Source organism: Brachyistius frenatus, unplaced genomic scaffold (genome assembly GCF_029030835.1).
Source record: "Brachyistius frenatus isolate BFR_SWC_R1_liver_20210118 unplaced genomic scaffold, ASM2903083v1 Contig_6, whole genome shotgun sequence".
NCBI lineage: Eukaryota > Metazoa > Chordata > Actinopteri > Embiotocidae > Brachyistius > Brachyistius frenatus.
The window spans coordinates 7546733-7617636 of record NW_027210605.1 but is presented as its reverse complement, the minus strand read 5'-3'; the positions used below and the strand labels follow the sequence as shown (position 1 = coordinate 7617636).

Sequence of the window (70904 nt, the reverse complement as noted above, 5' to 3'; positions counted from 1 at the left end):
CCTATAAACTGTATCCGAATAGCAGAAGGCATGCAACATCATTCTTTTAACAAACTGCCCATCCATCCAGTCTCTCCCACTAGTCACAACAGAGAAACTAAAACAAGCTCAAGAGGCCTAGAAATGTCCATTCCTATATTCAAGTGTGTGTGCTCATGTGAGAGCAAGATCACTTTGGTGCTCTGCGAGTTGAGGGTTATTATTTGTGAGCACCATGGCCTGATGTGGATGATGACAAAGACAAACTGGCCTTTCCTTCTTTAGCTGCCTCATCTCAGTCTTAAGAGCTGAATATGCATGCGCTCTCTCATGCGCTCTCTCACACCCACCCACCCACACAAATTCGCTCAGCCTCAATGTGACCTTTTTGACATCACAATCCCAAAATCCCGTTCTGAAACCCCAATCCCCTCTGACCACCACGGCCCTACGAAAGCTGGCTGACATCAAAGAGGAGTGCTTCGCTTTCATGACTTCGGTCCGCCTCTCGGTCTGTCAGTGTCTCCGGCTGTCCACCACACGCTTGTCACAAAAAAAAACACTATCTTAACACCAGGCTTGTGTTTACGCCTTCCAACACCTCCACAGAGGAAACCAAAGATAGCCTGAAGTGCATCTTCACTAGGTCCACATTTAAAGAGGGGAGGTGTCAAGGTGTTAGGATATCAGCAATGCTTTTAAAAACAGAGGAAAACCTACAGCTACAAGGAATGTAGTCCAAAGTTATTAATTATACCTGCACCCCACTAGAGAAAATACAACTCAGGCCAGAAAAAAAAACTGGGTAAAGCTGAAAATATCATAGAACAGAAAGCACAAATTTCCTCTTAAGTCAGCTTGGCAACCATATTTGGCAACGAGCAGCAACCCGACACCCTCATCCAAAATGGCTTCCCTGGTCGTCATGGCTGACCTTAGCCACCCATTGAGCCAAAAGAAAGAGATTACCTGATGATTATTGAGTATTGTGAGATAGCGCCATTAACCTCTGAGACACACAATCAAGTCAAGCAGAGCGCTCGCCTTACTACGTTCGAAAAAAGACATGACGGAGGTAAGTGAGAGAAAGATGGAGAAACTCTGCGTGACAGTCGAGCTGCTCCAATTAGGTAAGCACACTGAGCCGTCAGGCCAGCACATTCATCAACGCGCAGAATGCCAGTCAGCAGCACCAGAAGGCTTGCCCGCCTCTCTACCACACTACTGTTACTGCGCCGCGGCGGGGACGGGAGGGGGGAGTGACGGGGAGGCATTTGCAAAGCAGATTTGGACCATTCTCCCCAGCTTTTGGCAGCGCAACGGTTTCTATGCATGGTTCGGGTGGTTTTCACGAGCGTCTCCCCTGTCCTAATAGACTGACCATGGGCTGCTAACGATATCATTATCATACACGCACTTCTAATTATCCACACCAACGGCGTGCCAAGATCAATGGAAGGCAAAATCTGGATCAATTGATTAGTCTGCTGCGGTTAAGCTGCTAAAACATATTTTGCACACAGTCAACGTGTTGTTGGACGAGCTGTGAATGAATTGGGTCCCTGCCTGCTTTCAGAGTGCAGCATCCAGACACGGGGTTAGGCGAGTGGATCCGTGCCACAGAAGAAGTGAACTGAATTGGCAGTGCTGACAAGCTTCTTCCGCTCATCATAATATCAGGCTCCAAATGACCATTTAACATTCCTAACAAAGTCAGTATAAATTGATACTTGTTTTTTTTTGCATTTTGATGGTCACTTTGTCATTGTTATCATCCACGACCATGTCAGGCTGGTTTTATTTTGAAAAGCACTTTACCAGCACCGAGCCAGCAAGTATCCTTTCCAGAAAATGTGTTCTAACTTCAACACTGCAAAAAAGCAGATTGGTTTTATTTAACGCCCATGGTTAGCCTTTTGAAGACAAAACAATCTTCTACTGGAAGAAATTATCATCATAACAAATTAAACTTTTCCAGCAGTATTGCAGTGGGGACATTTAATAACTTTCACTCTCTTATTCAGCAGCGGAGCGGGAGGGTGCTGAAGAAGGAGGAGGAGGGTGGTGGATTTTGAGTATTGTGTTCAGAGTAAAAATTTAATTAAAGAATTTTAAAATCGCAGGTATGAATGTCAACACAGGATTATCATATTAAAAGCATTAAAAGAAATGTGGCGGACGCAACATCTTGAACATCACTTAGATGAACTGCAATCGAACAAATAAACCTTGACAACAATTTTGCCAAGCTTAATGCTTCATTTAGCATCAGTTTGTCATTTATAATCATTTAACACATTTTTAAGCAAAAAAAAAAAAAAAAAAAAAAAAAAAAAAAAGGGGGGGGTGGACCATTGGTTTTAGTTTTACTGTCATGATAAGTGTCTGTTTTTCTTACTTCATTGGAAACTGAGTATTTTTGGGTTTCCCACTGTTGGTAGGAAAAAAAACAGGACATTCGTAAATGTCTCCATGGACATATTACTGGCCATTTCTCAAAATGTGCTTATATTTTGAGTTTAACGACTCACTAATTAATCAAGAAAATAATTGTTAGACTAATTGACCAAGAAATCTAATCATTATTTGCAACCTTAATTTTTTATTTTGGCTGTGGTACAGCTGTGTCAAACTCCACTGAAACAAAATAACAACACGGCTGACAATAGAATACAATTAAAATGGCATAACAAGAGAATATCAAACCCAAAATTGCAACAGTGTTGAATCAACACCTCTCTCATAAAAATGCATTATCCAAGCATCACAATAGCCCTCCAATTTCATTTACTGGAGGGCTATTGGATTGCATTATATTTTACTGATATTATTTCATGAGGTCCACCTCCTGAGCAGCGTTCATGCTTAAATCATTAGCCCTCTCGCCCTTTTCTGCTGCTGACTTGGTCTCAATCATGACTGTAATTTGAGAGCAGCCTGATTGTGTTAGGAGGTACCTGATTGCGCTGATGAGCAGAGAGCTGATGAGAAGAAGAAAGTGGGCCATCCACACTGAACAAATAATGATGACAATATGACACCGACAACAACCTGGGGTGATACGAGGTTTCCAAATAGACTATTGTTTTTAAAAAATATATATATATATGGCCCGAAGAAAAAAGGTCTTGCCAACGGTAACGCTTTTGCAATACAACAGCACGATGTAAATCACATTTGAGTCAGCCCAATACATCCACAGGGTTAACTCTATCCTTGGGTCTGCCTATCATCATTCCTTTAGCCAGCATGATGCAACTTATTCCAGTATACCAAAGGCTAATGCAGGTAAATCACACCTAGTGGACGTGAATGCTTGACACTAAGCTCCCCTGCATACTAGCTAGCTCGAGTGAGCGAGAAATGAACCTTGTTATGCGTCCTGACACTGGGCCCTGCTCCCCGGCAAATAAAAACATGCCTCTCACTTACTGGCTGTCTGCGCTCACAGGCCCATACATCAGCATTATAAAGGAGCTCGGTAGCCTCAAGGTCAGCTCAATTTCCTCCTGCCGTTATGAAGTATCAGAATCACAGCGAGAGGGGGCACCCACACACATGTAAAGAAATGATTTAGGGAGTGAGTGAGGGGAAGGGAGGGAGAGACGGAGGGGAAAAAAAAAAAAAAAAAAAAAAGGGGGGGGGGATTTGGAGTGTGAAGGAGAGGCGGTGTGTAATACAATAGGGACATGTGACAAATCACCAGGAGAGAGCAAGCCTCTTCTACAGTAAGGATGTGTGAGTGTAGACATTAGCGAGGAAAATGTAGAGAATATTAAGCCTTTACTTGCTCATTCCACACTAAGAATAAAGTAGTCTGTATAAGTAATGGGATTGAACAGTTTCTGTTTAACAAGCTGATTCCACTTGTGTAATCGCTCAAGTGTAGTCTGTGAAACTACAAAGCAATTAGGTCGACTGAATTATTGTTTCAGAAACTGCGAATACGATGTTTACCATTGACTGTAATCAAATTCTAAGCTGCTACATGGGAATAACAGCCACCTAATGCCTTTTTTTCCTTTTGAGATCTGGGCCCATTCATCACATGCCCAAGCAATTTGATAAATTACACAGAAGCATGAAAGCTGATCATGTGCGTAGCAGAGTGCGGCGCTCGCTTGTGTGTGTTTGCCTCTGCCTGAGTCGGCAGTCATCCTTGGCTGCCTCACTGGCTGAGGTTTGACATCTTCAGCTAAGAGCCTGGGGAAATAACAGCAAATTCACTTAATGGCACCACCTCATCTATTCCTCATACAGAGGGAGGCGGGAGAGAAGAGGGAGAGTTCCTTGAGGTGTTACAAAATGGCTGAGCGCTCTCGGCCATGCTGCCGTCTCTCCCAGCTGCGGGGGTTGCAGGTGTGTGGGTAAACACAGAGTACACCGAGATCCATCACAGGCCTTGGTCGGCCACCAGCTGTAATTTGCAGTCAACTCTGACCCTTTGCGAAAAGCTAGCCAGCCCGCGCTGCCACTGAGGAGCATTTTGTGGTGACAGCGCAATCTGGTATGATGTGTGTGTGTGTGTGTGTGTGTGTGTGTGTGCGCGCGTGGTCGCAAATGGGTACGTGTGTGAAGATCTGTCCGTGCAAAGACCAACATTTGCAGACCCCGATCCAACGACAATGCGAACGGCCGCAGGCCCGTGCATGCTTGTTGGTGCAGGTGTAAGTAAGCATGCGTGTGTTTGTGTGTTTTTGTGCGAGTCTGCAGGGAGTGTTACAGAGCCAGAGGTATAATGGCCCCACTCCATCTTTGTGTGAGGTATTGCAGAACAATCCGAGGCAGAGCACAGTAGCTGGGAGGGAGCATGGGCTGGCTTGCAGTTGGATAACATCTCAGGGTAACAGCAGGTATGCTATCAGCGCAGCCCGAATCCCCTTGGGGCTATTTTCAGAGCCTCTGACCCCGGCATGACTGGCTGGATGACGTCTCTGTGCCAGCAACACAGGAAGAGCAAGACCCCAAACCACGTCGCTGCTTCCTCTCAGATGTACAACATTTCAGTCCTGCAGCTGTGAACCGCTCTGCTATTGTTCATATGTTTGACTAAAAAAAAAAGAAAAAAAAAGACAGTGACTATATTTACAAGCACTGCAGTTTTTTTGGGTTTTTTTTTTTTCCAATAATTTACCCAACAGAGACAACACTCTGAATAATAAATTGCCATGTAGACATTCTTTTCCAATTAGCCTAAGCTAAATACAGTCACACAACGAGAAAGCATAATCACATAAAGGCGTGCGTTTCGACCGCCTTGTTCAACAGCATTTGAGATACGCGCGCACCTTAAACGGAGTGATGAATCACAATCAAAGCTGGCGGTGGATTGCAACAATCAAAAACTGCTTGATAAAAAAAGGCTCTACCGTCTGACTCAGCTTTTAAGTACCCGTGAGATGAACACTACAAATCGCAGTGCTGTTGCAGAATCGGAGGTAAAAGCTGTCACAGTAGCAACATGAGAGAAATTTGGTACGAGGCTGAACACGGGAAAGAAACGGATGCGGCTCCATAATGTGGAGGAGGAGGAGGAGTCCAGAGATCCTAATTGGGCTGCCGTGCTGTGTAGCATATAAATGGAAACTGGTAACCCATATGAACACGCTCAATTGTGAGATTGCTGCGGTCCGTGTGCTGTAAGTGTAGCTGATATCACAATCACGTCTGGGGCTGCAACTAACAATTATTTTCATTATCGCTTAAGGTGCAGATTACTGTATTTTCTCAATTAGCCTATTGAAGAAAAAAAAAAAAATTTGCACAAAATGCCCGTCACCATTTCCACGAGCCCAAGGTGACATATTCAAATGTTGTTTTTTGTCTGACCAACATAAAAAAAAACATTTAGTTTATAAGATAAGAAAATGGAGAAAAGTCTCACATTTGAGAAGCCCAATGGTTTGTGTTTTTGCATTGCAACAGTTGCTCGTTGTCTTTCTTGTCAATAGACTAATGGCATCTACACGCTCAACCAGACTTTTAAAGAAAAGGGAGGCTGTTATGATCTTAAAAAGGAACACATTCTCCACTCTGCAGTGGCAAAACCTTGTCTGAACAACGCACAGGCAACTAACAGGCACACTGTAAAACTCTGTTGCTGCGCCACAAAGGCAACACTGTGCTCTTTACGTCAAGCTCTAACCGTGGCGTCCGTTTATATTCCAGCTGATTAACAGGTGGATAATACGTATCGGTGAGTGCAGTGGTGCTGGAGCAGGATGAAGATGGATGCCTCCTGTGTGCTTTCCTCTTATATAAAGCTCTCTCCTCTCCGGCTTCCCACTACTCGGCTCCCTGCGGTTAGCTTGGCAGCCCCCCTCTCCGTCTCTTTTCTTTGCACCTGCATCTGACACCGCCAGTGTTCCGTCACCCACCTCTCCTCATCCCCTTGGAGAAAATGCTCTGCCCCACCCAGCTAGCTCCCAGCAGCCCCTGGGGCCTGGGACAATTAAAAACGAGGCAGGAGCTCAGCCGAGCTGTCATACTTAGTCTCAGATGGGACCCTGCCTGTGCGGTTGCAGACGTTGGGGGGGGAGGGGAGTTTGGTATGTGAGCCCAAAGAAAATAATATACTGTGTCTGTTGTACTTGAGATCAACATTCACTCTTGTGCAAGGTGATGGCAGCATATCAACACCCTGAAAGCAATGCAGTCTGGCTGGAGTGATATATTTGGCCTTACAGTATTCAGACACTGCCTGACTGCGCGCGCACACACACACACACACACACACACACGCACAAAAATCCACTGCTATATTTCAGTGTCAGCCAATTACAGGCCTGCCCTGACTGCCCTTGACTACTCTCTCTAACCTCCCTCCACAATCCATGTCAAACCCCTCTGCACTGATTTTTTTTTTTTTTTTTTGCCCCTCTTGCTCCCCTCTTGTGTAACTCAGAGTCTCTGTCTTCACAGTCTGAAATATTTACCAGCCACATCTAAATACACCTTCAGGCACACAGAGTCTGAGCCGTTTGCCTCGCCAGGTAGGAAGTAACGAGAGAGAACGGGCGGGAGACGGTGGAGGAAGGGTTGGCGTAATATCTCATCAACATTATTGAATCATTTCTTCCCTCGGCAGTCCCTGGGTGGTCTTGGGTTGTGTTATTCCTCAGTCAGGGTTCAGTGGCCTCAGCTCCTAGGGTTGAGTCTGGCCGCTCTCTTAGCCTATTGCTGTGCTAAGCAGGTGTCAGGGGAGTTTCCCCTCAATTAAGCAGAGGTAAAGTAATGCCTCTCACCGTGGCGGCTCCGTGAATACATTAGTCTTGCTGTCACCACAGGCTACAGCAGCGAGATGCATGAAGAAGACAGACAGCTGCTGAAGCGGGTTAGAGAAACCAGCACAGGGATTGTAATGTATTAAACGAAAGGCTTAGGTACTAAGCACATTAAATGGCCTTCAGGATGTGATCTGAAAACCTTATTTTATGCACACAAAAAAATACATCAGTATAATCTATTCTAATGTACAACCTAAACAGAGTAATATCATTTTGTTTTGGAGTTACTGGGAGGAAGGCTAATGAGTTTGTTTTAGCTGTAGGAGTAGGTGACACTGGAGGACACCGAATCCTTGTTGTGTTAATTAAAGCTCAACAAAATAACGTCGATGAAAAATTAGCATGACCCACAGTCTCGGTGAGGGATACTGCCAGGAAAATGAATCTCTCTGTTGAGATGTTTTCAAGGCGAAGCTGACAGGGAGAACACTTTGAAAAACAGAAAGTGTAGTAAAAATAAATCAGTTTAACCAATTATCTGATTAACTTAATGACACCCACAATGAAAAACAAAGAACCTCTAATTATAGTTGTATAAATACATAATGCTATCACTTGTATGTCCTGTGCTGTACTTGCTAGTTTGAGAAAACAAAACTCAAAGCAACAATCATATCAATCCATTTTGTTCCAGTCAAAAAACTAAAATTGCTTTCTTGACATTTTTAGCCAGCGCACAACAACCACCCTAGTATTTTACTACATCTGAAAAGCAGGTTTATAAAAATATGTCAACATAGGCAATAATGCCTCCCTTTGTCAGTCTTTATGTGTGAGGTTTACAGTGTGCTGGACAGGCGTATTGAAAAGGGCTGATTGATGGCTTCACTGTAGACGGTCTGTCCACCTCTCTCCCTGATGAGACATGTCAATGTAAAGACACATGAATGCAGCAGCCTGTCCTCCATTTTCTCCTCCTCCCTTGTCAGAGGCAGGGAGAATGACGCAGTAAATACAGATGCTGTGTGCACCGTAATTCTGGGGCCCGCTGCCTTTTATCTGTCATGACAGCTTCTGCTGCTGTCGAAATCAAACACCCGGGCGCGAGGAAAAAGCTAGTATTCCCTTTAATAAACTGCCAGGCAGAACAGAGTGTGAGGAGAAAAGGAGGCACTCAGCTCTGCTCTGCTCTGCACTGGCCAGGCTTGGCTAAGCAGCGGCGAAATAGAAATGAGGAGAGCGCTCCTTCAGGCGTTAGCTGGTATCGTGCTGCTCACGCAGGCTCGGCCACCCAGCATCATTGCACTTACCAAGAGCCGTCTGAGCCAAACGGTCAGTGGGGAGTGGCGGGCACTCGGCAGAGATATGCACACCGAGATGAGGACTGGTGTGAGAGACAGTGGGCAGCCCACTCGGCACCTGCTCCCCAACTCGACCACGGCCCCTTTGAGCTGCCAGGGTCAATTAATTACATCCCTCTCTTAACGCCCTCCATTAGGATAAGCAGGAATAAATGAAGAGCCACCTGACATCAAAGCTCTGAACTGCTCCCCGGCAAAACAAATCACTAGCTCCTTCTAATGCTCATAAATCACTTAGTCAATGTATAGAATTTATATTGTGTAATAACATTAGCCGTTTCTTAATGGACTAAAAATACTAAACGTTTCACAATTACAGCTTTTCAAATGTGAGGATTTGATTATTGTAAATTGAATGCATGTTTTTTAGTAAAGTAAAGAGTAAATTATTAACTGACTAATTGACAATATAGTGACTGAAAACAAGTGTTCCCAGCAAATTCTCTTACTGCCTCTTTCTCTCTTTGTGTGTGTGTGCATGTGTGTTTGACAGGAGGATGAGGAGGGCCACTGCTTTGGAAATAGACAACGTTTTGTTTCTAACCCCACAGCTGTCACTATAAAAAAGAGCCAGTCACTAGCAGCACACATAAGCATTATACTCCTACACGCGCGCGCGCGCACACACACACACACACACACACACACACACACACACACACACACACACACACACACACACACACACACACACACACACACACACACTTGACACTTCAGCAGAGGAGGGACAAGAGGGTTGTGCCTTAGGTGCCAGGACCCCTGAGGATACTGTCGTATTGCACTACATTAATGAGGAGGCAGGCTAAATCACTAAATACCTGGTCAGTGTTTTGAGTCCTGCTCCACCACTGTGCCCCTAACACCATTAACGTTCTTCCTTATAATCCAATTATGAGCCATGTGTGTCCACATCAATCAGCCATTTTCATTTGAGCTTGTGGTCTTCTTTATCACCGTTTCTACTGCAGTAATTGAGGCGGCGCTATGGAGAGGCTGTGCAGTTTACCTCCATCTGGGAGGTCAAGAGAAATGCAATTGGTTGACAATGATTATGCTCCGGCTGATTAGGCTATGGGCTACCGCTGAATATTTAGCGCTGATTAGACTAAGCCCTGTAGAGAGAGAGCCATGTGGCTCACTAACAAAAGGCACAAACCACAGGGCAGAAAGAAAAGGCTAGTAATCAGCACAGGCTCGCTCTGTACCAGGCTATCTTACACTTAATGGCTGCATCAATCTGATTTTACGTCGTGTTTAGCAACATTTTTTGTGATGATGTTATTTAGCAGTGTTTGTGAAGGTGAAGAAACGCATCCAATCAAAACATAACCCACTGAAAACCATGATTACAGGAGTATAGACATTTATCACAACAGGAAAATCTTACGAATATTATTGATAATTATGGAGGCACCTTGCATGTTAGTAGAACAGGTAACTTACAGCTCATGGGACGTGGCACTAAAAATAGACAGATTAATAAATGATACACAAAATGGCTCCTTGAATCCCCTAGTGGAGATGCCAGCACTCCTTTCTCATCAGTGATTGTGATATTTACACAGACACTGAAGTGCACTCCTGATTGAAACAGGGGAGAGGGCGGATGAGAGACACAGGAAAGATGATGAGAGAGAGAGAAGGAGACCATCGCAGTGAAATAGAGAGGAAAGAAGGGAAAATGACCAGGAGAAATGACAGCATGTTGGTGGTAAAAAAAAAAAAAAGAAGAAGGAAAACAGATGGAGGGAGTCATGGAGATGTGCACTTATTTGCAGGGACTTTTAACTATCTTGATCCTCAATAAAGAGGTGAAACTGATTAGGTTTATATCAAACAGCTGCTTGTAACACTGTGGCTGTCGCTGAGAGCGCAAATCACAGTCAAGTCAGGTTTTCCTTTTTTCCATTTGAAAGCGCCAGCTCTCTCCTCACTTGTCTCTCACTCCCTCCTTTATTCAACGCCGCACAGCCTCCTAAAGCGCCAGCTTGTCAGTGTGACAGATGCAGACACGACCACTGACCTAAATCACTCTTTTCCAGCACATTAACCTCTGTGTCCCTCCACCTTTTACGCAAAACACAAAACACCAACCACCAACATAGGGAAACACTCCAACAGAATCCTCCCCACACACTGCACAATGATAACGACCCACAAACCCCACCCAATCGTATTATCACCCTCCTCTCTCTGAGTGAAGACTACTCTTGAGCTGCATAAACGGGAGAAAAAAACAACAACCATATCACACCGTCAGGCTAAATAAATCAACGCTTGCTGTTCCTAGAGGGACTTCTTCCTATCAAGCACAGTTACAAAAAAAAGATGTGTGAAGTAGAGGGCACAAAAACCTTTTTGTCCACCTTGCAGCCAATAAGGAAAGGATCAATAAACCTTTAATTACTGTAGCCCGTGTTTATGTATTGCAATAATCATTCATTAAAGATGCAGACAGCGGCAAGCAGGCGGACGGCCGGGCGTCCAGGCTGCGTGCAAGGCTAGGAGAAGGGAGGGGATGGGAGGACTGGTGTAAATGATTCATGGTTTGATATCTCTCCTGTATAATGGGCTCCTCCAGGGAGCTGCTGGGGCTCCACTGCAGCGACTGACTGCCTGGCTGGATGGCTGCCTGGCTTTCTCTGACTCTGCCCGGGCTGCTTCTGCCACCGCTGCCTGCTGCCCAAGATTAAAAAGCCTCGCCTTCAATGAAAAGCGGCTCAGTGAAAACAGAGAGCGGGGATATGCACATGCACACATAAAAGGAGCCGACTAGATTCAATATCGTCTGACAAAGTATCTGGGGGCAAACAGAGGGGAGACAAGAAAATACCAAACTCCTTCTAGGGAGAAAACATTAGCTGCAGAGATACTGAGGATACTTGTAACATCTAATGGCAATATGGTAGCATTTCTTAAAAGATGACTTTAAGTCTGAGTTTAAATAATACTGACGTGTCCAAATGTATGCGAGAAGCTGCTGTCTCTATTCCTGCCCTCCATCCTGGCACCAAAGCTTTTTTCCCTGGAACAAGACTATGCTGTAAGAAATGGATGACAAAATGCATAACCCTTATTTCCTGCAAAAGCGCACTGCAAAATTCAGCTCAGCCTCACATGACCCTTCAGCCGTCCCACTAAGCGAAATGAAGTAGATGTCTTTCAAAGTTACAGTCCGTTCCGTACAAATTTCCCTTTTTTTTGTTCCCGCCCTATCTCGGAGGATAGATACCTTTTAGTAGTCGTGTCTAGGTTTTGTTCACCAGAAGCAGCAAAGAAAATCCGCGAATAACCGATATAACAAACTTCTCTTGGTTACCATGTCAACATATGCTGTTGGGAGATATGTTTGCATACACTGCAACTGTTTTTCTACATAGCTGAGGCAAATAACATGACTGTTAAAAGGAAGCTGCATCCTGGAATGTAATCGTGGTCGTCTTTTATAGCAACATCTGGGGAAACAAAGAGAGGAATTTGATACTGAACGATACTGACTTGATTTAGTGCAGTATGACTGCTGAAGCTTCATATGAGCCTCGGTTGAATATGGTGGGCATTTTTAGATTTATCGTTGACTATGCAATTTATTTCCCATTTTGTACAGCATAGGCCCATTATGGGGAGAAGCCTCAGGCCCAGTTAGGCAAGTAGGAATAGTTACAGATATTTTCTATTCTCACAGACAAATGGACACATAAGTAGTGTTTTACAACAGACCTGGAAAAAAAATCCTGAACCTATCCTTTAAGCCACCACCCACATATACCCCCCTCCACACACACACACACACACACACACACACACACACACACACACACACACACACACACACACACACACACACACACACACACACACACACACACACACACACACACACTCTGTACCTCCTCTTCAGCCATGGAAAAAAAAAAATGAAGAGATTAAGGTTGTAACGTGTTGGGCTAATCATAACATAGACAGTTTAGTGCCATCTCGCATAATTAAAAGCTTTGCACTAACCACCTAATGCATACTAATTTGGAACAATCCACTCTTCGAGTTGGCAGACCATGAAGCTCCCTACAAAGGAGATGCTCGTCTCTCTCTCTCTCGCTCTCTCTTTGTGTGTGTGTGTGTGTTTATTTATGTGAAAAACACACACATACACGCGCTGATTTGCAGGGAAGTTAAGTGCTAAAGGTCAGGCCGTGGACTTGAAAGAAAAGGTCGAGCATTATTACAACATGACTAAATAAACAGTCCGTGTGCTGCCTCGAGTCCAGCTGCTGCAGACGCTGGAGGTCTCTACCTGCAAGCCGCACTACCTGCATGTTCGACTGGTTGGGATTCAGCTTCATCCCTTGTCTTTTATTCACATATCCCTCCAGCTCTACGACAGCTGACATGAGGACTGTCATATCCTGCCTAGATTCTTATCCCCCGCTGGCTTTATTGCTCTCTTCCTCCTGAGTCACACACACACACACACACACACACACACACACACACACACACACACACACACACACACACACACACACACACACACACACACACAGTGAGAGAGAGAGAGAGAGAGAGAGAGAGAGAGAGAGAGAGAGAGAGAGAGAGAGAGAGAGAGAGAGAGAGAGGGAAGCAGGGCTGCTGGAGCGTGCTTTAAAGCACATTAATATTAATTGCAGCACTAGCTGGAGTGATAACATAGACAAGATGCCCGTGTGAGGGAGCTGGGCGCAGCCAGCCCTCCTTTTTGTTCGCAGCACTACTCATCTGTTGGATGGCCACGGTGAGACGGCAGAAATGATGAACATTTCATCTTGGAATTGCTTGTTATATATTAGAAGGGGTCTACCCTCGCCAGCGAGGGGAATTTGTGCTTGTGAGTGGTTACTGTGTGTGTGTGTGTGTGTGTGTGTGTGTGTGTGTGTGTGTGTGTGTGTGTGTGTGTGTGTGTGTGTGTGTGTGTGTGCGTGGCCGTGATAAAAAAAAAAAACAGGCTAGATGAATTATTAGACTAGCGGCTACATCAACAGCAATAGAAATGTGCTTCAAATAACAGAGAGCGCTTAAGCAATCCTGCTTTTATCTCCCCTACTACTCCTGGCTTGGCTACCTTTTATGTCCTCCACGCTGAACTCAGTACTCTGTGAGCAATGAGCTCTGCTTAAGATGTAAATAATCTTTTCTGGCAAGAGAACTATCTTTTTCAGGACTGTGGAGAAAAAAAGAAAAAGAAAAATACAAGCAAGTTGAAGCCTGGGTGCTGAAGCCCATCTCCACCTCTTGGCTTATTCCTCCCCCTGTAGCAATAGGAGGCAGCCGTAGGCATCAACAGATGACAGCTATATCTCTGTAACCCTCCATTTTTTTTTTACCTCATCCTCTCTTTTTTACCCCCCCCACATTTCTCAATTGCTATAGAGAAACCTGACGCTGTCTTTACCGCCGCCTCACAGCGGTGGATTTTTGCTGTACTGTTCTGTGCTCCTTTTTCCCCAATTCCCCCAAGACTCATCAATGCCCCATTACCAAGTCAAATCAGGTGGCGCTGCAGATATTTGCCACGAACCAGGCAAACGGAGACACACACAGACGCGTGTACGTTCGAGGACTAATGCAAGAAGCCCGGGATATTTTCCGCCAGCAGCTCCACAGGATCACGAGCAGGGCGAGGAGGTGAACAGAGGAGAAATCACTGCTGGCTAAATGCTCTTGAGTGGTTTATGGCTCAGAGGGCAGAGAGGGAAACAGAGATGTGGTAATGCATCTCTCTGACACTCCTTTAAGCAGCCGACCAGATTGTAATCTCCAGGGCCCTCTAGTAGTCACACATTATTGTTTCTCATTTTACGTGTCACAAACAATTAAAACACGGCTGTCGATTCCTGTGCCCCAAGAGCTCTATTTGCTTATAAACAAAAACCAGCACAAATAAAAAAAAACAACTAAAAAAACAACAACACTCGTACGACCTCTATCCTGACATTTACACGTATGCACATACGTTCACATTTCTAAGACAAATTCCCAGAGAATGTCACGCGTATTTCTCACTTTAATCGTCTTTATCTCCCCGCGACAGCAAATACAAGGTGGACGAGCCCTGTGTAATGTAAGCAGCTGCCTTAGAGAGGTGGAGTGATGCAGAGAGAAGAAAAAGAAAAGACAGAAGGGGGTGGGAGGTAAAGACAACATGTCCTTTCAGTTTCCTCTGCCTGTTGTCATCTTCTTCGTAGCAGCAGCAACACAGCCGAGACACACACACACACAAAAAAAAAAAAAAAAACTCTGGGGAAAAGTCAGGCAGAAGAAAGAGATACAGCAGCATTGTGCATTGTTTTATGTGGAGATTTTCACAAGCCTGTTGTTGATTAGAGGTAAAGGCGGAGTGCTAAATACAGAGAGAAACAGGGAGATAAAAGGGAGGACTTCTGGGTCTCCATGGCAGGTTCTCAGAGGGCTGCCGGAGGTGGAGGTGAATCTCTTCCCTGTGGCAAAGCTGTCGCACCGACGAGTACAAATTTTAACTCCTGCCGTTGAGAGAATCTTTCTCGTTTTGCCTTTCATTACCCAGAGTGCCTGTGCTTCTGCTCTTGTTCATGCATCTGTTTGCGCGTGCACGAGCGTGACACAAAGCCCGATGCCACCTTCCTCCGCCGGTGTTGTGCAAGGAGCGATGGCTTTGTGCCGAGCAGATCGTTTGCTTTGTGCCGAGAATGAAAAGGGAGCGACTGAAACTCTGACAGCGCTGTCCTCGCGCTCAATCACAATCACGAAATGTGTGCACAAACAAAACATCCGCCACCTTGATGAGAGATTCAGGCGATAGCGCCGCGCCATCTCGCCTGCCAATCGTGTTGTTTAAAATTAACCAGAGCAAATCAAGATGGCGCGCTGCTGACTGGACCCATCCAGTTGGAATTATCCGAGATCTGACAAGCACTTAATCAAGTTGTCATCAGTAGCAGCCCATTAATGAATAAATGAAGAAGCGCAGAAAGAGATTTTGGGAGGCTGGAATAATTTCATCTATTGCGGAGAACTGGGCCTCAGCAATGCCACGCCAAATAGCGTTTTCTTCATTTGACAAGGTGGTGAAAATGAGGAGAGGAAGAGGATCAGGCCTCCGAGTGAGACGCCATGCCCCCAGCCCAGCTAAGTGACAGGGAATCCAACAGCGAGTCGATTTGCTGCTTTTGAGTGCCTGGAAACTTGTCTGGCAGAGTGCTCACAGGGGAGGAAGATAGATGGGAGACTGGAGGGACCGATCCTCACCTGTCGCCGTCTTCTATTTTGTCTGTTCATCCCTGGAGGCTTTTCGGCTGCATGGTACAACAAAGGGGTTTGCGGTGGGGTGGTGGGGTGGCGTGGTGGGGTGGGGTGGGACGAGATGGGGAGGGGGGGCAGAGAAAGAGCTCTGCAGCCACCCACAGACAAAGCAAAAGAAGAAAGGACAAGTTTACAGGTAAATAGTGAGGAGCAGCTGGCTGGGAGCTGAGGCGAGCTCAGGTTTCAGACAATCAATGATCACTCACTCCTCCACAACAACAAAGATGTGGATAACACGCCATTCACTTCACGCAGCATATCATATTCTGTGTTAAAGCTACTTTGCAGGCCTATAAACGCTCACCGTTTAGGTCAACACCAAAGCTGCAAAACATAACCAACATGTTAGTGAATGTCAAATTCAGAGACGGTGTTGCGTGCACAAACAAATATCAAACGTGCACCGCAAGCTTTAACCCGACTTTTGACTCCACGAAGGATGACACAATGCCGTTTTATACTGGCGGCTGATGACAGGAGCACTTGAAGATGACACAGAAAGACAACTGTATTGTCATCTTAAAGAGGATCTATGAAATCAATTGGACGAGATCAATGCCGTCTCTCTCTCTCTCTCTCTCACGCGGCACTTTACATAAGCAGCAATAACCATCACAGAGGCCATCATCTCGCTCACCGATTTCCTGTGCAGGACTTCCAGACACCTCCGGGCTACAAAGCCTCTCTCACTCCATCAGTGCAACGGTCACATCCACAACTTCACACATGAGGCAGGGAGGAGGAGGAGGAGGTCGAGCAGGAGAGAATATGTGTGTGTGTGTGTGTGGGGGGGGGGGGGATAAATACCCCAGGCAAGACTGAGCCAGATAGAGAGGGCTGGAAGGCAGTGAGAGAAAGAGAGAGGTTGGGGAGAGACTAGCAGAGTGTCTTCATTAGAGTATAGCAGCTAGCTCTGGCACCAACTAGCCGAGCACTGTAGGAAGAGCTGCTCATCCTCTCAGTTAATTAGGATTTCTGCTGCTTCATTTTGGGGCGAGGGACAGGATGTCGGAGGCTTGATTGCCTTTTATTTCCCAGCCTAACGGCTCGGCTGCCTCTGCTGCTTTATTAACAGGAGATCTTGCAGATTTACAGCTCCGCAGCAAACATCAATTTCAATAATTACAAGAAAACTGTTAGAGGAGGACACAATGAAACACACACGCTTTTTTTTCTTTTCTTTTTTTCTTCTCTCTCTCTCTGTCTCTCTCTCTCTCTCTGCCATCACCACTCCAAAGCCCCTCCCCTCCTTCGCAGGATCTAATTTCCATAGATGTGCCCTTTTCATGATTGCATATTATAAACACGTTAAAACACACACTGATTTGCCTCAGTCGCACTTAGCACTTCAAACACTTTACAACCAATCCCTGGCCTGAAGGGCAAAGCAAATACAATGAATGTCACATTTACATTCAACATTCAACACTCAGCATTTGTCACAAAACAAAACGGATAAAAGACGATTTCTCTGCGGAGCAATTACAGCGGGATATATGTGGCACTGGTCAGAAGCAGACTAAACAGGCTCTCTGGAAAATCATCATGTCACATAATTGGATAAACATTTTTTTTTTTACAGAGGGATAAAATGAATTACAAGTCTCTAGTTTTAGCTATATTTCTCCACACTGGCATCATGCCCAGAATTTGATTTCACTAGTTGACAAGGTGCATGTGTGAGACTGAAGTGAATGCTGGTCTCAGACAATAGCTGCAACGGGGAAAAGAAATAATAGAAATCATACTTTAAAAGGCAGCAGCCATCAGATTCACATCAGAGAAGCACAGATTTCATTTGAATAAAATCAATAATTGTGTTGACTTGCAGTGTATTGCCTTCCTGTCTTCTCATCTTGCTTGCTAATGTTTCTTTCATGAGCCAGCCCACGGCTGGTGACATTATAGCTACAGCACTTCCACAAGTCCCCAATGGATCGGTGAAAATGGTTGGCGTAAAACACAATTAGTACGGTCCATATGGCTGCTAGTGGAGGAGGAGCAGCAGAGGTCCCATGTGGTTTTATAGAGGCCTGCTCTTTTGTTACCTTAAAGATCAAACTGTTGTCATAATAATGGGCCCATTTTAATTCTGCCACTTGGTTTCCGTAAAGCAGCACTTCTTCAATAGAACCCCACATTGTGGAATGACTCTTGAGAAATAAATTGGCCAACCTTGGCTGATAGCCTAATCAATAGCTACTTCATCATGATTAATGGTTCATATTGGATAATGGGGAAATTTAATGTGAGGGGAGCGTTACTTCCTGATTTCAGCGTTCAGCCCAATCGATTGGTTATAACCCTCCTTTTTGACCAAGGGAATGTGCTGATAAGAAAGTGATGTGTTCGACCTATGTAAACTGAGCACAGAGAAAATGATTTACTGTGCTTTAGGCGCATCTCATTCACTGATAGCTCTGTATGCCCAGCCTGACAAGCATTTTCTTGCCTGAGAAACGTAGACACCTTTTACTGAGTAGAAGCGAACAACAACAGCTTGAGGCAACAGATTTATTACAAATTGATCTATTAGATAGCACTGCTGTGCTTCGCTGTTTTCTCTCTCCCTCTCTCTCTCTCTCTCTCTCTCTGACAACCTTCCCCTGATGGTAGCGAGAGTGTATCAGAGTGGAAGTGCTACAGTGGCAAATCTAAACCCAATCCTCAGAACTCATTTTCTCTGTGCCTGCTGCTCGAACTGGGCTACAGACACAAGATGTCCATCCTTAAACCCTGTCGATCCAGCTCAAAGTCCCAGCATCTAAACTGAAGGCTCAGCAGGCTCAATAGGTGTGCCTAACCTGCAAGGGCGAGCAAGGACACAGTTTACCGGTGGCACCTCGTGAACGCGACAGCCACAATGTCACCCGGGTCATTTCCTTACGGCTGCGTGAACCCTCAGCTCGCCACTGACTTGCGTGCCGTCTCCATTAAAACATCAGTCACAGGTCTGGGCTTGGCAGCTCTGCAAACTGTGCCTCACGTGTGCAGCCACGGCATCAATGCAATAGCCGTATTAGTCACAGAGGCCACGAAGCACAAGCAGCGCATTTTAAAAAAAGACGTATGGAGAATTTGTCTCATCCACGGTGTTGAAAATCAATGTCCTGCACAGACAATACTGTACAGAAAACCACAACATAATGAGCCATTACAGACGCTTTAATTAATGACAAAGACATGCGTGTCTGGACAATAGACAGCGGTTATTGACACATCTCTCTATAAAATAATCAATTGAATCAACTGTATTGTTTAGACTTGCTCATCAAGGTGGCCTTCCGATAACTACAATTAAGTGACGATTTACCTTAATCACTACCGCCGGGAAGGTTTTTATACATCCAAATCATTTCACCGAGGATACACCGTGGAACTTGGCCTGAAGCTGATTATTTATTATTATTATTAGCCAAGCTAAATGAGTAAAAACTCCGTTTCTGTGTGTAACAGGTCCAGCACGACGATAGTAACCTTAACTGTCAGAAGTAAAAACACAATCTGACTCGTTCCCTTCTGCAAAAGGTTAAACTAACAGAGCAGGGGGGTTTGGCAGGTTATGTAGCCTATTTAGCAATATATATTTGTGCTGAAAAATACTGCTGTCAATGGCAACAATGAGCACTGACAGAAAACTGCACAGACTCCATTGTGCTCCTCTCCTTTAATCACCTCCATCTTTCATCTGTGCTACACAAGAAATGCGCGCACAGAGAGAAAAGAGGCTATTGGGCTTCCGGATGAAATAAATGCGCGTGTCGCTGTAAAAGGGGAACCATCCAAGAGATGTTGAACTATCCGAGGGAGAGTGTGTGTGTGTATATGTCTATATAAACATCTTCAGGCAGGCAGCTGCAGGGGGTGTGCTCTATAAAACACTGGTATGCATTGTTTGTGTTTCTGCACCGCTAGCGCCATGCCGTGTCATTACATGAGGCAATCTCTTACCTAATCAGCACTGACTGACACACACATACACATAATACACACACATACATACAGCAGCAAAGCACTCCTCCTCCTCACCTCCCCACCACCACCACCTCCCCTTTCTCTTCTTCTCCTCAGGGGCCAACCAGCTGATCCTACACCATTTCATTTTCCTCTTTAACTGAGATGGCAAATGGCTGACTGTTATTTGTTTGTTTTTTTCCCACTTTAAAGTCATGCTTTTTGGCACAGTGATTGATTAATAACAGACTAGCATGCCACAATACTGAACAATGAGGCTATCACCCGTGTCATCCTATGTTGCGTTTTTTTTTTTTACTAATAGTTAGTGAGACGCATGAGGAATCAAAAAAAAAAAAAAACGTGCGAGATACAAAGATGCCGGTCCCCCCCCCCCCCCCGCCCAAAAAAAATAAATAACTGCCCCGTCACTGTCATCGCAAAGACTTCAAGCATTCAATAACTGTTGCTTTATAACTCTTGCAAATAAAGCAAAGCCACAGACACGTTCCGCTCACCCCGCACAGCACTGTGATTCAAGTACATTAAGCTCACAAATGGGGAGAGAAGCAACATGCAAAATTCAACAAAGGAGGCATGTAGAGAAAGCACTTTTTTTTTTTTTTTTTTTATAGGACCTGCCGAGAGGCTGGCAACGACACAGAACACAATGTGTCTTGTTAGTTCAGGTGAGTCCATGCCAAGCCAGCCCAATAAGACTCAGGTGGCCTAAGCGAGATGAGGTGAGACCGACTTCACCGCGGCTGAGCTCACGCAGAAAGATTTGATCACATCCAGTACATCAAATACCACCAGTAGTATGTAGCAAGACAGCTCACAATTGTTAACACGAACAGCGTTTGCCGATACTATCTCCTTGGCACAATTGCGGCGCTGCAGAGCTAGGCCCGAATCAAACAAAGATGAGATATGATGCGGCATGCTTGGATCTCCTCTTATGAGAGGTGAAGGGAAGCTGTCAAAGAACACAAAACACATCCAGCATCTTGCCTCTTCTGACTTGCTGGAAGAAGCCAGGAGGAGGAGGAGGAGGAGGAGGAAGAGGGGGAGTGTGTGTGTGTGTGTGTGTGTGTGTGGGAGGGGAGAGGTGGGGGTGTGTGTGTGTGCTTGCCTCATTTCTGCCAGTGTGCCCTGTGCGTGTCAGTCCAATATCTTAAAACAACACATGCAAGGCTTTGCTACAGCCAATTACCCAGCTCTTGGCACGGGAACTGAAAAACATCTTCGGAGTACAATAAAGAGAGCTTGGCTTGTTGTGCGTGCTGTCAGTAAGTGCTGACAGATTGTTATTTTTAATGAATATACAGCACATGAATGGCCCATCAAGAGGTCTTTGAGCGAACATTGCTCCTTTGTTCAGAGCATTAATTTTCTATGTAACAGCCAGATATCTTGCAATGAAGCCGATATCAAGCACTGTTAAGGAAAAAGCTACATCAGTTCATCCACTTGATTCCTTACTGCTATCCACCGCGTCCTCTTTGCTGCGACGGTGATTAGAATATTAAAACACAAGGCAACACATTTTCTTGGTTACAAATGCGATGGTCTCGATGCTTGATTACACATCATTTACCGTGGTGGCTCTGGAAAGCCGACGTGTCCCTGCTCACCTACCTCTCGTGCCAACATGATTTCATGCTGAATGAGAATCCTTGAGCAAAGCAGTGTTGAAAAAAATAATAATAAATAAATCAGCATGATCACTTTTCTTGGAAACACAAGAGCCCCGCTGAAAGCAAAAAGGCCTCTTTTAAAATACAGTTCAGCCACACTGATGGCAGCTTACAGCACCATCCCACGCTGCAGCACAATGACACAATGCCTCAGTATACAGAATGAAGTAGCTCTGAGCCAACCAGACCCAGGCATTGTAAAAGTGAATCGTCTTTCATCACAATTCATGGAGAAGGAAAGATGTACTGACAGCGTCTAGGTGAAAAACAGCAAGATGCCATTTGAGCGCAGCATGTAAACAGTGAATTCCAGAGCATGTGTATTGACAAATCATCCAACAAAGAGGTGTCAGAGCACAGTGAAAAGGGATTTTCCTCAACATTGTCTGGCCTTTGCCACATATTACTCACAGGGAGCTGCCATTACTCAAGCACATATTAATCATTAAAAGGAAAATAGCAGGGTTATTACACTTCTCTTGTCATTACTCCGCTGCTACCACCACAGCCACCCAGCTCGATTCACATTCGATGTACGCCGGGTGTGTCATCGGATATGTGACTGAAAAGTAATTTTACCCTACTGCTGCTCTCCAGATCCCCATTTAAATTGAATCACTATAAAACACCCTGACCACATAACAGCTCTGTGAATAACATGAAAGGGAGAAACAAACAAAAACCAACAACAAAATATGTTCCGTTTTAAGCAATTTTAAATGATGCTTTTGACTGGACCTACAGACCTCTCCTTCGACAAAAAAAAAACATAAACCAAACATGAAGGTGCTTTTCAGTCAGCGCTGCGCTAGAGTAGTAATCAACATATAGCCTCTAATGGCAGACCTCTGTACCCTCGCCCAGCAAGTTTACAGTCTAAGTGGTGGTTAAGGGAAATCTAAAGCACAAACACTTAAGCTACTGGCAGCAGGAAACGCCATCAAAACATCACACGGGCCAAATGAAAGATGTGCGGAGCTAAAAAAAAAAAAAAAAAAAAAAAGGTTGATCAAAGTGTGTTTCTTTCATTCGATTTTTAAGATGGAAAAACACAATAATCTTTAACAACTCACACTCTTCAAATAAAGCCGCATTATTCCTCAAATCTATTTGGCAGTAAGAGTTGAACGTGTGTGCGTGTTCTTTCCTTACGCTTACATGTCAGCGTGTAAGAGACAAACGTCAGGTGTGCGTGAAGTTTGTTTTTCGGTGAAGTAACTTCTCTCTACAATGTCGTTATCTGGAGGCTTGAACAGGTGGCAGCAAGCGGACGTATGCTTAAGAGAAATGGTGTAGTCAACTGCAGAGTGACCTGTCCACGTTAGACTGTCTACAGACCTCATACACAACCTGGTGCTGAGGTTTTTTGTGTGTTTTTTTTTACAATGCAAAGATCTCTTACAAGCAGCCTAACAAGTGTGGCTATTTGATAAGTGAGGAAATGCAAGCTTTAGTTGTCAACATTAAAATAGCAAAGCATTTATGAAGCAAAACAATTACACAAATACACAAAAGAGTATATTCATTAGTTACGGTGAAGTCCACGTCTGTTCAGAGCCGGCGAGACGCGGGACAAAGTTTAAAACAAGTCAGGAGTGAAACGTAATAAATCACTAACTTTTTTAAGTTACAGATATTAAATATGGACAATACACCATGTTGGGAAGCTTTTTTTTTTTTTAAAAGGAAAAGTGTTACGCAACATTTCTGTTTCCAAATAGTGTCTGTGAAGTGTCTCGTGTTTACTATTTTCAAACTTACAACTCATAATAACTTGTGCAAAATTTCCCCTGGACTTGTACAACTATAAACTCGGAGAGTATCAGCACCCTTTGACCTCCCGTAGTCACTTCTACTTCAATGTTTTGATCTGTCGATCCTGCTGCTTGTTACTTGATTTTTAACAAGCATGGCATCTTCGTGTTGTTGTTGTTGTTTTTTTTACATGTCAACAAACGTGTGCCGTCACCCGGTGTTTGCTTTGTTTAAAACCAGCCCAGACAATCCTCGTAAATAACCACAAACTGTTGAGAGATAATAAGTTTAAAAAAAATAAAAATAAAATAAAATTAAATTAAATTAAAAAAAACACACAAAGAAAGCAAGTTAGCTCCGCCGGCTAACGTTTCCTGGAGCTAATGACAATAGCTCAACGGACTCCCGACTACTTCCTGGAGAAAAAAAATAAATAAATAAATAAAACCATCATACTGTGTGTTTCAAAAACGGGAAACCGCTTTCTACGAGGTATCAAAACACTAACCCCCCCCACCCCTCTCCACCTCCGGGCGTGTTAAATACCACGAAGCGTTCACTACAATGAACCCACGTTGAGTGTCGTCGCATGTGCTCCGCGCTCACCGGTGTTAACGAGCTGGTTTGTGTCCAGACATTAGACACGTCCCGCTCGTCCCCAATCACAGCTCGTCGCTAGCCGGCTAACGCGACTTCACCAGCGAACAACTCTTTATCAGCTAAACCGGCTAGCTGATGCTAACAGGCGAAATTAGCCCCCCACCTCCCCTTCCTCCCCCCCCTTCAAAATAAATAAATAAATAAAATTTAAAAAAAAAAAATCGCTAGCGAGCAGAAAGACGTGCGTTAACAGTCCAACGTTTACAAACTGTTCCGTTTATATTTCATTTCTTCCTCGGGTTTTTTTTTTTTTAATTTTTTTTTAAATTATTATTTATTTATTTATTTATTTTTGCTGATGTGAAACGGTTCAAAAAAAAAAAAAAAAAAAAAAAAAAAAAACAGAAAAGGACGGAGAAGGCTCGCAAAGCGCACTTACCTTGAAGAGCTCGATCTACAACATCTGTGATTTGTTTGACGAAGAAGCTGCAACAACAAACAATAGCGGCGGCGGCGGCGGCGGCAATTAGCCGACGTTAGTTAGCCAAGTGTCGGCCACTACGCGAGAGGAGCGCAGCAGCTGCAGAGCCACCTGTATATCAATATATATCTCTGTTCCGGAGCGGACCGCGTTTTGATGCGACGCTGTCATAAATGATGGGGTGAGAATAATAAAGGGAGTAAATCGGTTTACGCCGGGATGCTCCGACGAGTGTGTGTGTGTGTGCGCGAGAGGCACTCGGCGTGACAGCGTCCCTTCTTCATCTTTTTTAGGGGGTGAGAACAGTTGGAGGGTTCTCAAAAGTTCAACCGGGAAAATATCGTCACCCACTGGCCGAACCTGGGAACATCCGGCTGCCGCTGACACCGGGAGTCCTCCTCGGTGGGGGTGGGGGTAGGGGTGGGGTAGGAGGGTGGTGGTGGTGGTGGTGTCTGCTCGGCACCGTCGTCCTCACAAACCCCCCCCCCCCCCACCTCTCCCTCGACCGCATCTGGGTTGACAGCGAGCCCGGAGAAATATAACACAGTAGAGTTCCTCTCTGGGAATTTAAATATACAGTCACATATATATATATTTTATTACTGTAAAGCAAATTGTAAAAAAAAAAAAACTTTGAAAAAAAACTTTGAAAAATACAAATAAACTACAGATTTGGAAGACAACTATATAACAACATAACATGATATCATCACAGAATAGAATAGAATAGAATTATTCCTCTGATATTTGAATATACAGTAAATTTTATTTTTTTCTATTGTAAAACACACTGTAAAAGAATAACAGAATATGAAGGCAACAGCACAAGTTGTAACATAATTTTATCCCATGATAGAATAGAATAGAATAGACTAGAATAGAATAGAATAGAATAGAATTGGTAAATCTAGGGTTTATGCATAAATGTATGAGAAACATTTGTATCACCTGATACAACAGAACACTGTGAAATGGAATACAATAGAAAATAAGGGTATGTCAGGATGGGGAGAAAACAATAGAATAGAATATCTCTTGGAAGATGAGAGCGCATTGCAACTCTAAATATAGTCCATGAAACATAAAAGAGACACTGTTCGGGTTCACAACTGAGATAAAGTTGTTACAAACGTTACACACCTTTGCCACGGAGTACAATAGAATAGAATAGAATAGAATAGAATACAATAGAATAGCAATCGTCCTCACTGTTTGCTCCACATGGGAATTATGTATTTGGAGTATCAAAAGTCAGCAGTTGGGTTTTACATATTCTTCATGTATCTGGGTTGTTGTTGTTTTTTTTTTTTGGTTCAGACCTGTAATTAATGACAGACACAGTGGACACAGTTGTCTGTTCTGTTTATTGTATGTTAATTAGTTCTACTGTCAGATGAGCCTGCAGATGCAGACAGCAGCACATTTGTTCCTTTGTCGTATGCAATGTGTTTTTTCTACCAGCAGCAAACGAGACCCTTTCTTTTAGAAAATAATTGCATATTCTCGCCCTAATTTGTGCAAAAAGCTTTTGGTTGAAAAACATTGAGTTGATTTATTTTTTAATTGGAACTAAAGATAAACTGTTTTGTTTACTTATTTAAGTGGTTTGAATTTTTAACTTTTATTCAGCCAGTATGTTTAGCCCTCATTCAGCATCAGGAGTTGGTCTTTATCAGTAAAAGTACCGATACAGCTCTGTAAAAATACTCCACTGCAAGTAAAAGTTCTGCATGGAAAATACTATACTATAGTAAATGTACACAACTGTTAGCAGCAACATGTAGTTAAAGTATTAAAGGAAAGTACTTGTTTGCTCCTTCTGACTGATGATTATATATGACATCATTAGATTACTAATATTGAAGCATCAGTGTGTAAGCATGTGCTCATGTTTGTAGCTGCTGCAGGTGGAGCTACTGTGAACTGATGCTTAATACAGGGACATCAGATAAATCTGATTTTGGCGAACTACATATTGTGTCAAATCTTCATCATAAAAGTAACTAAATCTGAAGAATAAATGTAGCGGATTCGAAAGTACATATTTTCCTTTTGAAATTCTGTGGAGTGGAAATATAAAGAAGGATGGAAATACTCAAGTTAAGTACTTTAGTAAATCTACTTGGTTACTTTCCACCTGTCCATATATACATTTACGAAATATGACCAAAGGTTTTGCTGAAGCTAAATAAAGCAAACTTTGATATTTCACTGCTTTATATACAGTAAAAACATGTAGTCGGCATTCCCGGCTGCTATTTTCTTGTCTACATTGAATAATGTCAGTAAAGTGCACCGCATCAATCTGATCACTAGATGGAGCAGGTGTCAAAGAAAAAAATACCGGAGGCCTTCAGTTTGAGTGTGAGAAAGATTCAACTCCTTTTACTTGTTGCTGAGCGAAATCTGCGGCAGCTGATCGGCGTTTACAGTCTGTAATGTGTGATGGGTAGTGTCTTTGTACCCGTGATTTGTTATACATCTCTGTGGTGACGGATAAACAACGGAGGCAGGTTCAGACAGGGCTCACACAAAGTAATTTGGTGTGGCACAGACCCAGCTGGCAATCCCCACTGGTACCACAGCACTGGTGAATGAGACCCTCATTTATGTTGGCAGGGCTCGGTACAAAAAGAGCTTGCACAGAGCCTCTGGATTCTTTTACCCAAGGGGGACAGAAATGGTGTCCCACGGCGCTGAGCTCGTGTTTCTGCCTCTCGGATTACATCACACACTTTCAGACAGGCAGGAGCAGCTTCTGAGGCGGAGGCCTTTTACTGTAGATAGTCTCAATTTATCTACAGGACAGCTGTATATTCTTTATGAATTATGATATGAATCTTTCTAGTCTGGTCCCCTCAGTGGCCGTCACTTATTTTACAATGAAATATCAAAGTAAAACGTGTAAATGTGGATTAAAAAAAAGACATGGCCGAACATTTCAAACTATATTATTTATTACATATTTCTGCCAACGCTTACAGCAACACAAGAACTTTTTCAGATGCAACACATTGCACATACAGTACTCTTTACAGTACAGAGCCTTACTAAAGTTACAGTAGCTCAAATACTCGGTAGAGGACCAGAATCACTACAACTCACGAGAAGCTCAACAAAAACATCTCTCGCAGTTACATAGACACAAACACAGGAACCAACACTATTCGGGAACTAAAGCATCGTTTAAGGGTGAGCTGAACTGTGGCTGCACCAGGACGTGCCGTCGCTTCACTTCGCCACAGACCTTTGAACTTGGATTTCAGCGGTGTTCTCTCCAGACGGGGCAGGCGACCTAGCGTGGATTATTTATGAGCAATGAACACGCGGAGGTCTGAGGGGGAAGACCCGCTCACTTGGGGTGCCTGAAGTTCTGGCCGGCGAAACGGGCCTTATCGCCGAGCTCCTCCTCAATCCTGAAAGGAAAGTGAAGACGGTTTGTTAAGTCACATGGACGGTTTTTTTGGTTTTTTTTGGAGCTGTAAACACGCGACGGAGCTATTTTCAAACCGTCAGAAGTAAAGTGCATGTTTCTGGACTCGCCTGAGGAGCTGGTTATACTTGGCCAAACGCTCAGATCGGCAAGGAGCACCTGTCTTGATCTGGGAAAAGGAATTCAAATGACACTTGAGACCAAAGCCGCAGTCAAAAAGGCAACGACCAGAGTACAGTTTGAATTGTCGTCTTTGAAAATCTCAACTCGGCAGCTGACAGAAACTTCAAACAGCCGTTTTACCTGTCCGGTGCAGAGACCGACCACGAGGTCAGCGATGAAGGTGTCCTCTGTCTCTCCAGAGCGATGGCTGACCATCACACCCCAGCCGCTGCTCTGAGCCATCTTGCAGCTGAAAGAAAAACAAAGACACATTAAACCCTTGCAGCTAGCTGATTGCTTGATTTACTGCTTTGTATTTTGGCAACAAGTGTGGTCGCTCGCTGTGCTGCGGACACTCACGCCTGCAGGGACTCTGTGACCGAGCCGATCTGGTTGACTTTGAGCAGCAGGCAGTTGCAGGATTTTTCCGCCACGCCCTTGGCAATGCGTTTGGGGTTGGTGACGGTGAGATCGTCGCCCACCACCTGGATGCTGGTGGTGGCTGTGAATTTGGTCCATGCCTCCCAGTCATCCTGGTCAAAGGGGTCCTCAATGGACACCACTGTTAGGACGGGAGGAGGGAGATGGCAATTGTACGATCGTTCAAAAACTAAAACATATCAGTCGACAATTATTATTTATAGAAACCTTACTCCTGGAGTTATTTACTTTCTTGGCCACTTGGGGGCAGCAGAAGCAAACTGCTAAATGCTCCACTACTTAATGCTAACCAGCTAGCTGCTAACTTCAGTAGTTTATCATTGAAGACAAGTGAAAGCAAGGAGAGTAAAGCAAATCATTGAATTTTGCAGATATATTCCGAATATGCATCAATGATTCTGCTTGTACTATTCTGGGTATGACCAGAGGCTGACATGCTGTTTTTTTTTCTTCCTCATATATACCAGCAGTTCATACAGTTGCAGCTACAAGCATAAACAATTTATGTAGGAGGAAGAAAAAAACCAACAACTGTAATTCAGCTACTTGTTCTTCACACTGCCATATTCTTGCGTTTACTAAAGTAATGACTTTATTACTCTGAAATCTTTGCACCTTGGAGCGGTAACAACTGGACTAAAAAGAGAGTTCGCGGGCTGTATGCATTAAAAACTCACCGGGGTAATCTTTGACAAAGCCCTTGTAGATTTCCGCCAGCTTGTCAGGAGAGATGTAGCGGCTGGGGTCGTCAGGAGACTTGAAGTCCAGATCGTACTTGCCAGCCTTGTAGAACTCGGAGGCAGCCACGTCCATGCCAATAACAATCTTGTCAGTGTAGCCGGCCTTGCCGATGGCATTCTTGAGCAGCTCCAGAGCTGACAAAAAAAACCAACAACAACATAGTACGGTGAAAAAAAAATTGTGACCAGAAATCGTAACATCAAAACAATCATTCATGCAAAATGAGTCACTGATGAGGACTCTGCAACTCTGAGGCATTTGCACTATCAGCACATTGACCTGACACTGGAGTCAGGGGTGGCAGTCTATGTACTCGGTGCCGAGAGGAGGCCTTAATTTAGAAAACATAAGTCAGCCCCTTGAATGACATGATAAGTGAAGTACTCTGGAAGGTCTAAGAATGCACTGCTTTCAAGACACTCTCTTTGGACAAGTCAGAGCAACACCGTAACAAGCTTCTGATGGTCGTCCTTTACGTGTCGCCTTGAAGAACAGTTTACTCGGCGGCATCTCATCTTTGCTGGCTTGTAATCAAACTCTTATTGATGCACGGCAGTGTTTCTAACTCTTTCTCACACCTTCTTTGTTCTCCAGGATGTTGGGGGCGAAGCCGCCCTCGTCTCCTACATTGGTGGCATCCTGGCCGTACTTCTCCTTGATGACATTCTTCAGGTTGTGGTAGACCTCAGCACCAATACGCATGGCCTCCTTGAAGCTGCTGGCTCCTACCGGGAGGATCATGAACTCCTGCATGGCCAGCTTGTTGCCCGCATGGGAGCCGCCGTTGATGACGTTGAAAGCCTAAAGAGAAGCGGAGAGGATCGGGTTTCGGAACATCCAACAACTCTTTGGATTGTCCTATTGTCATCATTTAGTCTCTTAAAAGCCTTTGGGACATGACTTGTAATTATAATGCTCACAGGAACAGGGAGAATGACTTCAGGGTTGCCAGCCAGGTCAGCGATGTGGCGGTAGAGGGGAACGCCCTTCTCTGCTGCACCAGCCTTGCACACAGCCAGGGAGACGCCCAGGATGGCGTTGGCACCAAACTTAGCTGAAAGAGGGTGGACACGGACATTTCAATATATTGTGTGAAGGTCTTTCAAGACTGCATTTATCAAATACTAATCTTCTTATATTCTTTTTTTCTTTTTCAAACAATATGACTGTTTTTTGAGCCTTTAAGGGTAAAATCAATAATGCATGACAGAAAAAAATAAAATAAAAATGTTGCTCACTTTTCTGTTGCATTACAAAATGTGACGTTTATTTTAAACTCTATTAATCTCCAGCAACGTTGATAACACAAGGTAACGTGTGCATCCTAAAAATCAAGTCCCTTGCTCACTTGGTCACTTAAGTCATCGCAGATGTTCCACAGTTTACTCTAGAGAGCAGTAAATTGAGATTTCTAAGACATATTGATCATTGTCATTTAATTACATGTACAGTTGCAAAGTCGCACAAGGGCAACTTTCTGTGGAGGGCTGCATTGTGGAAGCTGTTAGCAAAAAGAAATGCGTGTGCCGTTGACACTACTTTTCTCGGGCCACTGTGGATTCCCCCCCCCCTACTAAATATGGGCAAATTCCACCCTCTGAATTCAGGGACTCGTTAAAATGGCGACGGGTAAATATTGTCAATTGGTAAATCAAGATTTTATGATCGATTTCAGGCGCAGATAACCAGACAAGAATTTTGTTTTGGTTAAATCAATCCCACACAGTAAATATGACAAAATGTTGATACTTCATCACGCTGATGCAAGAATCTGTTAAAAATATCATCATAAAACATTTGTAAAGCATCTTACACTTGTTTTCTGTGCCATCCATGTCCAGCATCAGCTTGTCGATCTTCTCCTGCTCAATGACGCTCACATCCTGGATGAGAAATAACACCACAAAATACACCGTAAACTGGAAGCAGCGGATGAACGTTAACTAGTTAAATTCTAACTTTAGTTAGTTAGTTCAGAGGAACACACTCCAGTCACATTACAGTTATCAAAACATCTCCGAATCATGAAGCTGAAGCTCTGCTAATCAGATTAATTACATACAAAAGGTCAAAATTACAACGATGTAAATCACTCCTCGAAAGAACAACTAACAGGTATTATAGAATCTCTTGTTTTAAAGTACGGTCGGCCATTTAGAACTAACAGCTGAAAAAAATTCTACTTTTGTGGATTCATTTCCTATTGAGTTTCTACATGTATTTAGAATGAAAGAAATAGATCAATTATTTTAAAGTTTTTGACACGAGAACACAGAAATATTAGTCAAACAATAAATGGTCCTACCTTGCTAACCAGTGCAGGTGCAATTGTTTTATTGATATGATCAACTGCTTTTGAGACACCTGCAAGGGACAAGCAGACCATGACTGACCGGGACAGAAGAAAACCATGCAGCGCAGACGACACAGATGACCACAGAGCATCCAATCTTGTGCGAATGTGTAAATGATTCATTATATAATAATTTTGTCACTGATTATTTTTGGCTTCTCTTTTTAGATCTGCGAGCATCTGCTGGTGCCTGACGAGGTTAGTTTCCAAAGGCAAACTTGCTCCTCATGCTGCTGTGCACAGCAAAATGTCATCCTGTTGTTACACACTTTTATTTACCTGGTTACATAAAGCAGGAGCCAAGAATTCATTTATATATTTAACTGCTCTTTTGACTCCTAACAGGAGGAAGAGAAACGGAAGAATTGGAAATGAGGAAGGAAGAGATGAGGAAAGACAGCAGAGTGTGCAGTCGTGTTGAAATGACATGGACGATTACAAAAGGATGGCGGTAACCGGCACGCTTAGAGGAGGAATCGACGGAGACGGCTTACCTTTGCCCATGTAGCGTGTTTTGTCATTGTCACGCAGCTCCAGAGCCTCATAGATGCCGGTGGAAGCACCGCTGGGGACTGCAGCTCTGAAAAGACCTTGGAGACACAGAGGACGTTTTGCATTTGTTACTTAGAAGTGCTGTGTCATGTCCAAGAAATACGACTAAAAGGACTGACAGCAGTTTGATCAATGCTGCAGTGTAATTTTAACACGAGCCATTACCATGACGACGGACTTCCTGACTTTAAGTCTGGGATTACTGTGACAATTTATACAGCAAAGAATCTGCACACAAGAACATGTTGGTTTGGACATTAAGTGCAGGAGGGGCTGCTTGGTCATGCAATGAGCAACAGTGAGTAAAATGTACTGAGGTTTGCCATCCAATCAGCTTAAAGCATCCCCTACTACAGCGATGCCGTCCACCAGTTTTCTGTGCAGAGAGAGAAGTACAGCTTGCGCTGGCTGTGATGCAGAAGGCTGTGATGTAACAGGGGGAGACAAGCTGCCAACTGAGCATGTGCAGTGCATCTCTGACAGGACACCAAGCCACACCCTCACATAGGATAGCCATTTTGGATTCACCCAAGAGAAGAGACATTAGTGCCGAGTACAAATATATTTAGCTTTCCCACTGGAGCGGCAGGAATGGTGTGAGCCTCTGGGGATTTAGGGCTTAGGGCAGGAGGGCAGAGACACCCCGTCCAGCCTCTGAGTTCAGGCTTAAAAAAAAATAAAAAAAATAATCTGCATCAAGACATCAGCTGGCTGCAGCTGGAGGATGCTGGCTCTGGGTGCAGCACACTCACTTTGGTCTGTGATGTTAACAATGTCAAAACATGCCTGGTGGACTTAAAAGGGAATCCTGTCAAAGGTTATTACAGTACTATTTACAGCAAACTGGAGCAAGCATCCAAAACGAATGAAAAGACTGCAGGGCTGCAGAATAGGTCAGGCGATTTTCCAGCCAAAGTATTCAAGGCGGTGTGGCCCGTTTCACTCACTTCCATGTCAGTGGACATTCAGGTTACTTCATTAACATTCTCGGGACATTTAATCGGGTTGAGCTATTCCTTTGTTTGAGCTCTCAGAACAGAAAAGCTCGCCGTTAAATTTCAAACACGGTCAGGCCATTAGTAAATTTAATAAATTAATCAAAGCTTCAGGCATGGGTGTCAACCACCGCAGGGTTTAAATGTTTTATCCGCAGCAGCATTGTGTAAACTAGTGTGCAAATGGCCCGAGGAAAGCAAACTGTACATTTCATTTGCCTGACACCTCTACTTTGCCTGAATTATCAAGGGTTCAACTCGAATTACAGGTTTGCTAGAAGCACCTACTGTATTAGCTATCTGTGCTCCCAAACAGGAACCATTACAGTAACAGAGTGCTGTACAGGCAGTGCGATATTATTACAGGAGCTATTTTCACACATACATCATCTGATCTGATCTACTCTACTCTCGGACCTGGCAGGAGCGCTGGGCAACCGAGAGTCTGCACCGGCTTGACCATCCTAATCCAAAACCTTTCCAACTATCCAATGACAAAAGAGTTACTTCTCAAACTTGAGTGTTAAATATGATGTTTCTTAGTGCAGCATCGTAATTAGTGGGCAATAATTTCATGTTTAAGTTATGAATGAGTCCAAATACGGGTTAAATATTTAGTAGGCGTTGTTGAGGAGATAGTTATGTTTTCATTGACCACAATTTCTTACTCGTACAAGTCAAGTCGATTTTATACAGTCCATCGCAAATCTCTCATTTTCCCCAAAAGATTTTGCAAGTTGTACAGTGTACAACACCCTCCTCTCCTCAGTCCATTGATTCAGAGGAGGAAAAACTTCCCCAAAGAACCCTTTAAGGTGAAAAAATGTTGGAAACCTCAGTAAGAGCAATTGATCAGCCTCCCAGGGAGGTCAGACATGTAATAGATGCTGCGCGCACAGTGAAGCAGTACATTAAAACATGCATATTTGCCATACCGTACCTTTCTTAGTGTACAGATCAACCTCCACAGTGGGGTTGCCACGGGAGTCAAAAATCTCGCGAGCGTGGATCTTCAGGATGGACATGGTTCTGGATCTGTGGATGAAACGACAGGCAAGAGGCATCACTGCAGAGCTGCTCTACAGGTCGAGCAGACGGGACACCCAGCAATGATACTCACGAGTTAAAGCTTGGGAGTCAGCGCGGTGAGATGGCAAAACAACAACAAAAAAACATGTACTCGCAAATAAAAGCAATCTAATTCAACGATGGAGTTTGGCGACGCAGCAATAAATCATCTCATGGATTATTTATTGAAACATGTATAGTAACTGTGCGCACCACCTGAAGCGACTGGCCTGGGCTGGCCTGGACGGCAGCGATATTAGTAACAGAAGTCACAGAAAGGCGTGGCTTCTGCAGCACAAACAAAATGTCTGCAGCTCCATTTAGTTTACTTAATATATCAGAATACAATGCAGCTTTGTAGAATACTTGCAAAACTGCACTCCTGTCAAACAATGAAGTAATAACTGTTGATAGCCATGTTGAAAAGTCGCTGTACCTAACAATAAGTGAATGACTTGGCACAATACGTGTTTGGCTTCTATTTGTTCAAGCGTCACTACTCTGATAAGAATAACAGGCCTGAGTAGTGGTGCAATCTCATGGAGGCCCAGTTATCCCTCAGCAGTGAAGGTCAGAGGCGGTTTTAAGCCAGACAGTCTGGTCATGACGCCTGCAATGCTATTGATTTTAATTGTTTTATCTACGCTGCCCCACATCCAGCGACTTGCCTTGCTCATCTATCAACCCACTCTTAGCCCCTGACTGAATTTAGACTTCAGCCTCCTTCCTGGTGAGGAAACTTGCCACTGGGTGCAGATGAGAGGCAAACATCACACAAACACACAGAACCTACTCTTTAGCCAAACAGAAATAGCCTATTCAACATTTTCTGGAGCCGCGTGTCAAACCTTAAAACCTTTTTAATGTCAATTAGGACTCGGGGACACGGAGTCATGAAAACTGTCAAGTAGGTGAAGAGTCCTCTGAATGTCTGGTCAGGTTTGTGAGCTCGCTTAATCGATTTAGTAACATATTTCAAAAGATATAGAAATTTTGCCAAGTTTAAGTTCCTATTACAGTTTAGTTGAGGGTGCTCGTGCTGTGACAACATTTAGACTTCGACTGTTAGTCAGTTAATACTTCTTGAAGTAAATTATCCACAAGGCCTGGTTTTGGTATTTGGTAAATTACCAAATTTGAACTGATAACATGCACTACTGAACTTCACAATATTAGTAACAGAAATAACAACACGAGGCAAAAGTGTACATGTCTGATTATCAGTGAATTAACTCACTAACTTGCAGCTATTTGGATACTCATTCCAAGTCATTTTCCAAGAACAAATCTATCCAACCAAAATGTTCAACCATTTGAAGTATGATGAAGTGTTTTACCTTTTGCGGTCATGAACTGAATGGGATTTGGACAACTGGTCATGCAGAACTTGTGCTTGAAGATGACTGTATAATTTGACGACGTTATATATTTCAACATTTCCCGACACAGATAGTAACCGGCAGGTTAATAGATAATATAAATCCAGTGAATTTTGGATTATTTTTGTTCGGTTTTTTTTTGGTACCTGATGAGTGCAAACACTGGAGAGCAAGCAAGTGAGTCGGCAACACAAAATGGCACCCACAGATAAATAAATAATAAAGGACAGACACTTGATATGTTTTGTAAGCCTTACACATGTACATCAGAATGACCTAAACGGTGGGCTGAATAACATATAACAGCAAATCACGACCTGCATTAACATTCACGAAGACAGATATCTTTCAAACCGCTTTCAATTAACCTCAAAACCACAGACTTGATGGCAGTAAACGAACCCCCCAGAGGTGTGTTAGTAAGAGTAGGACAGCGAGTGACAAAGAAATGACCTTAAAGTTCGCGCACAGTAATTTTCCTTTCCAGTGGACACACCTCCTCCTTGTCTGCTGCTGCAAGCAACTGGTAGCTCACCCACTCTGAGCCAGTGGTATGTGCAGGCTGTGACCGTCTCTGAAATACCGTCACGTCCCCACCCCCCGGGGACGATGGACAGACAGGACAGTAACGGTCCTTCTTTAACAAACGGGAAAGCCTTTCTGTCTGTCTCTAAGTGGGACTTGCAACTTGACTCCCTGTTCCCACACACACACACACACACACGCTGTAGCTCTAAATGGACAGACATCTCGCTCGCTGACGGCCTGGTTTAAAAATAGACGGTGGGCTACACACCACGAAACTATGAACTAAAGTTGAAACAAATCAGAAAGAAACGTTCAAAGTGGTTAAGCTACCAATGGGACGTGGAGGTGGACGTCGAGGACGAAGGACACCGTGTAGACAATTATAAAAGAAGAAAAGTAGTTTACATTAACACACACTATCTCTGGATAGACCCCGTTACATCTTTAACAGTTCGTGTCCTGCCTGAAAACGAGCAAATAAGAAGAAGGAATAAAAAATAATAATAAAAAAAGAATTAAACCAAAGTTACCTTTCCGGCCTAACTGTGTGCAAGGACGGTGCTGTGTCTCTCTGGTTCAGGAAGGCAGACAAGGCGGTCGTGACGCTTCTGGCGCGATGATAAGTGGAGGGAATCAGGAAGAAGCGGCGCAACGCCATTGGCTGGGGAGGGCTCACGAGGCAGAGGAGAGGGGCGCGAGGAAAGATGCACGTTCACCATTAGTACTCAGACATCCAAAATGAAGGGGGGGATGTGCATTTTGTATCTCAGGTGGAGCATAACGTTGATAAATGCAACGTATACAGAGACGGAAGAATGCTTTTTAAATGAGGTGAATGATGGGAAATGTGTTTTTAATTTATTTTTTTATTGTTGGTAGGCTTAAAGAGGCAGTATGCGGAAATATGACGCAGATGTGAGTACGTGCAGAGAAGCAGGCAGGAATCTCCAATGCAGTGTTTCGTTGTTGGTCACGTGTCTTCTGCGGTCACGTTTCCCGGCAGTGACTTTCTTTTTCCCCATCACGAATTTCATTAAATGAATGGGAACAGAAAGATGTATATTTTTTTTTCTTTTTTTTTTTATATACAGGAGGCGACCCACACCAAACGATGCTTGTTCATCGTATGAAAAGATGATGAGAAGTTCAGATTGAAACCGGCTGAAAGAGATAATAGAAAAGTAATTTAAAAAGGATTTTAATCATTATATTAAACCAGTCTTCTAAGCATCAGTTGGGGTCGTCTAAATGGTAGACATCGAATAACTTTCACTTTTCAACCAAAATTTGTTGCATAAATCTAGAATTGTTTAATCTGAAAATGGTCAAATTAGTGCTGACTGGAAAGCTTCAGAATATTTTTTTTTGAGAGAAGGGTTTCCCTCAGACATCATCATCATCATCATCATCATCACACGATGTGGGGTTTCTGCAACTGCGCAGTGCAGTGGGTGCAGCAGCACCAGTAGCAGATCTGACAGGAGCAACAGCCAGATGAGAGTCGAGCTGCTGCAGTGACCTTGAGGCTGTCAGTGCTGGACTCATCCAACAGCGCCATCTGCTGCCCATATCTACCCAGTAAAATGTCACAGCAACAAGTAGGCATTACAGTACAGATGGATTTTATTATCAACACAAGGTGGAGGAATTTATTGACTTTAAATTGCCCAACAGATTCTCAGTCTCAACCTCAAAGAAAAAAAGAATCGAAATATTGCAGTGATTATTCCTGTGATTAACCCTGCTGTTCACTGAATGTACAGTGGCAAATAAACATAAAATGCAGTTTTTAAATGGAGGTTTTTATTATTAAGGGAGAAAAAAAAATCCAAACCCACATGGCCCTGTGTGAAAAAGTGTTTGCCCCCTCCTGTTAAAACATAACTGTGGTTTATCACACGTGAGTTCAATTTCTCCAGGCCTGATTACTGCCACACCTGTTCGAACCACAGTGAGAGCCATTATCCACAAATGGAGAAAACATGGAACAGCGGTGAACCTTCCCAGGAGTGGCCGGCTGACCAAAATTACCCGAAGAGCGCAGCGACGACTCATCCGAGAGGTCACAAAAGACCCCACAACAACATCCAAAGAACTGCAGACCTCACTTGCCTCAGTTAAGGTCAGTGTTCATGACTCCACCATAAGAAAGAGACTGGGCAAAAATGGCTGCATGGCAGAGTTCCAAGACCAAAACCACCGCTGAGCAAAAATAACATTAAGGCTCGTCTCATTTTTGCCAGAAAACATCTTGATGATCCCCAAGACTTTTGGGAAAATACTCTGTGGACTGACGAGACAAAAGTTGAACTTTTTGGAAGGTGTGTGTCCCATTACATCTGGCGTAAAAGTAACACCGCATTTCAGAAAAAGAACATCATACCAACAGTAAAATATGGTGGTGGTAGTGTGACGGTCTGGGACTGTTTTACTGCTTCAGGACCTGGAAGACTTGCTGTGATAAATGGAACCATGAATTCTATTGTCTACCAAAAAAATCCTGAAGGAGAATGTCCGGCCATCTGTTCGTGACCTCAAGCTGAAGCCAACTTGGGTTCTGCAGCAGGACAATGATCCAAAACACGCCAGCAAGTCCACCTCTGAATGGCTGAAGAAAAACAAAATGAAGACTTTGGAGTGGCCTAGTCAAAGTCCTGACCTGAATCCTATTGAGATGCTGTGGCATGACCTTAAAAAGGCAGTTGGTGCTGGAAAACCCTCCAATGTGGCTGAATTACAACAACTCTGTAAAGATGAGTCGGCCAAAATTCCTCCACAGCGCTGTAAAAAAACTCATTGCAAGTTATCGCAAATGCTTGATTGCAGTTGTTGCTGCTAAGGGTGGCCCAACCAGTTATTAGGTTTAGGGGCCAAACACTTTTTCACACAGGGCCATGTGGGGTTGGATTTTTTTTTTCTCCCTTAATAATAAAAACCTTCATTTAAAAACTGCATTTTGTGTTTACTTGTGTTATCTTTGACTAATATTTAAATTAGTTTGATGATCTGAAACATTTAAGTGTGACAGACATGCAAAACAAAAAAAGAAATCAGGAAGGGGGCAAACACTTTTTCACACCACTGTATGTGTGTGTGTGTGTGTGTGTGTGTGTGTGTGTGTGTGTGTGTGTGTGTGTGTGTGTGTGTGTGCGCGCGTGCGTGTGTGAAATAGTATGTGTTATCTGTAAGGTTATGTGTTATGTTGGCCAATACTGGGCACAAACAGCAGTCCATCTGGGCCGCGCTGCTTCTTAACCCAATGAAGGTGGGAAAAATCAAACAAACCCACAGTGAAAACGAGAGATTTTATAAGATGCAAAGATCACGGACAGATTGAGAGGGTTTGGGTGTGGTAGCCAGAGAGGGAAGCAGGAGGACTCTACCAGTGCAGAAGAAAATGAAACTCTGCGACAGCACACAGTCAAGCCACCTCCTGAGAGCAAAGGAGGCAATACAGCAGACCAGCACCATGCCTGCACCGCAAGAAGCTGACAGAGAGAGTGAGGACAGAGACAAACACTCCTCCTCGGAGCAACCACCAGCAACAGGTATCAAAATAAAAACCAAAAAAAGAAAAGACTGGTGGAGGCACTAATGAAGCCAAAAGCTGTGGCTATCATGAAGTGTAAAGGACACGACAGAACAGACACCTGGATTGCAATGGGCAATGATCAAGCTGACCAGGCTACCAAGAGAGCGGCAGGATATGGAGCTGCGTACGTTATGTTGCAAACTGACAGGACAATACAGGACATGCTGCCACAGTGTGATGTAGACATGATAAGAAAGGAACAGGCCAAGGCCTCTCCATGGGACACCAGTGTATGGCAGGACAGAGGAGCCAAAAAACAGGATGGATTGTGGAGAGCCCCGGATGGTAGATTAGCTCCGCCACCGGGCCTGGTACAGAGTACATTACAGGAAGCACATGGTCTCACTCACTGTGGACAGAAACAGATGCAGCGACATCTGACCCATTGATGGCATCCATTTCTACCAGCTATGATAGAAAACCACGTGAGAGGCCCTAGAAGGCCTCAAGACGCTCTCCCAGGAAATGCATGAAATGTCAGGTATTGACAATCCCCTGGATAGCATGCTTAGCGGGTGGTTTGGTAAATGGAAGAATGTTGTTGTATCTGTGTTTCTGTCGGTGTTAGGGATGTTATGTGCTTTTGCTTTGTGCAGCTGTTGTTGTGTTCCCTGCCTTAGGTCGTTGTGCAACCGCATCATCGTGGCCACTGTGGAGAGGACGGGCGACCCTCCCCCATACCAAATGCCCCTGCTCCTGGGCGGAGAGCCGGCCGCCATGATGGACGAGGCGGAGGATGATGAGGAGCAGGTTGTGTAGGGTTTGTTTGTATGCACTCGTGTCTCTTTTGCGTTAATTTGTGTTTTCTTTCTTTCTTCTGATTGTTGGTCTCCTATTGGAGACCAAAAGGGGAATTGTGCTATCCTATGCTAGTCTTTGCTTATAATAATACTATATATGTATGCCATATTATATTCATTACATACAATCTCGTATTAATCAACTATTAATCCTCAGGCGTATGCAACAGGCTGTTTCTGTAGAGGTCAGCGATACTGCTGAGGTCAGCGATCCTGTTGGGGTCAGCATGCTGCTGTGCATTATAACAACCACGACCATTAATTTCACCTCCTGTCTTTCTTCTTTCTTCCGAGTCATAAAACAGGAATAAGTTACTGACCTGAGCAACACGTCCCCACAAGGCAAGACGGCCCACCTCGACCAATCAACAAAGGACACATCACCACACATGACTTTTTGGTTCCTGTACTATAAGAAGACTGGGTCAGGGACAGTCAGGAGTTCAGACTTTGTGAACTGACACATACTCTGTTGCGGTCAGGGAAACATAGTCTGGACCCAGAGCTCTGTAACACTGATTATTCTGCTGTTAAATAAACATCTTGAAGCCTGACATCTTCTGCTATTGCCTCATTAAAGAACACGCAGGACTGGGGGCTGACACATATTGGCTTTGTACTGGCATGAGCCCGAGTCCAACAGGGTGGCCCAACCAGTTATTAGGTTTAGGAGACAAACACTTTTTCAAACAGGGCCATGTGGGTTTGGATTTTTTTTCTCCCTTAATAATAAAAACCTTCATTTAAAAACTGCATTTTGTGTTTACTTGTGTTATCTTTGACTAATATTTAAATTTGTTTGATGATCTCAAACATTTAAGTGTGACAGACATGCAAAAAAAATTAGAAATCAAGAAGGGGGCAAACACTTTTTCACACCACTGTATATTCTGAATGAGCAGAGGATTGAAAACACAAATACATAGACTGTAAAAACAGATAAGGAAGCAAAATATGAACTTCATGTCTGTTTTGTCCTCAGACGATTTGTGATGGAATTATTGTGTGAGTGTAAAATCTGCTTAGTCACTCTCTTGCCAAAAGGTAAATGGGAAGAGTGATACGGCTGTTGAGTCTTTAAACAGCCAGCAGCCAATTAGCTTAGCTTAGCACAAGACTGAAGACAGTGGGAAACAGCTAGTCTGGCAACCAGCACATCTAAAACTCATTTGAACATGTGTAGAAATAAAATTTTGCAATTTTACGGGATTTTATGTAACAGACTATTTCCTAACCGGGTACCGTAACTTTCTCTCGTCTGATATTCATGTAGCTTCTCCATCTCCCTGAGAAGCGACTGGAAGTATTTGCACAGACAATCTTTGGTCACCGTTAGGGAGGTTCTTCTGAATTTCAAGAAACATGAAATCAGAATTGGGGACCTGCAGCATGTTGTTGTCAGCCAACTAAAATGTTTTCACGCAAGCAAAGCACCAGCCGTCTCTGACGTTACATCATGTACAATGACTGAGGCGGCGTGAGAGGCCGAGGAAGAGTGAGAACTGGTTTCCTATTTTACGAGCTTCCGAAATTGAGGATTCTACAGCTGCAGTGATGAGGAATTTCCATTTCTATTAGAGCAGTCAAATCTGTATTCAAATCAAGCATCAGATTCCTTCAGTATGCAAAATTCAGAGCACACACATTAACCCACGACCTTAATTCTGCATAAAAATACTTTTAATGCACTCTGTCATTGTAAAAATGTCTGTTTCACTGCCACTTCTGCATTAAATGTAGAATTTGCTCGAGCAGAGCTGCTGATTGACTCAGACTGCGGTCGCACTGGGCAGCTTCCAGGTGTGAACATGTGTGAGCAGGGCGTCTCTGGGTTCGTGGCTGCTTCACAACTTCCTCACTTATCAGAATTTGTATGATTAATGTGTCTGCGAGGAAACTTAAAATTTTCAACATAGACACAAACAAATTTTATATGCTGATCATGCTTCCCTTTTTGACTTATTTGCACAACACTTGATTACACCTTCACCATAAGAAATGAAAGTTGTGTTTTTCTCTTTGCATGAAGCTTTTTGTTGCAAATACTGCAAATAGAAACAACGATAACATGCATTCACATACAGAAAGTAATTTAAAAGAGGAACGCATACTCCAGTTGTGTCTGTATATTTAGGCCTGATTGTATTATTACCTCAATATAAATAAAATAACCCTGTAAATTGTTCATGCAATATGAAAATTTGGTTATGATGTCAAGGCAAGACAAGATCAGACAGCTTCAGATGGCATTGATAACATGTTGACAAATTGTAGCAGCAGGGATGTAGAAAAATGGGTGAATAGCATAATTAAAAAAAACAAAAAAAACCACATTGAACAAAGTCATGGCCATAAACAGAGATACAGATTAAAATGTAAAAAATGTAAAGTTAGAAACAGTCACCCAGGATTTTAACAACAAAGAGAAATAATAACATTAACATATAACATAAAGGAAGTCTCAGGATGGTTATTAAAACATTTTCTTCTCAGCGGACTGTTTAATAGATCCTGCAAATAGTTTCAACTGCATTAGATATCAAGTTCCTGTTTTGATGCCCTGTAGAAGCTACCGGATATAAACAGTAAAAAAACAGTACATTTACTGGACGTAAAGTCAAGGTGCTGGGAGCCGTATGTTTTCATCTGTCTGGTTAACTGCACTAAGCTTAACATGACACATCAGGAAAACTAACCCGTAGATTTTTATCCTGAAGGCAGACCTGCTGGGGGAAACAGAAAAAAAAGACATCTTCACTTTGTCATCTTTATTGAAGCCATGTACGCACAGTCTGCAGCTGAATCAGACATTATATGTCAAACTCACCATGTGTGAGCCTTAAATTACTAGCGTGCTCTTGGCTGGTACAATTACGTCATTAAAGTCCCAAAGACCTTAAAAACTATTATTGTCCTCAAGGCAAAGATAAACCCGGTGATTTACTGAGTAAGGAGACAGCTTCGCTTCATTTCTTAAGTGCTGGTGTATGCAAGTTAAGCGCAGAGGGGCATCATGTCTATGTGTGTTGAAATCTCTCTCCTGACACATCAACCATAAAGGTCAGCTCTGTTTTCCCCAACTGGGCTTGTTTAAAGCGGGTCTTTATCAGCCTTCAGCTGTTGACAGACAAAAAGAACAACAAGTGGTATTGATCAAGTGCAGGCCGCAAACTGCAGTCCAAAGTGGAAGGATATACGAGGAACAAAGAAAATCTTAAATCGAGGTGAGTCATTTGATGACTTTGTGATTTAATCAGGTTTGTGTGCTTTTGTGCTTGCATGCATGTGTGTGAGCGCGCACACACACACACACACACACACACACACACACACACACACACACACACACACACACACACACACACACACACACACACACACACACACACACACACACTCACACTCAGGGATTTGTATATTTGAGGACTTTCTTCCACCAATTTCATCCCTTAATTCCACACTTACTTCACTTCAGAATAGTTTGGTTGGCCAAATTATTTTTTTACGAACTAACTAAATATGCTACATTGATTAGAAGGTCAGTAGCCTATCAATTTCAGGAATAGTTTAGCTTAGCATAAAGATGGGAAACAAAGGGGGAGGGGTTACCAAAGTTCTGCCAACTAGCACCTTTGAAGCTCATTAATTAAGACATTATATCTTTGATAGTTTATCCAAACGAGAACTAAAGAGTAACAGAAGCTGCTGTTTTAATGGCCCTGTATGTCTGACTTTTCTCATCCAGGTGCAGTGACTTCCTGGAATCTCCTGCACATAATGTCCCCAAACTGCAACTGCACAACTGCAACTTGTCATTTTCATACTTTGTAGAAACTTTATAAAAAAAATATGTAATGTAACAATTAGTGAGCTATTTATGCAAAGCTAAATCTCTACACAAAGGTTTGGGCCTTCTTTTGCTTTGTAGACATCTCTAAGCTCAATTTTCTGATCATCAGTTAGATGTTTTGAGGAGTCCATGGTCGTTGAGTGATACCCCAAGAGTTAAATAATGTATCATTAGCTGACAATTCATATTAACGATTCTTGAACCGTCCCAATGAGTCAATTAAGGCCTAACAAATCAAAATTGTTAGACTTTACAATTTGAAAGATGTCAACACTTTTTGTACACTTTTTTTCCAGTTAAAATCTGCAGTATGGAATGTTTGTCTTCCTCTTCTGACTCATCTCATTGTTCGAATTTGATCCATTCAGTCCAATAACATTTTGAAAGTCTAGAAGAGCCAGACAATTGAATTATTTTATCCCCATAATCTTCTCAAGTTAGTTTCAAGCGAAATAGGAAGTTAACCGCCTTAGCTCTGCTCATACAGCATGCTCTCTATGTATTCATTTGGCCAGCGTGGGAATGTGTCACTAGACACCAAATGTAAAAACTCTGTATACTGTGAAATACAGAGAGATTTATCTTGTGGTGATAGGCTTAATCACCATTGTGTTCATTTGGCAAGAACTTTCACTCGTGTAAAATCCTGCTCTATAGGTTTAAATAAATTCAATAAAAAGTGCATCATCACTAGTCTGTATGTGGCAGTGCTTGTATTAACTTATTTTTACTTTGAAACTTAACAACATATGCAAATTGCCCATACGTGTTGAAACATTTGCATACAGAGCTCATCAGATGTTGATGTCACCTAATATTTACCAGACAGATATCAGATTGAGGTCAATCTTTTAAAATCTAACTTGGGGAAAAAAAAGTGAATACATGTGATTCCAAAAATGTTGAACAATTAAATGATTTAACCTGACTTTTGTCCTGAATGAAGAGAATGTTTTACATTTGTTAGTGACCATGTGAGGACATTTTGTCCTCTGAGGCAAACTGCACCCTCTCACACATCCCTGAGTTTGACAGGTGTGGCATCTAAAGTTGAGGTGTTGGACATGTTGCGACTGGTATGAATCAGGAAGTAATATCCGGTGCAATGTCTCATTCTTTATTACCATTAGTGCTCCTATTTTTATTTAAATTTACAGGTTGTTTTTTTTTATCAGCAGCCATCTGTTTTCTTTTTTTGTTGTTCAGAATGACTTGCAGCTTTTACCGAAGTCACAGTGACATTAATATGCTTTGTGGATTCTTGTAATAAGACTGATAAGGTAAACTTGAAAAGAAAAAGTTAGTCAGCAACTTTTCTTGTGAATGTGAGAAGTTTGAAGAAGATGCTGTGATACAGAGGAATGACTGTGAAGCTGCACTGAGATGTGACAATATAGGTTAGGTAGTTACTTTATTAATCCCCGAGGGGACATTTTTTTATATGTTTAATACCCAATCTTTGGTCTTTATCCTTTATTCTACTTTTATATCTGAATATATTTCCAGGTTAAATAGGCTCCAACTGCATAGAGAAGATACATGTGTTTTCCTTGCCAAGTGACTAAACATAACTAAATAAAATAAAGAAGCACTGATGGAGTTTTTCACGCAAAGATAATTTCAGCTCGAGCCTAAATTAAAACTACATTTCATTTAAGACTGTAAGCTGCTTTCCTGTCACTTTGGGGTTGTAGAGAGACCTCTGGGCGTTTTCAGCAGAGGTTTCAACACCTCCCTCCACTGGCAGTTTAAATGTAGAGAGAGAACCTCTGTGGTGCCAGTGTCCTACGTGAAGGAACGGGGACGCAGCGATGGAGAGTTTCTCTGTGTTTCTCTGCGCTGTTTTGGTCTGTGGGGTCCGTGCTGGGATGCCTCACGATGACATACACTGGACTTACACAGGTGGGCTTTTTGCTTTCAGAATATCGATGTATATTTTTAATAGACTGCATTTTGTTCACTCAAAAAAACCCACTTCAAACAATTTAACTGAAGCCGTCTGATGCGTAAAACGTGCGTTGCGACACCTCCAGGTCGATTAGTTTTGCTGTAAGATTAAATATCGGCAAATAAAATTAACTCTGTAAGAAGTCATGCAAAATAAATTTTGTTATCATTACTTTTCGACAGTCGTCCGAAGCATTTAACCGTTGCGTTTTCTGGCTGTCGCACCAAATATTTTGAGTAACCGCTGTCAGACTCTGGTTACATCAAGACCTTGTGAAGACAGTCATGGCAACAGGTTTTATGGAGTGTATTGCACAAATGTCGTAAATGTTTTGGCAGTGAATATTATTGGACGGAGACGATATCCGGTTAAACAAGTCCTGTGCGTGCCAGCATTACCAACAACCTGTGAGCTGTTTTAATCCTCTGCAACATAAACCAACAGTTCCAAATGTCACTCAAGACATAAATCTATCTCTGTCCAGTGAAAAATTCCCATTTAGGTTGATAATTAATTATCCTTTTCTTCCACACAGAGGGAGCTTTGGACCAAATGCACTGGCCAACCAAGTACCCTGCGTGCGGAGGGAAGAAGCAGTCCCCGATTGACATCCAGCGGCGCAGCGTTAAACACAACCCAGACATATTACAGCTGGAGCTCAACGGATATGATACGCAGAAGGGAAATTTCCTCATGTCCAACAACGGGCACTCGGGTAGGAAAAGCCAGTTGGATAAAAATGCATAAGTTACTCAACCTCAGTTTCTACCCTGGTACTTGAACTAAACTTTCTGTGACAGCTGCATGTTTTCCAAAAAGCCATTTGTCTCCATTCATTTGTGTAAACTCTTAGCACATTTTCCAAAACCTTCTGAATTTGTGTAATTCACAGTGAACATCAAGAATTGTTATTACTTGGTACTTTGCGGATTACAAAAGTCTGCACTACCTTGGTAACATGAAAAAAAAAACGGACAAGCATTTTCTTTCTTTTTTTTAATGTTATGTTGAAGTGAATGTAAACCAATTCTTCTTGGATGGTGGGGAAAAAAAAGTCTGTAACATAGCTGCAGTTATATAAAAGTAATCTTAATTTGTCTTATCTTGGTTGTTACCAACAGTTCAAATTGACCTGCCTTCCAGTATGATGATCACCAAGGGCCTCCCAGGGAAGTACACAGCTGTCCAGATGCACCTGCACTGGGGCGGCTGGGACCTGGAGGCCAGCGGAGCGGAGCACACCCTAGACGGCATCCGATACATGGCAGAGGTGGCCTTAAGAAAAACAAATGAACGAAACTCATAATGATAACCTGTCACTGCAGTGATGACAGGTTGTTAGCGCACAATGCAAAATCCTCATCCAACTCAAACAGAGACTCTTTAGATACAGGCACAAATATTTAAAAAGTGAACGTAAATTTTAACAATTTAGCGAAGCAGAACTCTATTGTGTGGAAATAATTACACTCCCACAGCGTCGAGCGATGAATTGTAACAGATCATCAAATTATTTAACCCTGGACCGCATTTTGCAGAACTACCGACATCTGTTAAATTGAAGACTAACCTTTGTCCTCCTCTGTGGCCCTGTTTCTGAGCCGCTTACATGCAAATTTATCTGACAAAGGCTTTTGTTTTCTGCTGAGTAGTTTACCGCCAATTTGTTCCTCTGCTGCTATAAACAAGCCTTAACTGCTTTGTTCTTGGATTTGACCGAAAACCTAATATAAATATATTTATATTGTTAAATTCCATTTGAATTGCAGGTCATATTTTGTCATCTGACCTGTTCTGTGTTTCCACATTGTCTTTCAGCTCCATGTTGTCCATTACAACTCTGACAAGTACAAGAGCTTTACTGAAGCCAAAGATAAGCCAGACGGCCTGGCAGTGCTCGCCTTCTTCTATGATGTACGTGAGACACAAATACTTTCATCTACATCTACTCAGGATCTAGGATCTATTTCAAATGAATGACCGTTAGTTCTGCTGTGGGAAGTTTAGAAAAAGTCTTTGTAGTGAAAAGTTTGCCAAATGGGCCAGTGGTCTTTGAAGTGTGTGATGTTTTGTTTTGGTCATCCTGCTGCGTTATAAGTCTTCAGCTGCATGCTGACACATTCAATGAGTGCTTGTTTCCAGAGGGCTGCTCTGCATCTCAGGCAGTCTCAGATATGAGACACTTCCTTTTCTTTCTTTTCCTTTGAGAGCTTATCGCTGCAGCAACGCCACTGCCGGCGTCCACTGTGATAACAAAATCCTGTTTGAGTCAGATGCGTTTGGATACAAACGATTCAGTTTCATTGAAGTTTAAATGACAATGCATTTTTTTTACAACTTGGTTTGCATTTTTATAGTTTTGTCATTATTTTTATAAGACAGCAAGTTAATTGCTGAGATCTGGGAACGAAGTAACACGACCGAATAAAAGTCAGATGGGGAAAAAAACGTAAACAGTCAGATTGCTAGACAGAATGTAGCTGCAAAATTATGACCCAAATTTACAGTTGACATCTATCACAGATTATTGACATACTTTCTGGTTCAACACTGTTTTCTTGAATAAGTATGAATAAATTTCAACATCACCCACTCACCTTTGGTTTCCACCATCTAATAAAGTCGGATGATTGGGCTAAACCTTTGGCTGTTTAAAAGTCACACAGTCACCTTTCACTTATCAGATCTTTGACACTTACTGATGTTGGTGAACAAAATTTTATAATAACAGATTAGAGAGATAGAGACTCCATGGGTGAAAAAACTAAATTAAGGTTCAGGTTCAAATAAATTGGAATCCTTTTAAGGAAAACCCTGACTTGACTGAATGTTTAATCTTTGAGTTTGACACAGCTTTGGTTTATTTCCAGGACGGCCACTTTGAGAACACCTACTACAGCGATTTTATCTCAAACCTGGAAAAAATCAAGTATGCGGGTGAGTTCCATGTGCAGTCCCGTACACGAGACCATCAGAACAGAGAAACAGCTCCATTGCACTGCTGGAGGTCAAATTCCGCCTTTAACCTTTGAGTCTAATGTGAGGCTCGCGTCACCCCGACAGGTCAGAGCATGAACATATCGAGTATCGATGTGCGTGACATGCTTCCAGAGAACCTCAACCATTTCTTCAGATACCAGGGCTCCCTTACGACTCCACCCTGCTACGAGAGCATCCTCTGGACTGTGTTTGATACACCCATCACCCTTTCACACAACCAGGTATGGTTCATTCAGCTTATGTGGAACAAATTGGAGGGAAATAGGCTCGTTTTGAATGTTATGTTGTGCTCTGTCATAGTTAATCTGCTACTCTGCTGTGTTCAGATCAGGAAGCTGGAGAGCACTCTCATGGACATGGACAACAAGACCCTGTGGAATGACTACCGCATTGCTCAGCCTCTCAACGACCGTGTGGTGGAGTCCTCCTTCCTGCCACGCCTCGGGAAAGGAAGTGTGTAGTTTTTTGTGACAATGTGATTGCACAACGCCGTTTGTATCATTTATTCCAAGGAACTGATACAGGGAAGTCCAAGGCCTGATTCTAATCCTCGTCATCGTTTTTCACTTTCTGTCTTTTAAGCTTTTTGCCGGCAAGATGAAATTGAATCCAAGCTCCTGAAGATCGAGGGTCTGATAACGTCTCTTGGAAAGAACATACATTCAGGTAAACTGTTTGTCCTAAAAACAGCTAAGGATGGCTGAATGTGAAACAGAAGTGCTCATATTTACTTTGCGTTGTTTATCCCTCTATAGGTGGACTTCGTAACTCAAGGCCTACCAGATATGGTTAGTGCTTTGGAGAGCTGAGATTGAACTGCGATTAGATGGGTGGTTCTCGTCCTCCAGTCTGAATCTAGTTTTTCTGTCTTCCTCAGGGTCTCGTGCTCTCTTTCCTCTCGTGCTCAACTTCCAGGAGAGAAATTTTGGCAGTTATGCTTTGGCCCGCTTCACCCATCCCATGGAACTGGACTCCTTCACTGCCTGCATGCACATCCTGACTCCGGTCATTGGGGTCCACACGGTCATCTCCTACTCCAGCAATGGCAACGACAACGACCTGATGATCTCCATTGGTGAGGACCTAAATGCAAGAGAAGTGGGCCTCTGGATCGGCAACGAGTTCGTCAACCTGCCGTACAACTTCAAGTCCCACGACTGGGCGAACTACTGCATCACCTGGTCGTCCCACACCGGTGGCGCGGAGCTCTGGATCAACGGCATGGTGGGGGAACAGCGGAACCTGAAAAGCGGCTACATGATCAGCCCCGGTGGCGTCTTCATTCTGGGCAAAGACCAGGATGGATTACTGGGAATCTCCGACACGGGCACCTTCGTGGGTAAAATGACCGACGTCAACGTGTGGGACTACGTGCTGACCACAGCAGATATCCGGGACCAGATGTCATGTAAGACTAACAGCACCTCGGTGGGGAATGTGTTCAGTTGGGGATCCACCAAACTCAGTCTGTATGGAGGGGTGCAGCTGGACAGTCAGTACAGATGCTCCTGAAAGGGCTTAGCTGCTTCTGAGCTTTCAAATGTGGCAACAAACCAAAACACCACTGCTGATGGTGGGGATTTAAAATGTTTAAATGTTTGAAATGCTTGTGTAATGAAGGATAAAATGTCTTTTGGGGATCTGTAGGTCAATATTTAATGCAAAATAAATGTCACAGCCATACGCAATGTATTCCATTCATTTCTCTTCCTCATCAATAAAGGCTTACAAGAGAATTACTGCTTTGTTTAATTACTCAAGCACCCATTCACACCTCTGTGAAGCTGCATGTTGCATCTTTACTGTGGCCGGCACTGCTGTGTACAAAAGGTCTGCAGGTACAAACAAACTGCACACAAAGAATCTAAATCAAAACATATTCCAGTCCATCACCTCATCCTGGAGCGAAGACTTCCTCTCCTCTCAATGCTCTCATTTTTCCTCAGAAGGCCGTGACCTTCACTGCATCCTCCAGGCTCTCTTTGCTCTCTTTCAGCGGCAGATCTCCGTCACCCAGTTTGATCTCGACTTTGTTCCTCTTAGCGAACATCTGGCAGATTTCAAGGAAGGTCTTGTTCTTGGTCTCTGGCACCACCAGCCAGATGTAAACCAGTGTGACCAGACAGATGAAGGCAAAAATGATAAAGCTGTTGGGGCCCAGGCCTCTCTGGAGGGGGGGAAGAGGAGGAGGAGAGGAAATGTGATCTGTGTGTACTCAACACAAAATGTTATAAATATATCAGCCAGAAACAGTTGGAGGACATAAACAGCAGCGAAGGTGGAATGGAATTTGCATGCTGCTTTCATGAGAATGCTCTTTTTTGGTTTCTGTTCTTCAAACACCTTGTTTGCTTTTCAGCTTAAAAATTAAGACTTGAAAGGAAGTAAACATGAGACAAGCATATTGTTTATGTTTCTGTCAATCAGAAAAGGAATAGTTTAACTTCAAAAATAAAACCACTTGACACAAGATGTCTCCTACTTCCCTGAAGTCCATTATCAGTGTTTGCAAGACATCTGTGTTACATGCTGGATCATGACCATGATTCCAGTGCCTGCTCACTGAAGGTGAGCACAGAGAACCTTTTCTCCTTCCATGCCATCTAGTTTCAAACTTTGCAGGTAGTGTTAAAATGTAAAGGCACTTTAGATGTTTAGACTTTTATCTATCACACAAGTACATTCAGCAAGATGTTTGATCCGTCCCGAATTCATTCCGCAGCATGACAACAACTTCAAGCATACATCTAGAGTAATAAATAATTAAGACGAATTGAAGCCCATATGTCTGTGATATCCTTTCATTCTATATACATAGCCAGAGCCAGGAGCAGTGGCTCTGTAGTCTCCCCTGGTTACATGGTAAACTCACAGTACAAGGGTGTTTCAATGGTAGTGGCATCATGAGGCGCTTTTGGACCAAACACTTTTTGGGACTCCCTGAGAGGAACCACTCACTGGGGAGTTCCCCACAAACTATATATTTTCAAGGGCAATTTTTCTGTTCACATACGCTGTCCACCTGGCAACGTCTCTTCTGCCTGACATACAACAACAATGGTCCATTTGTCTGCGTTTTGTATAATTTCTTAAGGCTAAAAATAAAGGCATAGGATGGATTTTTTTTAATTTTTTATTGTTGTTATTGGTGTTGTTGATCTGCTGCTGCTTTGATTGGTTTAATTGTGTTATTGTGACTTTGCTGTTAGTTAAAATCCATACTAAATCGTTAAAACACAACTTAAGTCCCACAATAACACAAAATAACCAGCTAATGAAGGCAGTAATAGATCTGCAACTCCCTTGTTTTGCCAGGTGAAATGCGGAGGAGTCTGGTGGGTTCAAAGAGAGTGATGTAATGGTGCAGTTCCAGTGTGGGAAAGAGCTTTCTGACAGCAAGGGAAAGTAGTGAACCAATCATCGTACAGTCAAATTACTATAGTTCCTCTTGTGCTGGGAAAGTACCTAAAGTTAAGTAGGAACTCGGAAAAAAAAGTCTCTCAAAACAGAATTCTAAGAATTACAATGATTCTCAGTTCCTGCAGTGCTGGGAAAAAAATGGGGTTTTTGTGATACGCTTTGATTTTCTCCTGCAACCTACGGTCCAGTTAAACGATGATGTTTCATGTTGTGAGTTTGATGCCTGAGAAAACATCTGTGACCGACACTTTGCATTTTCAATCAAGTTGTTGCTAAAATTCAATATTTGTTTTGTTGTCTAGAATTATAAGTTTGTTTGTAAATCTTAAGACAGAAACACAGCACATATTTCCGTAAAGAATAAGTAGTATAAATGATCACATTACAGAGAGGATGTCATGGAATAATTTTGTGAATTGCTGCTTATGCTTAAAAAATATCTGCGACTAATTACATTTGGAAATAAAATAAAGTTGTGAGAGTTCGTAGAAATTGCGAAACTAACCTCGAGGAAGGGGAAGATGAGGCCAACAGTGAAGTTGGAGAGCCAGTGGACGGAGCCTGCAACCATGAAGGCCGCAGGCCGGGCCGACTGCCTGAACATCTCAGTGGTCGTCACGGAAGGAATGGGACCTGCAGAGCACACATGTGGTCAACCGCAACAAAACACACGTCATCACTATTCAGGGTCACAGTGAGGATGCTCACGTCTCAAATGACTGACTACTGATTTACAAAATATATGATTACATGTCTGGTCTCATCCAAACAACACTTCAGCTAATGGAGCCCCCTGTTGTAATCAGCATGTGTGTGAATGACCGCGGGTGGGGTCGGACTCACTGGGTCCTATGGCATGTCCTATGACGTAGACGATGACACAGGCGATGCTGACGTAGGGCATCCACGTCATGCTCTCCTGTCAACACACACAAGCAGCAGTCATTATCTTTAACTGGTCATATTGATGGTTTTCCAACAGAGACAGACATGTCTCCTTCGCGGCTGCACAGCGTGGGAGTGTCTGTTATTGTTATTCCTTATTGATTGATGTGCCCGTTATCCACTCCTTTCTTTAAATTGTGCTGTTACTGCTGCTGAAAATGCTGCCTGTCTGAAAACACTGGGTCCAGGTGAGCTTGCAGGTTCGCAGGAGGGTTTTGTGGTTCAGTCTGATGGTCAGCTTTTCTTCTGCTTTAGTGGTGGATCTCTGTTTTTACGACTTTTCACGACCTCAGCAAACAGATATGCAAAGTCATCATTTTATTTTCCAGACGATGGTGGGAGCAGCAGATGTGTAATATTATTACAGCATGATGGTTTGTAGCACAGAGAAACAGTTTATGTTTGGCTGTGTGCTCTGTCGTTTCCTGATCACTTGTCCCATCAGAGCCTGCTGTTCCCTCCCTGTCCTGTAGGGGTCCTCAGTGTTTTCCTGTCTTTCACCGTCATCACCCGGCCTTCTCACCCACCTGCTCACAAGTGCCTGCTTGTTGTTTTGGACCTGGTTGTGTGTTCTGGTCTCTATCCAGCTGAACATATTGGTAGATGGTTTGAAGACCAGACTGAAGGCAAAGTTCCTCTATAATAAGGAAGAAATGAAGATGTTCTGCATTACAGGCCTGGGGCCTCTTCCAGGAAACAGCCTTAATAAACTATAAACGCTGCCCTGTATTCTATTTAAAAGCATCAGAGAGCAAAGTTTTTAGATGCTTATTCCACATGTAAAGTCTTGTTTAACAGCATTTAATGACTAAAGTGTAGTAACAGGACCTGAAACGCTGTTAAAACTGTACACAGATAAGATTCAAAGACCCACCTTTAAGCTACTTTTAGTCTATTTTTACAATCTAATTTCACAACAATCAATAATGTCACATAATGTCCAATATGACAGGGGAAACTAGGACAGGAGAGTCCCTTCGATGCGCCCAATCACAACATGACTACTTGTAGATCATTAACTTATGTGTCTAATATGATTACAGCAATGGACGCTGAATGTTTGTTTGTGTCCATACACTATGCTAACATTGACATTTAGACTGCATTTCATATTTCCTTGTGCACTGAACCACTAGAGTGTAGCGAAGTAACATGTTGAAGCTGAAAGTCACACTGAGGGTTTTAGCTGGTACCTGGAAGTTGAGAGCGACAGTGAGCAGCACACAGGCCCCGCAGCAGATCCCAAAACCACAGAGGAGGAGCAGCCGTCGCCCCGTGGCCTCCACGATGAAGACCTGGGACAACAAATTCCCCGTTCAGAACTATTATCTCCTGCTGATATGATCAAACAACAGACCGCAGGTGTCCGCTCCTCCCCTCCAAGTTTCAGGTTTGCAGGCTTTAATTTAACAGGATACCCACAGCAGCTATGGTCATGAAGACATTCACCGCTCCTGTTCCCACCGTGACGTACTGGATATTGTTCTGTTTGACTCCTGCAGTGGCATATATGCTGTCTGCGTAGTAGTAGATCTGAGAGGGGAGACAGAAATGCATTCTAGTAGGAACAGGCCAGTCCTGGAGCTGAAAAAATGACTGAATGACTACAAAGGGATGAAAACCGACTCTGTTGCGTGTCCTGATTCTTTACCCACTAAATTCAATAAACAGAACAATGTGTTTAAACAGTGCGCTGTGAAACAGAGTCAGTGCGGGCATCAGCGTGTGAGGGACAAGGACAACTGGACAGGCACGTCTCACCGCATTGACACCCGACAGCTGCTGACCCATGTTCATGACGATGATGGAGACCAGCTGCCAGCGGAGAGAGCGCTGGGACAGCAGGGTAACCACGGTGAGGTGGCCCTCGGCCCTCTCCGACTGGCTCTCCAGATGCATCTCTAACAGCTCTGTGTCCACGTCGTCCGTGCCGCGTAGACGCTGCAGGGCTAAACGTACAGAATATCACCAGATCATCCACGAGCCCCTCTGTTGTAGCCACGAGAGGCAGTTTCTCTGTTTTCTTACCTTTCTTTGCCGTCTTCTCATCTCCCCTCTGGATGAGCATGTACCTGGGGCTCTCTGGGAAGAAGGGCAGCAGCAGGAGCTCAATCAGGGCAGGGACACCGGTCAAGCCAAGCATGAGGGTCCAGCCTGAGTACGGGGTGAGCACAGACACCTCTTTCAGACAGTTTTTAAGACTGTGTTCCAGTATCCAACCAATAAAGGATCGAAGATTTGCTAGAAACCGTTATGGCAGTCAGTACCTGTGCTGTTGCCCAGTATGTTTCTGATGCCCAGCACTTGGGCACTGAGGATGCCAACGGTGATGAAGAGCTGCGGTATGATGCCAAGGGCTCCCCTCAGGTTTTTGGGCGCGAGTTCGCCCAGATACATGGGCACCACATTGGATGAGAGACCTGCAGACAGGGAAGGATGCACGGATGAAATCAAATGACACCTGATCCATAACAAATGCCTGAAAAACACAGTATCTGACCTGCACAGATGCCCACTATAAACCTGGCGACGATGATGATCTCATAGGATTTGATGACCTCACTGACGCCCATCATGACAGCAGGGACGATGGAGAAGATGTTGTTGAAAAGAAGGGTGCCCTTCCTGTTTGCAGGGTTGAAGCACATCAGTTCAGATCAAATGCAGCTACAGCGCATGATAAATATGACATAAAGGAAAGAGTTTTACCTCCCTAGTTTGTTGACCAGAGGAGCCACCATGAGAGAGCCAAAGAAGCCTCCCAGAGGGTACATGGACACGGACAGAGACCACAGCAGAGTCAGGAAGTTCTCCTCCATCGGCCTGCTGTAGCGCTCCATGTGGGTGGTGTTGTAAAACTGCTGCATGAACTGAAGAGAGAAGGACATGAGTGATAGAAACACATCCACATCTCAGTGGCACTGGCCTCAGCAGGAACTTACCGGTGATGGAGAGTTGATGGCGGCCACATTATAACCATACTGGAAGGATGAGCCAAATGCAGATACGAGCGTTGCCAGCACCAGGACTGCAGTTAACCTCTGTTCGGGGACATTCAGCGCACTATGTGACACCTCGTTTTTACCACACTAACATCCTCTATTATGACCACGCTGTTTGGACGCTGTCACAACAGACAAAACCAGACCTGATGTGGTGATAATCACACCTGGACTGTAACTCACCCCTCTCCTCTCTACAGGCGTCCCCAATTCCTCAGTCTTTGCCATGGCTGTGTTTGGACCGGTCACTTTCAGTAATGGCACACTTTGTTATGACTGAACCAGTGCAGTCTGCCTGCCCTTTGGACATGAGATCAGAGGTGGTTTACGGCTCGGCGGTGGTTATGGCTCTCATGTTGCTGACTGTGTTTTCAGGTTGAGAAAGTTTTGTCTGTAATGCAATCGCGATATGAAACGTAGCTCTGCACTGACTGCTGATATCTGGTGCTTTTTATTGCACTGCACTATCGACTGTATTGGTTTAGTTGACGAGCTCTACAGCTGCCATTAAAGGATAAATGATAAGTATAAGGCATCTTTATTGTTGATCCACCTGCAGGCTGCGTTGTCTCATGAGGGAAATTACGACACAGTATTGTAATAACAAACAGCTGGCCAAGACCTCACTGTTGTTTATCCGCTCTCATGCTGAAAACAATTCCTCACACACTGATGATGCTGAATAGATGAATCTTGTGCAGAAACACCAAAGCTGCAAATCCCTTTTTTTTTTTCCAGTGTTTGCGTTGTCTGCATTTTGTCATGTGCTGCATCATCTCTTATCTCTAAAGCTGAGCCTGTTTGTCAATATGATGTCCCCGAGGCTGTTTGCTCTTAAAGCTGAATATTACTTCCTTCAGGGACGCCTCGCTGCAAAAACAAGGGTAACATACAGCATGTGTCAGTGAGCAGACGATGCTGGTGGGAAAAGGGAATAATTCAAAATATCACAGATGATGGTTGAGCTGTAAAAAAATTTCACGGACATAAAAATATGCATGTTTTTAGAAGGTCACTTTCATCCAGTTAACCAAACAATGCACCTTGTTATATTATATTCAAAAGACCCTGCAGGTGTTTGAATCTAACAGCTTATTAACAGAGAACGCTTTTCAGCAACATTATGAACAAAATGATTCATATCCAGCTAAATTTTTCATTAAATTCTTCTCGAATCCACCGAGTGAAAATATCATCTGGCTGTGTTTTGTTGAATTTCTGATTTGGGTTGATTTTCATACATAAGACAAAACAGATGCAATAAAAAAAACAACAACTGTAAAATATGAGGCTTGATCCCAAATGATGGAGCCAATTTTCAGGATCATTCTCCCTCAAGTCACATTGAGATGGTGACACTTTGACCTTTTTGTGCACTCCATCACCATAAACCAACAGCACTTTTGAAACACTGTGGTAATAAATTAGAAATAATAAATTGATGAGTTAAGTAAAGCAGAGCCCGAGACAACCGATCTCTGAGCATCTCATAGGAAAGCATCTAGAGTGCTGAACCGAACAATGATTTTCTTTCAGACAGTGACATTAAGATGTGAACTGGGATGCAGAAATTTAAATTCAATGCTGTTTTTACCCAATGAGCTTTTTTTTTTTTTTTATTTCCACACGTTACATTCTTTCCCTAATTTTCAAATGTGCTTATGTGATGGGATGTTGATTGAGCTAATATTGTTATTGGTAACGTCTCACTACTTAAGAACATGCTATTACTATACTTAAGAATAACAAGTATATGTCACATGTCAAGTACAAGGACATAGTTTCTCTGGAAATGTAACAGCTTCCTGTCTACTGTAGCGTAATATCACTTTTAATTATAATTGATTTAGATTTGCTCTCGTTTATAGAAGGGGCACCAATCAAAATGATTAATTCAAATCAAAACAAAAAAAATCAGTCAAACATATTCTGAAACATTAATTCTCATAACAAATGTAATCCTTTGATATTCTCAAGAAATTATCACTGACGACATTTAGGTCTAATTATGGGTATTTATTGAGTACACAAACATGAATAACATAAAAACGGTATTACATAAATGGTGATGAATATAATGAGATTACAAATACACCAGAAACAAACTATCATGAGCTAATTTGGTAGTGGAATGAAAGAGCGAATAAAGGTGGAGCTAAATTGAATAACGGTTTTGGAAATGAATTTAGGAGTTTAATAAGCTATCGATACATCACCCATTTGATCAAAGATACCGTCTTACTGTTGATGGAGATCCCTTGGCTGGAAAGTCCCGTCGTTGTCCTGCCTGTGAGCTGTAGTCGGGCCAAGGGATTTGTGTGGCAACAGGGGGAGAGATTGGAATTTGGTTCTGGTTCTTAAGAAGAATGTTTTGCAGGACAAGACACTTAGTTTACGGACGATAGTCTGAGAAGAGGCGGTCAATTTATTTGGTTATACTGACAGAGAGGATGCATGGGAGACACAGGTGATCGTCCATCCATGATCTTGGTCCATTAGTGTTAGTCCGGTCAGAAATGGAGATTGCCATTTTGACACCTTTGACAAAAGGTGATAAAAACGATTTCAATCCTGGGAAAATTCAGACTAAAAGGGGATTTATGGTCTCAAAGTCAGGGGAAAGTTAGTACCAGGTCCACACCTGTGGTCCTGAGGAGCAGGGAGGTCAGACATCATGGTGTCTCTGGATGAAGGGTTGTAGAGAGGGTAAGATGTCCGTTTGACCTGGAGGAAGGAATGTTTGGGTCTGTCCGCTACACTACTTATTTAACAAGGCTGAGAGTCTCTGTGAGGATATTTGATGTAGTAAAACCAAATACACATTTCATTCCCTGAATTCTTTAATTTTTTTTTTTGTCAAAATGTGGTTCTCAGTTTCACACAATTTAACAACTAAACTGCTTCTCAGCTGCAGATTGCGGCATATTATGCCAGTAGAGGCTAATGTAGCGTTGAGCTGGCAGAGATGAGGAGAGGCCATAAATGTGACAAGGAGAACATACACAAAACAACTTGTTGGCTAAATATGTCTGGAAACTCATCTTTTTCTAACTCCACACCACCAGATTGTTTTTCCTTTTTCAAACTTGAAGTCTTCAGACCCAACCAACCCCAACTTAAGTGGCACCACTTGAGGTAATTTACACCCAATAAATGGCTTCATGCAGCTTTTTTTTTTCCCCCACTTAAGCAGTAGTACTCTCTAGACCCTGTAAAGTTACAGGGTATTTTACATATAAATGGACATCTGTTAATTCAAGCTCTTTCCTAACAAGTTGACACACTGCTCCTTCGTCCTACCGACGCCAGATAAATCTGTTTGTATCTCAGTAAATGGAGTTTTTAAATCTGTTGTCAGTTGTGACGTTCCCGCGCCCGTCATTTTGATTCAAAGTAGATTGGCCTGAGCATGCGCACCAATGAGTTCCGTTGGCCGAGCCGCCAGCTTCCGGTTTAGCTTCATGCTAATTTAACCCGCCCGTTGTCCTCGGGTCAAAATGACCCGCAGCTGTGTTCAACCAAAGTTCTATTTTATTTTTATATTTTTGGGGATCATTGGTGACAAGGAGGCTGTGAGTGTTTCTTTAAAGAAACCCCCACGGCCTCCTATAAAAATAAAAACATAAAAAAATAAAAATAAAATAGAACTTGGTTGAACACAGCTGCGACAACGGGAAGATTAAAGCCAGATATAAAAAAATAAAATAATAAAAAAAAAACATCTTACTGTGAAATGAGTTAATATGTGGGGGTTGTGACACCTTTTATTTTATTTACGTACAATGTATCTGCAATTTAAAAAAATAACTTGTAATTAATCTCACTGGTAGAAGGGGGAGACCATATAAAAGAGAGGGGTGACCAAAGTTTCACACTGCAGACTTGTGTGTAAAGTCAGAGCTATTTCATGGAAATTAATTCCAACATTTGTTGAGATGTTTGAGTTTAGTGGAGCAACTGACAGACAGACCAGGTACAACCCGAGCCATGCCGCTATGTCCAAAAGACATTTGAATAATACTATGAGACTGATGGAAATGTTTGCCATCCAAAAGTATGTGAAACATTTGATTTTTATAACCTGATATTCAAGACAGACAGACATCACAATGTGGGCTTAAACATTTCTAAATGTAAAATTATTGGTGGATTTTAGAACATTATTTTAGCTTATGCGATCTGGGAACATAATGAATGTGCAGTGATGGTAATATCAGCACTGAACAGCTGGTGGTGCTGATGTTGTGATGGACAGCATCTCACAAGTCAACAAAGGGGAAGAGCCATGTTACACGTAGGCCTCCAGTTCAACTGCAAAGCGGCCTATTTATTCACACACACACTGAAGAAATCTTGGAACCTCTCTCTTAATGTATCTAATGTTTTGGATGTTTTCTATCTGAAAATGTCCCGTTGAAAGTCTGATCTGGTGGACAAGGTTTTGAGATTTGGCTTCTACAACCACCGACACAGCCAAACGATGGATAGTCTGTTTGCCCCCCATTACTTCACTGGTGAATGGTCACCCCCGGTAGTATAGCACAGCCCTGAGGTACTCTTTAACTTAATGAATTAAATGGGCAGAGAGCCAGCAGAGGAAAGAGCAGAAACCTCTACCTTAAGTGTTTCCGCCGGCTCGGTTGTTTCAATGTCAGCCAAATCTCAGAACTGATACAATGGATTAATTTCTGTAGGAAATACAGTAAAAGTTGATCCTCTGCATGTCCTGTGCGAGCGACAAGGACACAAAACCGCTCGCTGGCTGTTTCAGATGTCATCAGCGTAAACAACATTCACTTCCTCCATTTTCTCAGACATTATGGCTGGTGTACTGTCGCTGTTACTGATGGTCTGAGAGGATGAACTCTGCACCATCTCTCATTACTACGGACCAAAGATCAAATTTGATGGAAGGAAAACTTTTTTTTATCTCAAAGAAAACTGTGTATTTATGCTTTAAATAATTTCAGTATAAACAGTAAAACTGGTCATAATGTCTGGGAACTAACTGCTCTCATAAGAGTTCAGTGTTTACATGCACAGACGGAGACGAAACGGGGCCCTGAGCGCAGACATGTTAAAGGCCCCACAAACCTTCTTCCTGCAAGACACTAGGACTAAAAGAGACACAAAGCAACTACAAATGACGCCCCAACAACCATCACAGTAACAAAGACTCAACAGATCGCGAGACAATATTTAAAAGAGCCTAAGGAACTAAAAGCAAGTGGCATTATGGTTGTAATGCAGGTCAATCCCATAAACCCTGTGAGGGTCAGCAGGTTCATACACTCCTCTAAAGCATACGCTCAGCTTGTAGCTCAGTCAGGGAAACAGGAGCCGCCAGCACCGGGGGTCAAAGAAGAAGTGAGGCTCACGAGTGCACCTCGGGTTTCGAGGAAGAAGCATCATGTGATGATAGTTCATGAATGCCCCGACCACAATGACAGAGATCATGTTAAGTTAAGTTTTGAGATGAGTCAGATTCTGATGGCCTGTCTGAAATATGTTGTAACAATGAGGTTAGGTAAGAATTAACATATTGTGAAAGATGAAGGACAGAAGCAGCAGAGGAAGTCATACCCGATATCAACATCATAGGCGAACGATTTATATTTTAATGTAACTCTGGTGTGTGCACTTTAACAAAGTTAACATTGACAGAAAACTGGAAATTTTTTTAATACTAAACCTACATAGCAGAAAATATAATAGTGATATTCTACCCAAAATAGAAAAAAATAACAAAAAAAACACATCTTGCTTTAAATTGCCTCCTCATCACTGTTTTCTGTTTGACAGAACACCAGCTGATGACCCATCTTCACTGGAAAATAAGGCTAAAAAAAATATCCCAAAAACTTCTTAAATCACACCTAAAGTATCATTTTCTTCTACACCATTTATGTTACTTGGCATGTTATAATGTATGACTTAATGTCCCATGAAATATCATTTAATACACTGCTTCAATGCTTCTACTGCATTGCTGCACCTCGAAGCTCTGTATTTAGACACATTTGATCAAAATGGTGACTGAGCACTCGGATCAAGTGCAGAGACCTAAAGATTGTGGGTGCAGGACTGTAATAAGAAGTTTCCACAAATGTTTCATAGCATTTTCTTCTGTGTAAACTCAAGTGGACCACATTTGCGGTTTTCCATGAAGGGACAAGCCACCCTTCAAGTCATCAGATGTTGACTGCTGAATGAGTTTTGCGTGGATTGTCTCTTTTAGTATCATGTGGAAGTTCAGTATCAGTAACAAAAAGATCAAACTAGTGCATCTTATGTTTATGCCCCAAAGTGAGAAAGCTTTTTTTTTTTTTTTTTTTTTTTTTAACTGTCTTTAACCCTCATGTTGTCCTCGGGTCAAAATGACCCGCAGCTGTGTTCAACCAAGTTCCATTTTATTTCTATATTTTTTGGGATCATTGGTCATCATTCTTTAAAGAAACCCTCACAGCCAATGATCCCAAAAAATATGAAAATAAAATAGAACTTGGTTGACCACAGCTGCGGGTCATTTTGACCCAAGGACAACACAAGGGTTAACACAATATGGTAATAACAACAAATACTAGAATATTATTCACAGTGATAACTCAGAACAGTAAATAATAATTACAGCTGCTACACTGTCCTTCATGGAGTGTACCATCAAAAAGAAAAGAAAGAACAACTCACCATGTGTGACATATAGCACATCAGAAGCGACATATGCTTCACCTAATGCTGGCATACAGTCAGGCGGCACCATCCCATCACCCAAAGTGCAGGTAAGTGACACAGATGTGCATGCACCTGCAGAATTTACAATCCTCCCAGCAGGCACTTGCTGTAATGAGGCTTAAAGTGAAGTGCAGACCTCCACTGGAGTCCCTTCATGTCAACCTTCAGAATAAAGTATCACCTGTCGGCACGGACTTGGCTGCTGCCCTCTTCTTGCTGGGTCGGGGTGTCCTGTCCTGGCAGCACACCGTGAGGCGTATCATGCAAGCGCTGCACCTCTGCTCGACATTTAGAGTAGCAGCAGAGCGCGGTGCAGAGGCGTGTGCGGATCGGCTGAGTAAACAAAACAAACATGATGCAGTTGGCAGCTCCCTGCGAGGTGTTGCCAATACCCTGTTGGATAAAAACAAAAGGCTTTTAGGGGCGTGTAGCAGTAGTAGTTTATTGCATTACAATAAAATGTCCTTTTAATGGATTAAAAACCATGATCATGATAAAAACATCATATCATGAATTCAGATAATAAATGCTACTATAGGCCATTTAACATTTCTATTTCAATACACTTCTTCTACAGACCAATAAATCAAATATTTTCTTGAGAACTATTGTATTATTGTTTCATAAAACAAAAATATCTTGCGCACATTTACAGCAGCAATATGAAGTATACAGAATATAATTCTGTCTGGGAAGTAATAACATTATAAGTACTTTATCACATGTTTAACCCATTAAGGGACACACTTTCTTTTATTTTGAAAAGTTCTTATGTTCCTCTTCAGTTTATACAGGAACGTTGCAGGATTACTGCGTGATGATTCACAGGTTTGACAGCATTAAGTCACACCGTCACCTGTTTAACAGCACATCAACTTGTGTGCTGTTAAGCACAGAACACACACAATCTCAGGATGAAGCAATGTAAACTAGTTTAAACTTTAAACTCACATGTAGAGTGACCAGCACCGGATGCTGTCTGACTGGTGAACCAGCTAGCAGCAGTATGAAGCGCACTGTGCTCCAAATGCGCAGGATGATGAAGATAATGGGGATGAGCGTCAGCTTCATATCAGCCATAGAGAAGGAGTTTGACGGAGGCCCGTTGGCCAGGAGGGGACGGTACTCAGACAGGGCAGCATGCTGTGTCAGACAGAGTGAGACCAAAAAAGAAAAACTAATTTAAAAGTGTCATGAAGAACAGAAGATAATGATCATAATATGGCAGACATGTTGCTGTATGATAAAAAAAAAAAACAACATGATAACAACAAATAAGTGCCACTGCCAAAGAGCTTGAGTTTGCATTATTTAGAAGCTGTTTCAAATGTTTGAGACGTACTATATCTGTATTTGACGCATTGGGATGATTTTCAGCCTCACATGTGACTGAATGCAAATGATGACCAACAAATAAATCATTCCTGTAACAAATCTGACTCCTCTATTATAATAATACTCATTACGGAGATGAAAATGGGGTAATGAGGGTGTTTTCACATATAGTCCTCATTAAATGAACCAAACTATGTCCGCTTAAAGTAGACCAATAAGTGAACCAACAGAAAAGTGACTCAGTTCTTTTTGCATTCACATCGTGAGTTCATTTGAAAGAGAACTAACTTCTCTTTCTGGTCCACTGCAGCTTTGATTGGGCTCCACTATTCCAAATATTCCTAATATTTTGTCCCACCTATTTATATGAATTTGGTCGACAAATTATTAAGAACACCTCTCTGTGTAGCCCAGTACTGTTCAACAGCAAAACAAATTAGTCTATTAAAATGAACAAATACATAAATCAACACCTATCAATCAGACTGAATAACAACTGAATATTGTAATCCTGATGAAAGGCTGGAGTATTGCTAGGCTTTTGTGTTGCACTCATTGCCTCACCTGTCAATGTTGTGTTGGATCGGTGTAGCTCCTCTAACCCTAACTTCTCCACTAGTCTAGTTATCTTGCCATGGTTCAATTTATTTGTATTTTCAGTGCAATAGCATGTGATCTCACCATGGCAAGCACAATGACAAGCACAGCGGTCTCACTTCGGTTCGCTTCAAAAAGGTCTAAGTTCATTTGCGGTGTTCACAAGAAAAGCTGACTAATCCCCCAGAATTATTTTTGTGAAAACTACCCAAGAGATCATTTTTCTAATGAATTAAGAAAGTTGTTTGTGGGGTTTGTTTTGTCAATCAGACCTATAAATACACTTTTTTTTCAACTGAAACCAACTAAAATGTGAATCTTGGTATTAATACGTACGAGTTGGTTCTGCTATTTGTGTACTTTGGCGTACAATCGCAGTGATGTCATGAAGCAGTTTTGGATCAGACGGATCAACCGTTCATCACCAGATTTCCAATAAACAGAGTGTCTCGGATTGTGACTGATTACACATGAATGTTTCATCAGATCTACTGGATCTCTTGTATTAAGACCCTGCAGGTCAGGGATGCAGTGAAAGGAAAGAAATGATTTCAACTCCCTTTTCGTTGTCAGGATCAATACTTTACAATATATCCCATGGTTGACAGCACAGTGGGGGTTTGTGTATCTGAAGGAATCTGTTTGATCGGGATTTTGTGTGTCTACCTGCAGGAGTTTGGTTGTTACTCCTCGTCAGGAGAGGTACACAAATTTTTAAGCTCAAGAAGAAACTAAAGAATCAGAATTGAGCATATGCGCCGATTTGTGCTCCAGCTGTGCGCACAAATGGCACTATAAATGAGGCGATAAATGAGGCCCCTGCTTTGTTCCTCACCGCATTGTGGATATGTCTCTTGATCAAGATGTAGAGGACAGGCAGGGTGAGGTACGCCAGGAACTCCCAGATCTTTCCAGTCAGCAGCATCCACAGGATCCGGTCCGGAGCGTAGATACTGACCCAGCACCAGCCCACCGACACCTCTGAGGCATCGTAACCAATCTTGTTGAGGCACACGGCTACGACAGTGATGGCCAGAGGAACTCCCCAGCTAGAGCACAACACAAAGGGCTCGGGGATTAAACACAAGCGCCTCAGCTTCGCATCTTTAAACATCACCACTGTTTGTTTATGTAAATGTTTGGCGGGCACAACACTTACAAAGACTACAAAGACATGTGACACCATGTGATAGATTATCTTGTGCTTAAAACTTGTGTGTGTTAAATAGTGCAAACTTATGACCAGTTTGTCATAAAACAACAAAATGATTTTCAACACTTTCAGAAGCAACGTTCTTTCGTTTCTCCCGAATCATTTCCTCTTTTCGTGTGTCACCGGTTTAAAAGATCACAATATTTCTGTGTACATATTTTAATACATGGCAGATCGTTACAAATACCACGATGCTTAAGGCCTGCTTGTGTTTGTGTGTTCTGTATCGAAGCCTGGATAAATTGCTCTGTTGTGTGATCATTAATTCAATGAAGCATTTGAGAATTCACAGAAATGAAACTGGAAGGACAACCACAGATGCTGCCGTGAGGCGTACCCAGGGGCGAAAACGTTCTCGTGTCCAAAAATAGATCAATTACACAGCGCCACACCACAGTGATGCCACCCCCTCTTTATCTTCAAAATCAACAGGGACTGCTCGTTAACATGCAGAAGGAAAACTTGCACAAAGGATGGAAGAGATGCGCCGAACCCGAGCATTCAAACTGAAGCATAGCTTATAATAAACAAGTTGTTCGTTAAACCTGTCAATGACTTTCAAACAAACTTTTCTAAAACATGTTACACAGTGAAAAATCCAAAGATGAGGATTTTATCTCGAGGAGTCTATTGCATGTACCTAAAAGACACGCACAAGTGTGATCGCCAGTTAAATGAATGAAATACATCAACATTTTGGGAGCAATAAACGTCTCTCTATTGTGTGGTACATCAGGTATGATCTAAGTGGTCAAAAATAATTCATTGTGACAAATTCAAATTCAAGATGACTGTAGATCACCGTTGTATTCATTTCTGTCCTGGAGTTTCCCAATTTTCTATTTAAAATATTTTTTTTCCTTAAGGGAATAGTGTGACTCTCTCAAGAAACCACCTGCTGCAGAGCAAAGTATGACAAAACATGCTGACAATGACAATGTGATATCAGAACAAATGTTACGCATTCTGTTTGTATTCGAGTTGCGTAATTTGTGCTTGTTTCCAGAAATGTGTTCCAGAAAGGGCAAAATAGCAAAGAATAACGAGTTAAACAGTAAAACAGAGTTTAAAGACCACACATATCGAACAAAGTCTACATCCAGATCAATTTGGGACAAATCATTCAGATCTTGCAAAGCACCAATATTGCACTGCATTTTTATGCTCCCGTTTATTCTTTGCAATGTGATTTTAGCTTACTTCAATTCAATTTCCATAAAATAATATATACATTTGTCTTGTATTACATCTTCATGTTTTTTTTTTCTTCGTGAAGACACAACAAGATGTGGCTTGTGTAAACTTCTATTTTCTTGTTGTTACAAAGTGGCGCCTGGCCTCACGACAAACATGTTCAGCCATTTCACAAGAACAATTCAGAGCAAACAGGCTCTGACAGCATTGACAACATATGTTTGCAACAATTATGCTTCATTGAAAGAATCAGGATAAGTTTGTTATCAGGAAAATGAGGAATGTGGCGAGGTTAAGCTTGTACTAGTTTCAGTTCTCCCCATGAAATCACTGTCCTAAAGTCCATCAACGTACTGGAACAAATCCTGCTGGGTCCCCACCTTGGAGGTCAGTGGACCCTCAAAAACTCTATAAAGTCTTTACCGGCCATGTGTGTGTGTGTGTGTGTGTGTGTGTGTGTGTGTGTGTGTGTGTGTGTGTGTGTGTGTGTGTGTGTGCCCGTCATTCAGGCTGCACCAGAGCAAGTAGCACATAAGTATAGGGCTGAATTTCTTTCCCAGAACACCTCCAATGCTCCATAACCACAGTTTGCTGGTTTAAGTTTGATCAGGTACATGTGTATCCCAGAGGATTACAGATACCTACGAATGTAGATTGTGATATGGATTTATCATATTTCTAGAATGTTTTGTCACTACTGAACTTCACCACTACACCTAGCCTTTTAATGGGTGGAATTTAGTGGGCCAAATACACCATAAACTTGATCGACCTGTAGGAAGAAAGTAAGCCATCATGACGTCAACACCAGCTTTGTTTTCTCCCGATAACGACATAATTAACTATTGATATCAAAATATAAAGGCATTCAAAATTATTGCAAATAATAGTTGAAAGCTCGTTCTGTAGAAACCATGTCCTGTGCTCTGATTGTGTTGTCGCAGACACAATTTCTGGAAGAAAAGATGTAAATTAAATCAACATATAGGCTATTTCTTTCTTTTCTTTTTTCTCTTGAGCAGGCATCAGGTCATCAGGTGAATATCCTAAGATGCTTCAGGGGACAGATCATCACTTACGTTAGTTTACTAATTAAACAGTTTGCATTGACGCCGCCCAAAAAAAAAAAAAAAAAAAAAAAAAAAAAAAAAAAGCAACAACGAGCAGTCCAACAGGTCCCGCGTACATACCTGACGAGGTGGAAGAGCAACACCAGGCTGTCAGCGACTCTCTGGCTGGACTTCACGATGAAAATGTAGAGGTAAACGGCGATGGCCACGGTCCAGAAGAAGGAGCTGGTGTTGGCGAAAGTTGAGATTGATCCCTGCGCAATGCACTCAGCCGAGTCGGAGCGGAAAACTCTCCAGACCCCGAAGGCGTAGGAGACGGCGGAGAGCCAGTCGGACACCGAGAGGTACACCAGCAGCTTCCTGGGAGTTGTCCTCAAGTCTGACCAAAGAATGTAGGTGAGGATGATCAGAGAGGAGCCCGCAAACGACAGCGCGCACGAGCACAACACGATCACCTGCTCGGATAAATACACCTCCGTCTGATTCCCGTCTGCCATCGTCTGGCGTCATAAACTAGACTGCTTCCACATGGACGCAACCGCCTCCGTCAGTGTTTTTGAAAACGCGCTCAGGACGCGCAGACCGACATGTATCATGACATACTCTGGATTCAATCATAAGTCTGTCGGCAGGGCGAGCTACGAGACTTGACAAACTTCGCCCGCTCTGAGGGAGCATGGAAAAAGTTTTCTCTGGCGTTTAAGCCCTCCTCCTCCTCCTCCCCCCGCCCTTTCTCCTCCTCCTCCTCCCCCCGCCCTTTCTCCTCCTCCTCCTCCCCCCGCCCTTTCTCCTCCTCCTCCTCCCCCCGCCCTTTCTCCTCCTCCTCCTCCCCCCGCCCTTTCTCCTCCTCCTCCTCCCCCCGCCTCCTCCTCTCCCTCCGCGTTGCACCAACTGGAACCCAAAACAGAAGTTAGTCAGCCGGATCAGGCAGACATGGCTCTATTTCTGGCACTATAATTTGTCATGACTTGCGTGACCCAATAACAGCAATGCCATCAAAGTGTGTCACGTAAGGCACATGACAGCATGTTGAAATGTTTTTTTCCTATTTTAGGCTCGTAAAAATGATCCACTGCTCAGGTTGATTTCGTTGTAATAATTACATTTTCAGGTGTGAAATTCTGAAGTCAAAACGTGCCCACTCTTCGTTAAAGCGCGACAATATATATATATATATATAAAAAAACGTAATATCAGTATTGTTATGAAGATATTGTGCTTGTTTTTGAAAGAAAAATCCTTACGGTGATAACAATATACATTCTTTGTGCAGCACTTTTCAAAATGTGGTTTAAGTTTTTTGCTTAAAGAAATGCAGGATTAAAATGCAATATATAATTATAAAAAAGTGTGACTATCTAAAAACTGTCAGGTTAAGGATCAACACAAAAAAGATCAGTTGAAGTAAGATTAGCCAAGAAATTGAAAAAAAAAAGTCCTATTAATTCTCAATAAAAAAAAAAGTAAAATCACATACAAAGATAAATAGAAATATGTGAAATAAGTTCATAATTGTGTTGTTTGAAATTCTAGCAGCAGAAATTTGAGCTGTTGACTGAAGAGACTTTTTTTTAAATAAAATTATTATTAATGCTGTAAATTACAGTAGTAGTCTTCCCCAACATGTTATCATTAAGTCTGCAGCTATCAAACATTTTCCTGATTTCGGGGGGGGGGGGGGGGGGGGGGGGGGGGGGGGGGGGGGGGGGGGGGGGGGGGGGGGGGGGGGGGGGGGGGGGGGGGGGGGGGGGGGGGGGGGGGGGGGGGGGGGGGGGGGGGGGGGGGGGGGGGGGGGGGGGGGGGGGGGGGGGGGGGGGGGGGGGGGGGGGGGGGGGGGGGGGGGGGGGGGGGGGGGGGGGGGGGGGGGGGGGGGGGGGGGGGGGGGGGGGGGGGGGGGGGGGGGGGGGGGGGGGGGGGGGGGGGGGGGGGGGGGGGGGGGGGGGGGGGGGGGGGGTTCTTTTTGAGTCATTTTTGCTTAGTAAATGATTGACATGTAAAATTGTTAATCAAAATAGTCATCAAGTAATCAGTTAAATACTGCAGTGAAAACTGTATGATGAGTATAAAAGTCTTCAGTAGATTATTATGTAAAACGTAATGACTGAATGCAGATGAGGCTCATGAAATTTTTAACAGGCAATTCCAATCTGACAATGATCTGTGATTATCTCGGGATCCGGGGGC

At 43.0% G+C, this 70904-nt stretch overlaps 5 protein-coding genes across 9 annotated transcripts in view; 1 reads left to right on the top strand and 4 right to left on the bottom strand.

Moving 5' to 3' along the window:
- rerea (arginine-glutamic acid dipeptide (RE) repeats a) overlaps window positions 1-24721 on the bottom strand; it is a 125518-nt gene extending 100797 nt beyond the window's left edge. For 2 of the 3 annotated variants that reach the window (XM_069689042.1, XM_069689041.1), the window contains exon 1: window positions 24329-24721. The gene's annotated coding sequence lies outside the window, so the exon portion shown is untranslated. Of the gene's footprint in view, window positions 1-11524; window positions 11611-24328 lie in introns of all 3 variants that reach the window. The other variant, XM_069689043.1, reaches the window with a different exon arrangement.
- Window positions 24722-27309: 2588 nt separating this feature from the next.
- On the bottom strand, window positions 27310-36662 carry eno1a (enolase 1a, (alpha)). 2 transcript variants are annotated; one of them, XM_069688978.1, is made up of 12 exons: window positions 36553-36662; window positions 33988-34082; window positions 31995-32090; window positions 31780-31838; window positions 30961-31030; window positions 30068-30201; window positions 29726-29948; window positions 29084-29281; window positions 28326-28527; window positions 28107-28215; window positions 27914-27972; window positions 27310-27786 (listed from the first exon to the last, which is right to left on the bottom strand). In XM_069688978.1, the coding sequence occupies exons 2-12, from the start codon at window positions 34070-34072 to the stop codon at window positions 27723-27725; spliced, it is 1299 nt and encodes a 432-aa protein (XP_069545079.1). In that variant the 5' UTR covers window positions 34073-34082; window positions 36553-36662; the 3' UTR covers window positions 27310-27722. The 2 variants fall into 2 exon arrangements, with proteins under 2 accessions (XP_069545079.1, XP_069545077.1); XM_069688976.1 differs by lacking the exon at window positions 31780-31838 and adding an exon at window positions 31453-31511.
- A 9397-nt stretch (window positions 36663-46059) lies between these two features.
- Window positions 46060-50948, top strand: ca6 (carbonic anhydrase VI). The gene is made up of 10 exons (XM_069688973.1): window positions 46060-46166; window positions 46748-46927; window positions 47334-47482; window positions 48031-48126; window positions 49083-49149; window positions 49276-49433; window positions 49539-49665; window positions 49795-49878; window positions 49968-50000; window positions 50090-50948. The coding sequence occupies exons 1-10, from the start codon at window positions 46076-46078 to the stop codon at window positions 50722-50724; spliced, it is 1620 nt and encodes a 539-aa protein (XP_069545074.1). The 5' UTR covers window positions 46060-46075; the 3' UTR covers window positions 50725-50948.
- On the bottom strand, window positions 50942-56844 carry slc2a5 (solute carrier family 2 member 5). 2 transcript variants are annotated; one of them, XM_069688974.1, is made up of 12 exons: window positions 56763-56844; window positions 56520-56618; window positions 56287-56447; window positions 56078-56202; window positions 55845-55997; window positions 55606-55731; window positions 55339-55526; window positions 55000-55110; window positions 54771-54872; window positions 53476-53551; window positions 53138-53265; window positions 50942-51379 (listed from the first exon to the last, which is right to left on the bottom strand). In XM_069688974.1, exons 1-12 carry the CDS (start codon window positions 56805-56807, stop codon window positions 51155-51157), a joined length of 1539 nt encoding a protein of 512 aa, XP_069545075.1. In that variant the 5' UTR covers window positions 56808-56844; the 3' UTR covers window positions 50942-51154. The 2 variants fall into 2 exon arrangements, with proteins under 2 accessions (XP_069545075.1, XP_069545076.1); XM_069688975.1 differs by lacking the exons at window positions 56520-56618; window positions 56763-56844 and having other exon boundaries at window positions 56078-56198; window positions 56287-56439.
- Window positions 56845-62946: 6102 nt separating this feature from the next.
- Window positions 62947-69368, bottom strand: gpr157 (G protein-coupled receptor 157). The gene is made up of 4 exons (XM_069689066.1): window positions 68841-69368; window positions 66079-66292; window positions 64263-64454; window positions 62947-63704 (listed from the first exon to the last, which is right to left on the bottom strand). Exons 1-4 carry the CDS (start codon window positions 69215-69217, stop codon window positions 63489-63491), a joined length of 999 nt encoding a protein of 332 aa, XP_069545167.1. The 5' UTR covers window positions 69218-69368; the 3' UTR covers window positions 62947-63488.
- Between the last annotated feature and the right edge of the window lie 1536 nt (window positions 69369-70904).

Bases quoted from the DNA above. Each gene is read 5' to 3' on its own strand.
- gpr157 (XM_069689066.1), bottom strand. From the start codon at position 69,217: ATGGCAGACGGGAATCAGACGGAGGTGTATTTATCCGAGCAGGTGATC. The intron at 64,455-66,078 runs GTGAGGAACAAA...TGTCTGACACAG, and splicing joins AGAGACATATCCACAATGCG to CATGCTGCCCTGTCTGAGTA. The intron at 63,705-64,262 runs GTGAGTTTAAAG...TTTATCCAACAG, and splicing joins CGGTGCTGGTCACTCTACAT to GGTATTGGCAACACCTCGCA.
- ca6 (XM_069688973.1), top strand. From the start codon at position 46,076: ATGGAGAGTTTCTCTGTGTTTCTCTGCGCTGTTTTGGTCTGTGGGGTC. The intron at 46,928-47,333 runs GTAGGAAAAGCC...TGTTACCAACAG, and splicing joins GTCCAACAACGGGCACTCGG to TTCAAATTGACCTGCCTTCC. The intron at 49,434-49,538 runs GTATGGTTCATT...TGCTGTGTTCAG, and splicing joins TCACCCTTTCACACAACCAG to ATCAGGAAGCTGGAGAGCAC.
- slc2a5 (XM_069688974.1), bottom strand. From the start codon at position 56,807: ATGGCAAAGACTGAGGAATTGGGGACGCCTGTAGAGAGGAGAGGG. The intron at 55,527-55,605 runs GTAAGAAAACAG...CTGTACGTTTAG, and splicing joins TGAGAAGACGGCAAAGAAAG to CCCTGCAGCGTCTACGCGGC. The intron at 53,266-53,475 runs GTGAGTCCGACC...TGTGCTCTGCAG, and splicing joins AGGACATGCCATAGGACCCA to GTCCCATTCCTTCCGTGACG.
- eno1a (XM_069688978.1), bottom strand. From the start codon at position 34,072: ATGTCCATCCTGAAGATCCACGCTCGCGAGATTTTTGACTCCCGTGGC. The intron at 32,091-33,987 runs GTACGGTATGGC...TGTGTCTCCAAG, and splicing joins TGATCTGTACACTAAGAAAG to GTCTTTTCAGAGCTGCAGTC. The intron at 30,202-30,960 runs GTAAGATGCTTT...ACCCTCTTTCAG, and splicing joins GGATGGCACAGAAAACAAGT to CTAAGTTTGGTGCCAACGCC.